This window comes from Rhinopithecus roxellana, chromosome 13 (genome assembly GCF_007565055.1).
Source record: "Rhinopithecus roxellana isolate Shanxi Qingling chromosome 13, ASM756505v1, whole genome shotgun sequence".
Lineage (NCBI taxonomy): Eukaryota > Metazoa > Chordata > Mammalia > Primates > Cercopithecidae > Rhinopithecus > Rhinopithecus roxellana.
The window spans coordinates 118638599-118708390 of NC_044561.1; the positions used below are offsets into that span (position 1 = coordinate 118638599).

At 49.0% G+C, this 69792-nt stretch overlaps 3 protein-coding genes across 7 annotated transcripts in view; 1 reads left to right on the plus strand and 2 right to left on the minus strand.

Moving 5' to 3' along the window:
- Nucleotides 1-20731: 20731 nt before the first annotated feature.
- MATN4 (matrilin 4) lies at nucleotides 20732-35701 on the minus strand. Of its 2 annotated transcripts, XM_010384240.2 has the most exons (11): nucleotides 35310-35701; nucleotides 32624-32730; nucleotides 31343-31912; nucleotides 30502-30624; nucleotides 28509-28631; nucleotides 28290-28412; nucleotides 28075-28197; nucleotides 25377-25790; nucleotides 25125-25277; nucleotides 21150-21257; nucleotides 20732-21067 (listed from the first exon to the last, which is right to left on the minus strand). In XM_010384240.2, exons 2-11 carry the CDS (start codon nucleotides 32694-32696, stop codon nucleotides 21009-21011), a joined length of 1869 nt encoding a protein of 622 aa, XP_010382542.1. In that variant the 5' UTR covers nucleotides 32697-32730; nucleotides 35310-35701; the 3' UTR covers nucleotides 20732-21008. The 2 variants fall into 2 exon arrangements, with proteins under 2 accessions (XP_010382542.1, XP_010382543.1); XM_010384241.2 differs by lacking the exon at nucleotides 28290-28412.
- On the plus strand, nucleotides 33988-44423 carry RBPJL (recombination signal binding protein for immunoglobulin kappa J region like). Of its 3 annotated transcripts, none has more exons than XM_010384243.2 (12): nucleotides 33988-34085; nucleotides 35278-35386; nucleotides 36687-36812; nucleotides 38762-38832; nucleotides 39013-39128; nucleotides 39397-39571; nucleotides 40625-40762; nucleotides 41197-41306; nucleotides 41575-41727; nucleotides 43449-43604; nucleotides 43739-43842; nucleotides 43948-44423. In XM_010384243.2, the coding sequence occupies exons 1-12, from the start codon at nucleotides 34064-34066 to the stop codon at nucleotides 44219-44221; spliced, it is 1554 nt and encodes a 517-aa protein (XP_010382545.1). In that variant the 5' UTR covers nucleotides 33988-34063; the 3' UTR covers nucleotides 44222-44423. The 3 variants fall into 3 exon arrangements, with proteins under 3 accessions (XP_010382545.1, XP_010382544.1, XP_010382546.1); XM_010384242.1 differs by having other exon boundaries at nucleotides 33996-34085; nucleotides 39013-39335; nucleotides 39415-39571; XM_010384244.2 differs by having other exon boundaries at nucleotides 33996-34085; nucleotides 39013-39335; nucleotides 39415-39571; nucleotides 43739-43804; nucleotides 43948-44083.
- A 7270-nt stretch (nucleotides 44424-51693) lies between these two features.
- Nucleotides 51694-69792, minus strand: part of SDC4 (syndecan 4) — a 22841-nt gene continuing 4742 nt past the window's right edge. The window contains exons 2-5 of one of the 2 annotated variants that reach the window (XM_010384239.2): nucleotides 61313-61451; nucleotides 58821-58867; nucleotides 56798-56996; nucleotides 51694-53832 (exon numbers count right to left, since the gene is read on the minus strand). In XM_010384239.2, the coding sequence (XP_010382541.1) occupies nucleotides 53681-53832; nucleotides 56798-56996; nucleotides 58821-58867; nucleotides 61313-61451 (537 nt within the window). In that variant the 3' untranslated portion in view covers nucleotides 51694-53680. Of the gene's footprint in view, nucleotides 53833-56797; nucleotides 56997-58820; nucleotides 58868-61303; nucleotides 61452-69792 lie in introns of both variants that reach the window. The other variant, XM_010384238.2, reaches the window with a different exon arrangement.

Here is a 69792-nt window from a genome sequence, read left to right on the forward strand (position 1 = left end):
TTAGATGCAAGGCATAGGACCTGACACATAGTCAGTGCTCAATAAACATTAGATGCAGACAATAACTTGTGGAATGAACAAATGAATACATTCAGAAAGAAGCCACTTCGCTCTCCATCTTTGCCTATCCCTGGGGCCCCTAAACAGTGTTTGGACATTTATGGTTTTCTTTGTTCTTAATTACAAGGGTCCTTTAAAAATGATAACTTATACCAAGTTGGGATAAAGGCACTGGCATATCATCCCCAGTCTGGGGTCAGGCGACTGGGTTGGTGGCCAGATGCCCTCATGGTAGTGTTGGCCACAGTGAAAAAAATCTCTGCTAAGCTGGATGACAAAGAGAAAGATTGGGAAATGAGGAAAAATAAGGAAAGATCAGATCATTCAAATCCTCCCTGATAATCAATGGGTGACAGATGACAGATGGGACTGCAACATCTCCTCCTACACAGATGACAATCGTGTGGTCCAACCACTCCCCAGCTGGGGTTTTCCCACCTAAACCCTTCCTGACTTGTACTTGTTAAATTTCCCCCCGCCCTCAATGATTTCCCAGAATAAAATTCTATGTAGGCTGGTAAGAGGGTGCTTCTCCTCAGAGATGAAATCCCTACAGAGGGGAGCTTGAGGTCTCAGGGAAGATGAGAACTGGAACCTGAGGCAAAGGCAGAAAAGGTTTGTGTTAGAAGATAGGGAAAGAGGGTGGTAATGGGGGAGCTTGAATGAGTTCCACCAACAGTTACCGCAGAAATGATTTGTGTCAGAGATATACTGGGGCGTTTCTGGTAATCTCTCAAGAGTTTAGAGGAAGGCATCCCATTTAGCAAATTGCTAATGAAGGAAGCTGCAATCTGTCATGAGGAATTGATGTTTGGAGCTCTGACAAGACCTTGAAAAAAAGATCATTGGAGATTAAGTCTGTCAACCAGAGCTGAACGCTATCCACAAGAGAGGCCTGGGACCAGAGGGGGATTCTCTAAACTATTAAGCCCTAAAGCACAAATCATTTTTGGTTCTATCATACATGTGATTTACATTCAATAAAATGCATGGGTTTCAAATGTACTGGTTAATGTGTTTTAATAAATGTATACACACATGTAACCACCATCCCAGCAAGATACAGAATATTTCCATCACTCCGGAATATTTTATTTGTGTTCCTTTATAATTAACTTTGCTACCCTCTAGGGAATAAATCCCTGCCCTAGGCAGCCACTGATCTGCTTTCTGTCACTATTGATTAGTTTTGCCTGTTCTAGAATATCAGATATATGGAATTATATTGTATGTAATCTTTTGTCTAGTTTTTTTGATTAAACATAATGCTTTTGAGATTCATCCATGTTGTTGCCTGTGTTGACAACCTGTTCCTTTTTATTGCTAAGTAATATTCCATTATATGGATATCCACAATCTTTTTATCCATTCTTCTATTGACAGGCATTTGGATTTTTTCTAGTTTAGGGCCATTATGAGTAGAGCATTTTTAAATATTCTTTTCAAATCTTTATATGGACATATGCTTTTGTTTTTCTTGAGTAAATGCCTAGGAGTAAAATTGCAAGTCATAGGGTAGATATATATTTAACTTCATCATAAACTACCAAAGTTTTCCAAAGTGGTTGTACCATTTTGCATTTTCAGCAGCAATGCATAAGAATTCTAGCTGCTTCACATCCTCACCATCACTTAATATTGTCAGTTCATTTTGTCTTAGCCACTTTAGTGGGTACAAAGTAATGTCTCATTGTGAATTACATTTGCATTTTCTGGTAATTAACAATGTTAAGCATCTTTTCATGTGCCAATAATGACCTTTCATGTATCTTCTTTTGTGAAATACCTATTTAAGTCTTTGGCCCTTTTTTGTGTTTTGTCTTTGTGTGACTGAGTTGTAGGTGCTCTTTATATATCTATATTATGTTAACATACACATGTCCTTTGCATAATATAATCACCCATTGTCAGGTACATGTATTGTGAATATTTTCTCCAAGTCCTGGTGACTGACTTTCATTTTCTTAATAGTTTTTTTTTTTTTGAAGTGCAGAAGTTTTAAATCTAAAAATCAACTGCAGCCTGAAAAATAACAGCTCCCAAGGCCATCCAACTGGCTGTCTGCCCCAGGTACAAAAAGAAGATAGACTCTGACGTCAGAGTGAGCTGAGGTCCAATTCCACATGCTATCTCTCATTTAATTTTCCCAGTAAATTTTACGAACTAGCTACTTTTATGGTCTTGTTATACCAATAAGAAAACTGAGATGTAAGGATGTATTCCTATGTCACAGTTCAAGAGATATTTCAGACTTGAGGCAAAAGCAAAGGTTTCCATGGCCACTTCCATGGTCAAAGGAGAGGACTGTTGGGAGGGGTGTTGCCTGTAGTTTTCCTGAAGCAGATCTTGGAGAGACACACTTGACAGTGGCATTGTGTGTCAAAGGACAATGGTAGACAGTACTGACCATCAAGGGCTAAGGAAAAGGCTATTGCTCTGATTTGAAGGATCCTAATAAACCTTGAGATTCTTGTAGGAGCCAATGGAAGTGGGAGAGAGGCTCAATGATGTAAATGACGTATATACCACACTAGTAGGTGGGGTGGGGTAAGACAAGATTTAATTTAATTTGGAAAAAAATCAAACAAAACATTTCTTACATCCAAATATTCTAAAAAATATATATAAATATATAATATATAAATATAATATATAAACATAAAATATATATTATATATAATATAATATATATCTGTTCCTTACAGGCACTTTCCAATTCTGTTATGAACCCTTCATAAACATCACTTTCATACCCACATGACATTCCATCCAGTAAAAATGTCCACCACAGTGTACTTAGCCAGTCCCCTACTGCCTGTTCATGTTATTTCTAGTTTTCCCTATTATAAAAGCCCTAACAGAAATATCATCTCATCATGCACAAAACTTTTTTCTATATTTTATGTATTTCCATTGGTCCATATTTCCTGGGGCAGATGTTCAGAAGTAAAACTATGATGTCAGTGAATATCAATATTTATAAATTCCCTGGTGTTGATTGCAAGACTATTTTCCAGGAAAACTGTACTAATTTGCAGTCCCATCTGCATGTCTGAAGAGACTCAGCAACATTCTCAGTGACTGATTGGGTTTTCCATGTACCGTAATAGAAGCAAGGGCAGGGGACAGGCTCCAGACCTCATACTTGAGTGTTGAGAACAGTGGCCAGGTAGATACTCCATGGAATAAATTATTAGGGTATGTTCCAGACTCTCTCCAGGAGTGGCAAGAACTCTGGGCTCAATTTCAGCTGACTTTGATTCTAGGCCTTGCTTTGTCACTTGCTAGTTATGTGTTCCTCAGCAAGTCACTGCTTCCTCTTTCAACCTCCCTTTAACTTATCTGCAAAACAGAGACAATAATGCCTCTATCTGGAGAGGATCGCGAAGAGCAAATGATGCCATGTATGTTCCCACTGTGTTATAAACCACAAGCTCCTGTGTAGGCTTGAGTCTTCTCTGTATTTGGTTGATGCACTCCATTCCTAGAACATCAGCATCTCCGATGAAGCTGCTAAGATCAAGTTTGGGAATGAGAAAAGTTGAAGACTCAATCCTAGACCCGGTCAGGTGCGGTGGTTCACGCCTGTAATCCCAGTACTTTGGGAGTCCGAGGCGGGCAGATCATCCGAGGTTGGGAGTTCGAGACCAGTCTGACCAACATGAAGAAACCCCATTTCTACTAAAAATACAAAAATTAGTCGGGCATGGTGGCACATGCCTGTAATCCCAGCTACTCGGGAGGCTGAGGCAGGAGAATCACTTGAACCTGGGAGGTGGAGGTTGCTGTGAGCCAACATTGCACCCATGCACTCCAGCCTGGGCAACGAGAGCGAAACTCTGTCTCAAAAAAAATAAAAAAAAGAAACCTCCTAAACTCAGGGGTTCCACCACAAAAGCCCAACATTTTCTGCTCTTAGCACAAACACTTCAAAAGCCTGAACTCAATGTTTCCCCCTTCCCACTTTCCCGCCTTGTGTGTGTGTGTGTGAGTGTGTGTGTGAGTGTGTGTGTGTGTAGAGAGACAGCTCTGAGCACTGTCTACCCTGCACTCCACTCAGGATGCCCCCCACAGGGTGGGTGTTTCCGTGTTAGTGCCTTTCCCCTTTTCTAATAGGGGAATGAGACAAGACTCACTGCTGGGCTTTCCGTTTTTCCTAACACTGCCCCCCTTAGCCTTGCTAAGACCCAGGTCAAAGGTTTAAAGTTATCTCTTTCAATAGCACTTCACCTCTATTATCTTCCTTCTAAAACCCATAACCTCAGTCTAACCATAAGAAAATATTAGACAATGGCAGGGCGCAGTGGCTCACACCTGTAATCCCAGCACTTTGGGAGGTCGAGGCAGGCAGATCACCTAAGGTCAGGAGTTGAGACCAGCCTGGCCAACATAGTGAGGCCTTGTCTCTACTAAAAATACAAAAAAATTAGCTGGGCATGGTGGCTCACACCTGTAATCCCAGCTACTCGAGAGGCTGAGGCAAAAGAATCACTTGAACCCAGGGGGTGGAGGTTGCAGTGAGCTGAGATCATGCCACTGCACTCCAGCCTAGGTGACAGAGCAGGACTCTGCAAAAAAAAAAAAAAAAAAGAAAGAAAGAGAGAGAGAGAAGGAAGGAAAGACGGAAGGGAAGGAGGACCATTGCAAGGAAGGAAGGAAAGTGAAGGAGAGTGAAGGATAAGGAGGAAGGAAGGAAGGAAGAGGAAAAAGAAGAAAGGAAAGAAAGTGAAAGAAAAAGAAAGAGAGGAAGGAAAGGAAGAAGGAAGAAGGAAGGAAGGAAGGAAGAAGAAGGAGGAAGGAAGGAGGAGAAAGGAGGAAAGAACGAAAGAGAGAAAGAGACGAAGGAGGAAAGAAAGGAAGGAAGGAAGGAAGAAAACATTAGACAAACCCCAGTTTAGGGGCATCCTAGAAAACACCTGACTCCTCAAAAACATCAAGGTCATCAAAAACAAGGAAGGTGTGGGAAATTACCATAGTCCAGAAGAGCTTAACTAGACATGACGACTAAACGTAGATCCTGGATGGAGATCCTGAAGCGAAAATAAAACAAACTAACAAACAAAAAACATGTTAGTTAAAACTATGAAAATATGAATAAAGTCTGAACTTAAGTTATAATAATGATTCAATATTTGTTCATTTGTCGTAACAAATATGTCATACTAAAGTAAAAAGTAAAATATTAACAATAAGATGAGGGATATTTGGAAACTCTCTGTACAATCTTCATAAGTTTTCATAAACCTAAAACCATTCTTTTTAAAAAAGGTGGGGCTTTCTTATGTATCTCTTTATAGGCTTTGTTGAATTTCTTAGACAAGGAGAAAAAAAACTCCTCAAAGAGATAATCACACTTGTTGTCTCTAATCCCTTTCTTCTTGTATCAATCTGTTCTGGCACTGCTATAAAGAAATACCTGAGACTGGGTAATTTACAAAGAAAAGAGGTTTAATTGGCTCACGGTTCTGCAGGCTGTACAGGAAGCATAGTGCATCTGCTTGGCTTCTGGGGAGGCCTCAGAAAGTTTCTAATCATGGTGGAAGGCAAAAGAGCAGCAGGCATTTCACGTAACAGGAGCAGGAGCAAGAGAGAGTAGTGTGGGGGCGGGGGTGCTATACACTTTTTTTTTTTTTTTTTTGAGACGGAGCTTCAGTCTTGTTGCCCAGGCTGGAGGCTGGAGTGCAATGGTACACTCTTGGCTCACTGCAACCTCTGCTTCCTGGGTTCAAGCGATTCTCCTGCCTCAGTCTCCCTAGTAGCTGAGATTACAGGCACCCACCACCACATCTGGCTAATTTTGTATTTTTAGCAGAGACGGGATTTCACCATGTTGGTCAGGCTGGTCTTGAACTCCTTACCTCAGGTGATCCGCCCGCCTTGGCCTCTCAAAGTGCTGGGATTACAGGCGTGAGCCACCATACCTGGCCACACACTTTTTAACGACCAGATCTCATGAGAACTCACTCGCTATCATGAGAACAGCATGAGGGGATGGTGCTAAACCATTCATGAGAAATTCACCTCCATGATCCAACTACCTCCCATCAGGCCCCACTTCCAACACTGGGGATTACAGTTCAACATAGGATTTGGTGGAGACACAGATCCAAACCATATTAACTCCCATCCTCTCTCGCCTATGCCTACTCCAACCAGTGTGCCCCCACCACCATCTTCTCATCACTCCACCGCCAATGTCTTTGTCAAAGTTACCATTGTTCTCCAGCTTGCTAAGCCCTGGTCAGTTCTCATCTCTAGTCCTAGCTGGCCCACCAGCTGCACTTGCCATGGGTGATTGCTCACTCTTCCTTGAGTTACTTTCTTCACTTAGCTTCAGGACAGCATGATGTCTTGGTTTTACTCCTTCTTCATGGATTGCTCCCTCGGTCTCCTTTGCTGGTTCCTTATCTCCTCCCCAAAGGTCAAATTCTGGGAATCCCTGGGCTCAATTCTTGATCTTCCCTTTTATCCATACTAATTTCTTTCCTTTTTTAACTATTACTTTAAGTTCAGGGGTACATGTGCAGGTTTGTAGTATAAGTAAACTCATGGCATGGGGGTTTGTTGTACAGGTTATTTTGTTACCCAGGTGATAAGCCTAATACCCATTAGTTACATTTCCTAATCCTCCCCCTCCTCTCACCCTTCATCCTCAGGCAGGCCCCAGTGTGTGTTGTTTCCCTCTATGTGTCCCTGTGTTCTCATCATTTCGCTCCCACTTATAAGTGAGAACATGTGGCATTTGGTTTTCTGGCCCTGCGTTAGTTTGCTAAGGATAATGGCCTCCAGCTCTATCCATGTTCCTGCAAAGGACATGATCTCATTCTTTCTTTTCTCACCAGTATCATAGCTTCAAGTACCAACTGAATGCTGATGACTCCCACATTTGCATCTCCAGCCCAGCCCTCTCACCTAAACTCCAAACTCATATATCCAGCTGACTTCCTGATGTCTCAACATAGATGCCTCATATACATCTCAAACTTAGTAGATCCAAAACTGCATTCCTGAGCCTCAATTTCTTTGAGTCTGACATGAAAGAATGATGACATCATCCTTTTAGTCACTCCAACCAAAAATCCTGACATCATCTTTGACTCCTCACTTACTTTCACACTCCATATCCAATCCATTAGGAAATCTAATTCATCCTACCTTCAAAATGTGATTATAAAAGTATATATGAAGTACCTGTAATTTCCAAAATTGGAATATTCTTAACCTACACAGTGGGGTAGGGGAAGGGGTCCACCTTTTCCTCCGTCTCTTAATATTAGGATGTAACACAAAGTGACCCTGGATTCCTTCCCAGCTTGAATGCTGCCTGTCCCCAGCACATGGCTGTAACACATTAGCCTCCAGCCCTCTGAAGTTCTAGCTCTACCCCACCTAATTTCTATGTCCTGTACTCACTCTGATGTGCCCTTCATTCCTGCCCCAGCCTGGGCTACCACCTCCCTTCCTGCCATTTCCTCCCTGTTCCTTTGCTCTTGGCTACCCTGGCTCCCTTCTGTCCCCACAATGCATACGTCTTCCCATATACTTCACCTCTGAAATAGGAGGTGTCCCCAGCTGGCCTCTCATCCCAGATTCTATGTCAATCTAGACAAGCCTCCTTGAATTCTTTGCCACTGCCAGGTCTCAGAAAGTCTCTTTCTAAGACCTTACAAGCCAATGAGGTTGTCCCAGCTTCTCTTCTATATGGCTCCCATTTATCAAAGCTGCACCAAGGTGAGTTCAGGTCCTAGCTTTTGCCTTCCTGGCTGTTTAATGGGGAAAATAACAACACCTACTTCATGCACCAATTCTGAGGATTAAATAAGATGTCTGGCACATAACAATCACGCAATAGGCATTTGCGTGATTGTTACCCTGCTGTTACTACTGCCCTCTGCACCATGCTTCATTCACATGCGTGCTCTAATTTAATCCCTGCGTTGTGGGTTGAGATTTACAAATTAAGATGTACTATGATTTTTTTTAAAAAAGAAATTGAGGCTCAGAGGGGTTACAAGTGAGATTTTTTTTCCAACACGCTGCAGCTAGAAAGTGGCAAAGCAGAGATTCAAACTCGGGTGGGCCTGGCCCTAAAGTATTAGCCCTTGCTATATGATATACTGTATCCTCAAAATGACTTTCTCTGGGGAAGAGCAAATCCATAAAATGTACATACATGCACACTCCTTCTAAAAAGTAATGAGGGGCCAGTCTCGGTGGCTCACTCCTGTAATCCCAGCACTCTGAGAGGCCAAGTCGGGTGGATCACTTGAAGTCAGGAGTTCAAGACCAGCCTGGCCAACATAGTGAGACCCCATCTCTACTAAAAATACAAAAATTAGCCAGTCATGGTGGTGCATTCCTGTAATCCCAGCTACTCATGAAATTGAAGTGGGAGAATGGCTTGAACCCCGGAGGCGGAGGTTGCAGTAAGCCGAAATTGCACTACTGCACTCCAGCCTGGGCAACAGAGCAAGACTCTGTCTCAAAGAAAAAAAAAAAAGAAAGAAAAATAGAAAGTAATATGGACATATGTACCAAAAAGTCTTACAGATGCTTGTACAGTTTATAAAATGCCTAAATAAAACGGTTGGAGTTATGTATAACAAGATATTATTAGTTTCTCTTTTTGTTTGTGGAACTGCACGTGATGTTTTACAGTCAATTATTATTTCTGCTATCTCAAGACCACTCCTGGCCAGACTCAGTGGCTCACTCCTGTAATCCCAGCACTCTGGGAGGCCAAGGCAGGTGGATCACTTGAGTCTAGGAGTTCAAGATCAGTCTGGGCAACATGGTGAAACCCCATTTCTACCAAAAAAAAAAAAAAAAAAAAAAACTAGCTGAGTGTGGTGGTGTGCACCTGTAGCCCCAGCTACTCGGGTAAGCGGATCACCTGAGGCTGGGAAGTGGAGGTTGCAGTGAGCCAAGATCTTGCCACTCCACTCCAGCCTAGGCAATAGGGTGAGACTCTGTCTCAAAAAAGACCACTCCTTTCTCTGGGTTGCATGGCATAAGAAATTACAATGGGTATACAAGATATCAAGGAACAAAGAGACCACACCTCCTCTGCATGCCTCCCAGGGGCAACATGACTCTGAAATAGATGTGACACCCTCTGGGGGAGGGGGACATGAACAATCTCTGTTGGGGAAAGTAACTAGGGTCTTAATTTTCTCATTTCTGTTGCAAAATGTCATCATCCAGAATTCTTTCCAATAACACATCAGCCCCTTTGAATTTACCTCACACATTTTTAAAGGTGTTGTTTGCTTACTGTTTTTTCCTTTCTACTCTCTCTCCCATCCTGTTGTTTCTATATTTGATACAAATATTTAAATTAAACATAGTCGAAGAAGGATGGTTTGCATTAGGGCTTCTGTTGCACTTGGCCATGATGCCCAGGGCCCAGGTGCAGGTCCCTCCAACAGCAAGGCAGACACCTGTTAGCCAGTGATTTTTTTATAAGAAAAATAATACAAGAACTTCTGATTAAAGACGGCAAAATGAAAGTGATGTAGCTCCACTTTCTTCTCTGAAACCCACAGCCTTCCTTCTTTGATGAAATTAGAAAGCAGTTTCAATCCTGGGCCGCAGTTGGTTTTGAAGATCTGGATGGGAGGGTAACAGGGAAACCCACTGGGAAGGGTTAAGGTGCAGCTCAAGTGAAAACAACAGTGGTGAAAGCTCCAAGCACAGATCCTGGCACATAGTAGGTGTTCCATGGCCCTTATTCATGAAGGACGCTTGTTTTCTTCAAGCAGAGGGACTGCTAAGCTTGAGTCAGGCTAGGAGGAAGGGTGTGGGGAAGAGCCAGCATGAGTGAGGGCCACTGCCAGGAGAGGTGTCTCTTTCTCTCACATACACACACAAACACACACACAACACAAACACACACCAAAACACACATACACATGGAAACACACAAACACAAACACAATACACACACAAACATACAACACAAACACAACACACACACCAACATATACACATGGAAACACACAGATACATACACATGTACACACACACAAATACATATACACACACAAACACATATACACAACACATATGTATATACACAAATACACAGAAGCACATCACACACACACAAACACATATACATGGAAACACACACACACACTTTCTCCAAGAGAAGGAACAGAGTCCAGGCCAAACCCATGGAATCAGATCCTGGGGCAGAACCAGCCACGAATCAGCCAGTGGGAGGGGTCAGGGAGATCTGGAGGACAATGTGGATGACTTGGGGGGTGGCCCCCACTCGAAGCAGACCCGTCTGTCTTCTGACATCCCCAGCCTTCAGGCAAACCCTCTGCCTGGCACCCAACCTGAGGTTGGAGAGAGGGTGTAGCTGAGCTTCAGCCCTGACAAAGGCTGCACCTTTCTGCCAGCCACAGCTGTGGCCCATAGATCCCGGGCTGGGGCCCAAAAGGTCTGGCCCCACCCAGCACAGCAATTATCTTGACATGTTAACTTGGGCAAGTTACTCTCCCTCTCCAGTCCTGAATTTTCCCTTCTGTAAAATGTGAATAGCCACATTGCCTTGTCTTCCTCCAACGGGATGGTTGTATGGCTCTGCTGAACTATTCACAAAAGGAAATTGCTTTGTGACTCGCCCAAAACATTAGTCACTGTGATTATTAGCATCATCATCATTATTGTTCCTCAATCCACATGCCAACTGTCCTCCACCCTCTGTCTCCTCTTGCCCTCTGGAATGCGGCTGAGTTGACAGCGGAAGGCTCTCCAGCACTCCCACGAGTCCTTCCCTGACTTATCTCTCTCCACTAAGAACCTCCACCTTTTGCCAGCTGGTATTGAGTCAAGGGAAGGACCGTGCTTTCACCCCAAACATTCTCTCCACTACTGACCACCCTGATGAAGTGGAAAGAGCCCTGCCCATCAAGGGGCTCACTGATGGTTTGGGGGCACATCTCATCCTCTCTCTGACCTCAGCTGCCTCATCTGTAGAGGGAAAGTTGATGCAAACCTCACAGTGTTGGCATGAGCACTACACAGGATCATGTACGATAAAGAGCCCATTTCAGGCCAGACGCAGTGACTCATACCTATAATACCAGTGCTTTGGGAGGCTGAGGTGGGAGGATCACTTGAGCCCAGGAGTTTCAGACCAGCCTGGACAACATAGTGAGATCTCATCGCTACAAAAATGAAAAAAATAGCTGGGTGTGGTGGCGTGCACCTGCAGTCCTAGCTACTCAGAAGTCTAAGGTGGGAAGATCACTTGAGCCTGCGAGAGCAAGGCTTCAGTGAACTGTGATTTTGCCACTGCACTCCAGCCTGGGTGACAGAGTAAGACCCTATCTCCCAAAAAAAAAAAAAGAGCCGGTGGGGATAGGGTGCAGGTGGGGGCTGGACAATAGGCTCTAAGAAGCTTGTCATTGCATTTGTCTGTGTAGTGTAGAACAGCTAAACTAAGGCCGGGCACGGTGGCTCAAGCCTGTAATCCCAGCACTTTGGGAGGCCGAGACGGGTGGATCACGAGGTCAGGAGATTGAGACCATCCTGGCGAACACGGTGAAACACTGTCTCTACTAAAAAATACAAAAAAACTAGCCAGGCGATGTGGCGGGTTCCTGTAGTCCCAGCTACTCAGGAGGCTGAGCCAGGAGAATGGCGTGAACCTGGGAGGCGGAGCTTGCAGTGAGCTGAGATCCGGCCACTGCACTCCAGCCTGGGCGACAGAGCGAGACTCCATCTCAAAAAATAAATAAATAAATAAATAAATAAATAAATAAATAAATAAATAAATAGAATAGAATAGCTAAACTATCCAGATATCCATCAACAAGAAATGATTAAGTGAAATACAACACATACACAGAGTAGAATACTATGCAGCCCTTAGAAAGAATGGAGCAAGGCATGGTCAGACTCCTTGGTTGCAAGCAACAGACATGCCACACTTGGCTGATATCAGAGAGACCATTTCATAACTCCAGGGTGCACCATCCACACTGGGTTCCATGTAAATACCCCCCTCCTGCTATATTTTTTGAAACTGTGCAACTTTGAAGCTTTGCAAAGATACCAAGGAGTTTATAGAAATAATGATGAGTGGCCGGGTGCAGTGGCTTATGGCTGTAATCCCAGCACTTTGGGAGGCTGAGGCAGGCGAACCACAAGGTCAAGAGATCGAGACCATCCTGGCCAACATGGTGAAACCCCGTCTCTACTAAAAATACAAAAATTAGCCGGGTGTGTTGGCGTGTGCCTGTAGTTCCAGCTACTCGGGAGGCTGAGGCAGGAGAATCGCTTAAACCTAGGAGGCAGAGGTTGCAGTGGGCCAAGATCGCATCCCTGCACTCCAGCCGAACAACAGAGCGAGACTCCATCTCAAATAAAAATAAAAATAAAATAAAATAAAAAATAATGATCAGAAACCAAGAAATTCAGCCAAAATCACTGGCAAGAATCAACTGGTCAGGATTTTTTCAGTGGCTCTCAGTATCACCTCCATCGTAAATGACTTTCCAACTGTTCCTGCACCTTTGCCTTATTCTCTCAAGACTATATCCCCGAGGAAAAGGCATAGAATAATTAAACCTCAGCCATGCATTGTATTTATTAACAGATACTCATGTTTGTACATACTATACGCCAGGCACTGTTGTAAGAATGTTTAGTGGATTGTCTCCTGATCGCTTTATTTGAATTAATTTAATCCTCACAACAATTCTATGAGGTTGGTGCTATTATTAACTTCATTTTCTGAATGACGACACTGAGACAACTTGTCCAATTTATTTGATAAATAAGCAAACCTGGGATTCTAAACCAAGCAAACTGGTTTCAGAGCACTACGCTAGCTGCCTCTATAAGCATAGGAGATATCTAGAAAGAATCACAAGAAATCATTCTGTGGTAATCTCTAGGGAATAGGATTAACAGGAATAGGGGATCTTTTTTTCACGTGATAGGTTCTATGCTACATAGGTGTTATTTGTTTATTTATTTTTTGAGACAGTCTCACTCTGTCACCCAGGCTGGAGTACAGTGGTGCAATCTCAGCTCACTGCAACCTCCGCCTCCCAGGCTCAAGCTATCCTCCCACCTCAGTCTCCTAAGTAGCTGGGACTACAGGTACATGCCACCATGACCACCAAATATTTGTATTTTTAGCAGAGATGAGGTTTCATCACGTTGGCCAGGCTGGTCTCAAACTCCTGAGCTCAAGCGATCTGCCCACCTTGGCCTTCCAAACTGCTAGGATTATAGGCGTGAGCCACTGTGTCCGGCCTAAGTTTTATTTTAATGATGACCCTGGATGGCTTGTATGGTGAAAATACTTTTAATACAAAGGTTTTATCTATATGATTTTTTTCGTTTGTTTTAGTCTGTGTATGTGAAGCCAAAAACTGAGCTAGCTCTGAGGAAAGGAGAGCTAATGTGCATAATGAGCCACTAAGGAATTCTGCCAGGGTTGGAGTTGGAAGGACAATTTGTTGGGGGCCTGAGATGAGAAGGAGGAGGAGGAGGTGATTGCCGCCAGTCTTCTGCAGTTGCTCTTAAACTTGAGCCTGCATCACAGCCACCCGGAGGGCTTTTGGAAACATTGCTGGGCCCCACTCCCAGAGCTTTGAACTAGTAGATCCAGGATGTGGCCCAAGAATGTTCATTTCTAACGTGTTCCCTGATGATGCTCATGCTGCTGGTCCAAGATCACACTCAGAACCACAGCTCTACTCTTACTGGCAGCACTGTAATTTTTTTTTTCTTTTTTAGATGGAGTTTCACTCTTGTTGCCCAGGATGGAGTGCAATGGCAAGATCTCAGCTTACTGCAACCTCTACCTCCTGGGTTAAAGCGATTCTCCTGCCTCGGACTTCCGAGTAGCCGGGATTACAGACGCCTGCCACCACACTTGGCTAATTTTTGTATTTTTAGCAGAGACGGGGTTTCACCGTGTTGGTCAGACTGGTCTGAAACTCCTGACCTCAGGTGATCCGCATGCCTTGGCCTCCCAAAGTGCTGGGATTACAGGCATAAGCCACCGCGCCCAGCAGCTCTGTACAATTTACAGAGCGTGTGCATGTCACCTGCTCTCATCTAGTCCTCCCCACAACCCTGAGAGAAAAGGGGGCAGGCAAGGGCAGGGCAGCCATACCTGCTGTGTTGCTAAGGGGAACGCGGGGTGCCCACTTCACCACAGCCTGCCATACCCCAGTTATCCGGTCCCCACCACCCCTCCACCATCAGCTCCCACCGCACTACCTCACCCACTAAATGCCAGCCCACAAGACTTCTCTCCGTCCCAGAACTTCGAGCTTTGTTTACCCCCGAAGGCCCCCACATCTGCACTCTCTCCCCCTGGAACAATGGAAGGCTGCCTCCTTCTCAGCCCTCAGTTCAAATTTTGCCCCCTCAGGGAGTCTCCCTTGACCACCTCACTTAATCACCTCTCCCCTTTCCAGGTGTTCTCTATACCTGTGATGAGTGACACAGTGGCCACAAACCACATGGGGCTATTTAAATTTAAATTCTCTAAAATAGAACTTAAAATTCAGTTCCTTGGTCACATTAGCCACATTGCAAGCGTTCCACATATTGACTGCTATGATGGACAACAAGGATATAGAACCTTTCCGCCATCACGGAAATCCTACGGAGAGCGCAGCTCTCTACCCTTACTCAACTTCTTCATCTTCCCAGCAATGCTCACTAGTTGAAACCTTATCCATTTACTTATTTGCTGCCCGCCCTCTCCTAGAACACAAGTTTCTTAATGACAGTGTAGGACTCTTTTTCACCACTGAATCTCCAGTGTTTAGGACAGTACCTAACATATTCCCAAAACAGGTATTCAAGAAACATTCACTGGGAAGGTATTTTGGGGAGCAACTGCCAAGATTAGGAATTGGAGTCCTGTAATAGGGAACAGGGGTCACTCAGATTATCTTGTTTATCTGGGAGAAAATACACCTCAATTATTATCTGCATAGCGTAGTTAGTTAGTTGTCAGTTTCTTTCTGTCTATATCCTCTATTAATTTCCAACCTCATCTCAGCTGCTGGGAAGAACACACATGCCCTGGCTGCCTAGAGAGGGATGAAGAGCAGCAGTTCCATTCACCACTTCAGGAAAAAGAATCATCTTGGACCTAGGAAAGAGCAGAGCAAGGGATGAGGTGGGCTGGAGATGGGATTGTCCAGGGCAGGATGAAGAACAGAAGGAAGGAGTGGCTTATGAATCCGGGAGTTTTAAATGTGCTTGGGATACCCTAGAATGAAAAATCAGTGCCCAGCTCTGGACTGACACAGTCTGGACTTGAGTCTCTGCTCCATGGCTTATTTGCTGTGCAAATTACTTTCTGGGACTGGATTTCTTTGTCTGTAAATTAAGAAATAACAATGTATTTTTCTAATTAAGATGGTCATGGGAATTAAATGGGTTCTTCATAAGTCCTTAGAATGTCAGGCCCTTGGTATACATTCTTTTTTGTCACCTGTTCCAAAGCCCCAGGGCTGCCACTCACCTCCCATAACAAAAAAAATTGCTTCCCAGCGGTTGCTCATTATACCTCCCCTTCCAGCCTTCCCTTTCCTCTCCAGCACATGTCTCTGGACTAAAACCCTTGTGACTGAACCTGTCTTCTCTGCCCAGCCCCTGGGGACTCCTAACAAAGTTGTAATACTTGCCCTAGCATTCACATTTGCTTTCCCATTTGCTGTTTCTCAGCTTAGCTCCTCACATCTGCTAATTCGGGGCACAGGGTCTAGTACACGCCCACACTCAAGATCCTAAGACCCTAGTCTGCTCCTCTGCCTGGTGGAGGACACTGAGCCCTTGCCCAGCTCTCATGTCCATCACCAGAAGCTTTGTGTCTCCTTTCTTCCTCTGATCACTTGCACAGTGTCACCCAGGAGCTGGGACAAACAAAGATTCCTGGGCCCCACTGCAGGATGCTGCATTTTTAACAGACCCTCAGGTGATTCATAAGTCCACGAAGTCTTGTGGGTTAGAACCACTAACGCACAAGCCCTTGTCATGGGATGCAGCATGATCCACGTTGAGGACTGAGGGTGACTGTCTTCTCCAACCTCACCCTCCCCACATGCCCTTGAAAAGCCACTCAAGCCCTGTGCCCAGGAGCCCTCTCCTCCTTTATCATCTGGGGAATGTCTACCCTTCCTCGCTGGTGCAGCTCACTTGCCACCTCCTCCAGGAAGCCTTCCTGGGATCCATAAAGCTGAGCTGCTCATGCCCTCCTCTGTATATTTAACAGCAATTTGCTTTTCATTGTGTGATGTGGCCCAGCTTCTTCATTGGGCCTGGGGATCTGAAGCCACACCACTTCAAATGAGTGGGAGGGTGTGAAAAAAGGGCAAGTAATGGCCTGAAAAGAAGGGGGACCTTCCTGATCATCCACTGTGCATGTTCACATTCATCAATGACTTTGCTCTTTCCTTTTAACCTATGAGGTTGGCATTGCCCACAGGTTTTTTGTTGTTGCTATTGTTTTGTTTTTGGGTTTTGTTTGTTTGTTTTTGAGACAGAGTCTCCCTCTGTCACCCAGGCTGGAGTGCAGTGCTGCGATTTTGGCTCACTGCAACCTCTGCTTCCTGGGTTCAAGCGATTCTCCTGCCTCAGCCTCCTGAGTAGCTGGGATTCAGGCACATGCCACCACACCCGGCTAATTTTTGTATTTTTAGTAGAGACGGGGTTTCACCATGTTGGTCAGGCTGGTCTTGAACTCCTGACTTTGTGGTCTGCCTGCCTCGACCTCCCAAAGTGCTTGGGAATTACAGGTGTGAGCCACCATGCCTGGCCTGCCCACAGGTTTTACGAGAGGGAACACTGAGGCAAAAGCATCCCGTGGAGGCTGTGCTGCTGACGAATGGCAGAGCGGCTCCTGCCATTCACCTGCACTGCATCTTGGGGCTTTGCTTTGGTCTGCTCCATAAGCTTCCTGAAAAAGTTTTCTTTGAAAAAGCCCAAATTTGTCCCTAATAACTGAAGGGTAGAAATGTGAAATGGGCCTACTCTGGGATCAAGACCATCTGGGTTCAAACCCTAACTTGGAAGCTCTGGGCCTTGGGCAACTAACTGGCCTCTTTCAAGTTCGGTTTTCCTCCTGTAGGTTGAAAGGTTTCAGTAAGACAATGCAGATGAAAGGCACAGCCTGGCCCCCAGCATGTGGGCCAGTGTGGTAATGGATAGTTTTCTCTCCTGTTTCACTATCCTAGGTCCAAAGAGCCAGAAGAGTAGACAGCCCTTGGAGACAGCAGCTGTGCCAGCTGCAGAAATGGAGAGAGCTGTGAGCTAGAATAGAAGAAGAGAAAGGCCAAAAACCACGGAGAGACAGAGCCAGACAACACAGAGGTGAAATTCAGAAAGGGAGTCCAGCACTTGGCTGAAGTTACGGGCCCTTCCTGCCCTGCACTTTCCCACCCAAGGCCACATCTAGTTCATGTTATTAAGTCTAAGAAACAGCTTCAGAAGTGGCATCTCTGCCAAACACTAGGGAAGATATTGTCCTTTTTTAATGATTCAAGCTCTCCAGGGAACCAAGGGGGCTGAGGGCACCAAGTTCCCTCCACACACCTGGGCTCAGGACTCCCCCAACATGTATGTGCTTTGTTCCTGATTTTAATAGGCTCTGAAAGTCACATAAACCCCTGCTTGCCTGAGCACCAAGAGACCCAGGCCCGGGGGTCTTTCTTTGGGCTCAGTGCCTTCTGCATCTAAGCTTTCTTGGCAGTTTTACTCTCCTCACACTGTTACTTGGGTTCTCACTTTCTGTTCTTGGGTTAGTGGATGTTTGTTTTCCTGAATTCATAAGTCCTTTGTAAGTCTTCTGTCCCATGACGTAAGATGGGGGTATAAACAAAGAAGCAAGGGCTAGATGACCTTATGTGGGGCATGGTTAGGGAACAGGAATTCCATTATATCCAGCAGGGTAAAGGGGGTAGGAGGAAAAGGAAATGAGAGAAAGGAACCAAGACAGGGAACCAGCACCTGTCAACACCAACACACACCTGGTAAGTAGCAGGGCTGGTCTTCAAATCCAGAACTATGGGGCCAATGCATGGGAAGAGAAGCAGCTTGTAGACTTCGGCGGTGGGGCTGCCAGAGTAGGGGAATTAAAGAAGGACAGGCTCTGCAGCCCAAGTGCCAGATGCCAAAGGCCTGCAAAGGCTCTAGGACCCAGTTCAAAATCAGAGCTCCAGGCACCATCCAGTGGCCACTAGCGAGACTGCAGGAGAAAAGAATATGAGAAAAGAATCCCCAAAGAAGCCAGTGCCGGCCAGCTCGAGGGAGGAGGAAGAGGAGCCTGGCCTTTGCTCTCAGTGCCCCCTATCAGTTGACTACCCTGCTCCAGTTTGACCTCCCCACCAGGTTTCTTCCTGGTGCAACTGATGTTTTCTCTCTGTGTGATCTTGGGCAGGCAACTCTGGCCTCTAGGCCTCAGTTTCCCCAACTGTAAAATGAATGATAAGGCAAGGTGAGGTCACATGCCAAGTCCATAGGTCTTTACTTCATCTGATCCTCATGACCAAGTAAGATGATCATTCCCATGCCCCTATAATCCAGTCCCTCCTGACCACACATAGTTCGTGCTTCACTCACCTGTAAAGTCCTCCATGGCCTCCTGCAGAAATTCCAGCCACCATTTAAGGATCACCTCTCCAGGATTTCTCCCTCCTCTCATCTGAAGTTCCCTCTTTCTGCTACAGGTATAGTCAGGTGGACCTCAGCCCTTCTAGCTCGGAACTCCCTCAGCTCAAGAGTTTTTCTCAATCGTCAGTTTCTCCCTCTTCACCAAGCCTAGCAAGGTGCCCGGCACAGAGTGCTTAATTAAGAGCAGCTGCTCTGAAGTCAGTCAGCCTGGCTTCAAGCCTCATGTGGTAGGCAGAATGGCCTTCCCTGCAAAGATGTCCACATTTTAATCCCTGGAACCTGTGATTTCACCTCTCATGACAAAAGGGACTTTGCTGATGTGGTTAAGATAGAGAGCTTGAGGCCGGGCACAGTGGCTCACGCCTGTAATCCCAGCACTTTGGGAGGCTGAGGCAGGCAGATCACCTGAGGTCAGAAGTTCAAGACCAGCCTGACCAACATGGAGAAACTCAGTCTCTACTAAAAATACAAAAAATTAGCCGGGAGTGTTGGCGCACGCCTGTAATCCCAGCTACTCAGGAGGCTGAGGCAGGAGAATTGCTTGAACCAGGGAGGCAGAGGTTGCAGTGAGCTGAGATCGCGCCATTGCACTCCAGCCACCTGGGCAACAAGAGCAAAAGCTCCATCTCAAAAAAAAAAAAAAAAAAAAAAAAAAAAAGATTGCTTGAGATGGGACAATTATCTTGATTATCAAGGTCATGCCAATACAGTCAGAAGGGTCCTTATTAGACAGAGACAGGAAGCTCAGAGTCAGAGAGAGATGTGCTGATGGAAACTGAGGCTGAAGTGATGTAGGGCCATTACCCAAGGAATTCAGGTAGGCTCTAGAAGCTGGAAAAAGCCAGGAAACAAAAGCCTCCAGAAGGAATAAAGCCTTGCCAACATATCTTAGACTTCTGACCTAAATACTGTAAGGTAATAAATGTGTGTTGTTAACCATGCAATTTGTGGTGACTTATTAGAGCAGCCACAGGAAACCTCCTGGTTCAGCTTCGTACTGGTTATTTTACTGTTGGAAACTTAACCTTTCTATGCCTCGGTGTCCTCATCTGTAAAATGGGGATGATAAAGGCAATAATTCTTATTTCCCAAGGTGGTTGCAAGCATAAAATGAAAATACCTGCAAATCAGTTACAATAACGCCCAACACTAAATATGTTAGCTGTTACCATAAGAATAGTTAATAGCTACCATTAATTGAGGGCCTGATAGGTACCAGGCACAATGTTACATGCCTTAGAAGAATGTCCTTGATTCTCCCCATCACCCTTGGGGGTAAAAATTTCAATCTCCACTTTGCAGATGAGGAAACAAACACAAAATAATTTTCCCCCAATCACTCTAGGACTGGAAGCATTTTAAACTTCGTGGTTTCTTGCATGCACCTGGGAAATGGTACTGGTTTGTGTTCTTTGCTGATAGAGGTGTTTTGGGAGGGGTTGGCAGGGTGACAGAAGGAAGGCCACAGGCTGGGCAGACAGGGGTCCTGATACCTCCTTCTCTTCCTACCTAGTACAGGAGGGAGTTAAAATCGGGCAAAGCTCATCTATCCACTCCCACCCCATCCATTTAGGGGTTCAATTACTGCCTCTCACTTTCCCACCAATGCCACCCCCACCCCGCACCCCCACCAGCACTCAGTCCTAGCAGCTTTTGAGCCAGATTTGGGGGCACTATGGGATAGGCCTGGTCGGAGAGCGAAGCGTTCAATCCGCTGGGGAATGGGATGGCGCAGGCTTGCTCAGACCCCAAGGATTCCTGTTGAGCCCCCTCCCTTCCTGCAGCCTGCATAAGGAGCCATCTGTTCTCGGCTGAATAAACAAGCAGGGGGAAGAAGCAGCGCCGGGTCTCCTGCCCCCGAGCCCGACCCCCTCACAATGCGCCTTTCTCCAAGGAGACGCCGCCCGGGCGCCGCCAGAGTGCGCTCCGTCTGGCTTCCCCTCCCCCTGGCGGCGCAGCAAGCCCCAAAAAAGAACCCTGTGGAAATCAGATTTTTTTTTTCTTTTTCTTTTTCTTTTTTTTTAAGAAAACAAATAAATCCAACAAAGAACTGAGCGCAGCACGCGGCGAGGGCATGCTGGTCTAGCACGTGCCCCTTCCGCCACCACCCGCTATCCCCCTGGCCCAGCAGTCCGCCTAATGGTCCGGGCGAGGCCAGCTCAGCTCAGTGTCGGAAGCCCGCCAGCGCCTCCGCCCCGACAGCCCAAGCCCGACGGGCCCAGGTTCTGCCTGGCCCCGGCGCACTGTCCATGGTGCCGCGCCCCAGCCCGGGTCTGGGCCGCCCGTGGCCCTCACTTCTGGTTGGTCAGCTGGTTCTCCAGATCCTCCAGGCGCGCCGTCAGCTGGGCCAGTGAGCGGTTAAGGAGGCCGTTGGGGTTCGCAGAGGTCCCTTCACTTTCCCTCTAGCCCGCGCCACCAGCCCCAAAGGATATGGTTCAGCGTCAGGCTCTCGAGCGCCCCCAGCGTGCGGCCCTGGAACTCCACGAGGCTTTCGCATTCGCATGGGCTCCGAAGCTCTGTCCCTGCGCTGATGCCCTCCTCTGTAAGCCGGGCACAGAGGGTCAGGGGGATGAGAAATTGCGCTAGCTTTGGCCCTCTGATTTCCCTGCACTGGGCCTATGGTTGAGTATATGGGCGTTGGATTCAGAGAGACCTGGGCTGAGTCCCAAGCTAAGAAGCTGTGAGATACTGAAAAACTCACTAACCTTTCTAAGCTCAGTTTCCTCATCTATAAAATGGATATAATGAAAGAATGTATGCATTAATGGCTTCGATGATTCATTCACTTGTGTGTGTGTGCGCGCGCGCGAAACTTACAAGACTGTTTATCAAACCTTAATGCTCACTGGAATCATCAGGAGAGCTTGTTAAAATATAGACTCTGATTCAGAATGGAGAAGGAGCTCAGAAGGTACATTTCTAACAAGCTCCCAAATGATGCTGATGCTCCTGGTCTGCGGACCACACTTTGAGTAGCACTCTCCAAATAAAATTTTACGCAACGATGAAAGTGTTCTACACCTGCCCTGTCCAAAGCAGTAGCCACAAGCTACATGTGGCTGTTTAACACTTCAAATGTGACTGGTGCTACTAAAGGACTAAAATGTATTTTATTTTAATCAATTGTAATTAAATAGATACTGCCTACCTTTGTGAAAAAGCACAGATCTAAAACACTGCCTGGTTCAAGTAAATACTTTACAACAGGGGTCCCCAACCCCCAGGCCATGAACCAGTACCAGCACATTACATGGACCAGTACCAGTCCGTGGCTTGTTAGGAACTGGGTCACACAGCAGGATGCGAGCAGCCAGCAGGCAAGGGTGCTTCATCTGTATTTATAGCTGCTCCTCATCACTCCTATTACAACCTGAGCTCCTCTCCTGTCAGATCAATGGCATTGTTAGATTCTCATGGGAGCACAAACCCTATTGTAAACTGTGCATGTGAGGGATCTAGTGCATGCAGCCTTCTTATGAAAATCTAATGCCTGATGATCTGTTTATTACATGATTGTATATTACAATGTAATAATAGAAATAAAGTGCACAATAAATGTAATGTGCTTGAATCATCCCAAAACCATCCTCCCCACCACATCATGGAAAAATTGTCTTCCACAAAACCACTCTCTGGTGCCAGAAAGATTGGGAACCACTGCTTTATAGTGTATTTCAACTAGACCAGTGATTCTCAAAGTGTGGTCCTTGGACCAGCAGCATCAGCATCGTGTAGGAATTTATCAAAAATGCTAATTACCAGACAACACCCCAGACTTACTGAATTAGAAAATCTAGAATTGAAGCCCAGCAATTTGTGTTTGTTTTTGTTTTGTTTTTTGAGCTCTGTCACCCAGGCTGGAGTGCAGTAGCGCAATCTCGGCTCACTGCAACCTCCACCTCCTGGGTTCAAGTGATTCTCCTGCCTCAGACTCCTGAGTAGCTGGGGTTACAGGTGCGTGCCACCATGCTCTGCTAATTTTTTGTATTTTTAGTAGAGACAGGGTTTCACTGTGTTAGCTAGGATGGTCTTGATCTCCTGACCTCATGATCCACCCACCTCGGCCTCCCAAAGTGCCGGGATTACAGCTGTCAGTCATTGTACCCAGCTGCAATTTGTTTTTAAAGGCCCACCAGGTGATTCTGGTGTGACCTAATCTTTAGGAACCACTGACCCTGATCCAACTCTATCTCCCCACACATCAACATATTGGGGGTTGGGCAGGAGGTCTTACAATTAAAATTGGCACATGTTTTTTTCTTAGCAGTACATAAAATAGTGGTGAATCTTAAAATGAATGGTATCTTAGATTCACTGAAATTCTATAAGCATGTGCCATTGTTAAGATTACAGGGAAGCTGAGTGCGGTGGCTCACACCTGAAATCCCAGCACTTTGGGAGACCGAGACGGGTGGATTACGAGGTCAGGAGATCGAGACCATCCTGGCTAACACAGTGAAACCCCGTCTCTACTAAAAATACAAAAAAAAACTGGGTGTGGTGGCACGCACCTGTAGTCCCAGCTACTCGAGAGGCTGGGCCAGGAGAACCACTTGAACCTGGGAGGCGGAGTTTGCAGTAAGCTGAGATCGCACCACTGCACTCCAGGCTGGGCAACAGAATGAGACTTCATCTCAAAGGAAAAAAAAAAAAAAAAAGAGAGAGAGATTACAGGGAATAACTCAGAAAAAAAAAATGCTACAACAAAAGTACCTTAGGAAAAAAAAGAAAAGGATTACAGGTAGTGAAATAATAAGCACAATGCCTGCCATTTAACCTTTGAAAACACTGCTGTAATGATTTAAAAGTTGTGTCTTCATCTTAGTCTTATATGTACTATGAACAAACTGCTGTAAGTCTTGCTATTGATAACAATCCACAAAGACCCCTAACTTCACAGATAGAGAAACAAAGGGTTGGAGACAGGGAATAGTCATACCACCAATTGGTAAAGAGCTTTGACCACAGAACCCAGACTTCTCTTAGAACTCAAGAGCTACAGGTAACCTTGGACAGCTAGTGCCTCCCCTGTTACAGAAAAGTTAAGGTAGGTGTGGGGGTAAGTGACTTGTCCAAAGTCACACTGCAGGGCCTGCAAGAGTCAGCACAGGAAGAGCTCTGAAAGAGCCCCTAATCTGAAAGAGCCACAATAATTAGAATTAGCTGGGAGGCGGGAAGGGAGGAGAGTTGGGGAAAGGAGTGTGTGTGTATATTTGTATATGTATATACCTGCACGTGTGTGTGCACACACATACACACATATATATTATATAATACAGCACATATAGCATATTATATATACTTTTTTTTTGAGACAGGGTCTCACTCTGTCACCAGGCTGGAGTGCAGTGGTGCAATCTCAGCTCACTGCAACCTCCACCTCCCAGGTTCAAGCAATTCTCCTGCCTCAGTTCCTGCCACTTTGCCCAGCTAATTTTTGTATTTTTTGGTAAAGACAGGGTTTCACCATGTTACCAAGGATGGTCTCGAACTCCTGATCTCAAGTGATCCACCTGCCTTGGCCTCCCAGAGTGCTGAGATTACGGGCATGAGCCACTGCACCCAGCTCCACTACATATATTTAAAAAAAAAAAAAAAAAAAAAAAAAACAGGTTCTCCAGACCCAGACCAGCCCTACTTAGTCTGTTTCTGAAGCTGGAGCCTGATAAACTGGAAGAAGAATCACATCTTAAGCCTGGGTTAGTGTCTAAAGTCTCTAGGGTAAAAGTTACCCTGGAGACATTCCCTATATCACCTAGAGCACAGTACACAGGATTCAAGAGCCCCCTTCTCCTCCACAAGTAGAGTTAGTCTCCTTTTCCTCAGCTGAGCACCAGATGGTGAAGTAGAGGGATTGCACTTATGAGGTATGCTGTCCACATTAAAAAAAAAAAAAAGAAAGAAAGAAAAGAAAAAGAAAAAAGGAAAGGAAAAAACATGCCTTTGCATACTTAAAATATACTCAGTCCTGCCACTTTGCCAAGTTCATAAGGTTGAATTCTAACAAGTTCAGGGGATATATGCTGTGACTCCACTTACAAATGCTGTCTGCTGTGCCTTCAAAAAAAATTCCCAAGTTATTCTGAACTTCCACTGATTTGGGGGACTGGTAGCCTAGTCTAGGGTTTCTTAGACTTTAACGTGCTTACAAATCACCTGAGAATCTTGTCGAAGTGCAAATTCTGATTCATTCGGTCTGGAGAGCACCAGAAATGCCTCAGTTCTAAGAAGCTACTGGGTGACCGCCCTGCCGCTGGCCTGCGGACCACATCTGGAGCAGCAAAGCTCTGTCTAGTAAGCCTAACCTCTGGCTATAACTACAGAGGAGGTAGGGATTGAATAGGAAGGGGAGATATCAGAGGGCGGGCAATGAGAGAGAGGAGGAGCCCCGAGAGAGGTGCGCTCACCTGGGCAGATGCTGCCTCTGAGGTTCTGCAGCAGGTGCGTCATGGTGCCGAAGTCCGGGGCATAGGACACGTGCAATTCAGCTGGCTCCGAGGCGATCTCACGCAGCTCCGCCTCCACCGCCTTGCCCACGCCCACGGCATACATGACGATGCCTACAGGGCCGGGGACTCAGAGGGTGCCCTAGGCCTCGGGAAAGCTGCCTGCCCACGTCTAACCCAACCCCAGCCCACTGTGTCCCATGAGAAGCCCACCTTCCTCCTTGGCACGCGCTGCCCACACCGAGATGTCATCCTGGGAGCGGCCATCTGTGAAGACCAGGCCAACGCGAGGCACGTTGAGAGCACGGGGCCGTGCACCCTGTGCCTCTGAGAAGCTGTGCTCCACCATGTGCTGCAACGCCAGCCCTGTCATGGTGCCCCGTTCCATGTACTCCACAGCCAGGACCGCCTGCTTCACCTCGGCTGCGGTGCCGTAGCGACCCAGAGGGAACTCGGTGCGCACGCGGCTCGAGAACTGCACCAGTCCCACGCGCGTGCCCTCGGGGGACACGTCTAGGAAGTCCACAATCTGGTTCACGAAGCGCTTCACCAGCTCGAAGTTTTGTGGACGCACGCTCTTGGAGCCGTCAACCAGCAGAACAAGGTCCACGTGGCCTTCCCGGCACCCTGCACAGCCAGAAGAGCTTGAATTGAGGACCAGATTCTTGACTGGCGGCAGCTGTCTATACATCTAGTCGTTCATTCGCCAACATTTATTATACAACAGACATTTCCTGAGTCCTTCCTGTGCCAGGCAGTGTGCTAAATAATAATAATTATCAACATTATCATCATCATTGCCCTTGACATTTATTCAGTGCTTAGAACAAACCAGACACTCTGCTAAAAGCATCTTTTTAACAACAATCATAATGACCACAATAACTACCATTTATTGATCATGTACTATGTATCAGGCACACTTCTAAGCACGTACCAGTATTAACAATAATAATAACAAAACCATTATTTACCGACAGCTTACGATGTGCCAGGTACTGGGTGAAGTGCTTATATATATTCTCAATCCTCCCAGAAAGCTTGAGTATTGTCCCCATTTTCTATAACCTGAGGTTCTGATGGATAAAGTGACTGCCCCCGATTTCATAGCTAGTACTGACTGAGCCAAGACATGAAACCAGGTCCGTCTGACTCCAAAACCCATGCTCCTGAATGACTCTACAATGTCACCTCCCCTATTCCGAGCCAGGGAATTTGCTAGGACCAAAATGTGGTGTGTGTTGGCGTGGGGAGGTTTTCAAAGGTTTTGAAAGAATTAAAACATAATCCTGATCCATGAGGACAGAGCAGAGCAAGTCAGACATGCCATATGCTCTGGTCAAGGAAAGTGCTAGAAGAGAAGAGCATTCAGGGACCCCAAGGTAGGAACAGTGCATTCTTCCTGGAGTTGTTAAGGAAGGCTGCCTGGAGGTGATGGCATTCTATCTGATTTTTGTTATAAACTGAATAAGTGTGTTTTCCAAAATTCATTTGTTGAAACCCTATGCCTTAATTTTAGACTTGGGAGGTGAGATCTGTGGAGGTAATTAGGATTAGATGAGGACATGAGGGTACAGCACTCATGAGTAAAATTACTGTCCTTATAAGAGTCTGAAGAGGTCAGGCTTGGTGGCTCCCAGGACTTTGGGAGGCCGAGGCAGGCAGATCACTTGAGGTTAGGAGTTCGAGACCAGCCTGGCTGAGATGGCAAAACCCCATCTCCACTAAAAATACAAAAATTAACCAAGCATGGTGGTACGCACCTGTAGTCCTAGCTACTCTGGAGGCTGAAACAGGAGAATCAGTTGAGCCCCAGAGGCGGAGGTTGCAGTGAGCCGAGATTGTGTCACTGCACTCCAGCCTGAGAAACAGAGGGAGACTCAGTCTCAAAAAAAAAAAAAAAAAAAAAAGAGTCTGAAGAGGGCTTGCTTCCTGTCTTCACTATGTGAGGACACAGCAAGAAGACTGGTGTGTGTGTGTGTGTGTGTGTGTGTGTGTGTGTGTGTGTGTGTGTGTGTGTTGGCGTGGGGAAGCTTTGAAAGGTGTGCCATCTAAAAATCAGAAAACAGGCTTTCATTAGACACCATATCTGCCGGCACCTTGGTCTTGGATTCCTCAGCCTCCAGAATTGCAAAAAATAAATATTGTTTAAGCCACCTAGTCTATGGTACTTTGATATAGCAGCCTGAATAAACTAAGACAGTCTTGAAAGATCAGTAGGAGTTTGCCAAGGCAGTAAGGGACAGTCTAGAAGGTGGGATGCAGTATGTGCAGAGGCTTGGGATCTAGGGAGTTCCTGACACATCCAAGGAGGGGCAGGCCAGTAAGACTGAAATGTTCAAGCATGACAGGAGATGGGCAGATGGAGTTGGCTGAAGCTAGATCGTGATGACCTAAGGCAGTGGTTTCAAAATTTTTATCACAGCCCACAGTAAAAAAAAAATAATGATAATACATCATGAGACATTTCACATAGAACTAAAGTTTCAGAAATAATATAACTCTACAGGCAGTAAATTCTATATTGTCTTCCATTCTTTATTTTTTTAATGTTGGTTGTAACCCAGAGATTTGATTTCATTATTCATTAATGTGGTTCTGCTCACCATTTGAAACACTTAGGGGTAAATCATTTGATCTTTCTTCTGTAGGCATTGGTGAGCCACATAAGGCTTGTGCACGAAGGAGGAATGTAATCTAGTATGTATTTTTTAAATTAACATTGACAGCAGAATAGAGGATTGTAGAAAAGAGATGGAGGCAGGAAATGGCATACCCTCCAATGTCACCCCCACCACACACACACATTCACACCACAGCCTGGGGGCCACAGCAAGGACAAAGTCAAGGACACTCTGAATGTGGGCAATGGGGCAGAAGCCAATAGAACGCCCTCCCACCCGTTACTCACGGTCGCAGCTCTTGCCATCTGCCTGAAGTTGCCGCCCCTCGGGGCACAGGCAGCGGTAGGAGAGGCCCTCGCTCACACACTGGAACTCACAGCCATGGTCCACGCCATTGCAAAGGTCCCGGACTGAAAAGAGAGACAGGTCAGGATGAGTCTGGATGGACCCCACCAGCTAAGATCTCTTACCCCTCCCACAAATGTAGGAGAGGCCGTCTCACCCTGACAGCTCCTCCCATCGGGCTGCAAGTCATGGCCCTCTCTGCAGTGGCACCGTGGCCCACCAGGGGTGCTAACGCACTCATGCTGACAGCTATGGTTGCTAAAGCTGCAGTAGTCAATGGCTGGCAGGAGGGAAGAAACAGCAAGATGTTGCCTCTGATTGGAGCCCTCGCAGGCCACAGTCCAGGGTGTGGTGGGAGGGCGGGGGTGTTGCTCACCCCTGCAGCTCCTCTGGTCCTGCTGGAGTACAAAGCCAACTTGGCAGCGACAGAAATAGGAGCCCGGGGAATTGACGCAGTGGTGCTCACATCCATGGGTTCCTTCAGCACACAGGTCAATGGCTGAGGAAGAGATGGGGTCAGTCTATGCCCAGGGCTGCCCTTCTCAGCTCTGGTAGCACAACCACCTGAGGAAATTTGTAAAAATACCTATGCCTGGGCCCCAACCCCAACAATCCTGACCTAATTAGTCAGGGGCCCTGTCCTCAAGATGCTCTCTGACTTACAGAGGACAGGTTTGGCCATTTTACCTGTCTGAGCCTCCATTTTTCTCTTTGCAAAATGAGACTATAATGGAAAAGAATGATTGCTGTTCACAGTTTCCTTCTGTGGAAGTTGGGGAACTATTGCCCTGTTGAGCATCTTGATGGTCTAGACAGGCAAAGATGGCCGAGAGCTGGACTGGAGACACGATAATTACCCTGTATAAAAAAGTGAGTATTTGGGGTTCCTGGAAAGGAGATGAGAGTGGAGAGAGAGAGAGAGAAAAAAAAAAGAACAAGAGAGCCAGTATGAAGATGAGTAACTCTGCGGGTTGAGGCTGCCCGTGAAAAATCCCTTGCACTGGGCTGACTGAGGACTTTTAGAAACAAAGCTGTCGAATATTCAATTATAATGAGTTGTGTGTGTGTGTGTGTGTGCCCCCTGCATACAAGTATGCAAACCAAAGAAGAGGTTGATTAACATGCATGGAACAAGAACAGCATGTGCAGGGTTGAGAAATGAGAGAGGATCCATAAATCAAATGAATTTAGCAGAGGCTCACAGCAAGAGGTGACCACCAGAACATAAGCACTTGGGGGAGTTTCAGAGGTCTTGGAGAGGGATTTGAATGTTAAACAGTCATCAAATCAGAGTTCAAGCCAACTTTTAGTTTCTAGAAACAAGAAGACGCTGGCTGACATCTGGGTTATCAGGATTACATGATTTCTTTTTCCAGGTTGTTGTGAGGCTGAGAGATAATAATGGGTGTAATGCTCCTAGCACAATGTCTAATACTAACCTGGCACTCAGTAAAAAACCCAATTGCATAAGCAAGGTATTGTGTGCCATAGCTTTTCAGAAGACAAAAATGAAGAACCAGCTCAGACCTGTAATCCCAGCACTTTGAGAGGCAAAGGCGGGAGGATCTCTTGAGCCCAGGAGTGTGAGACCAGCCTGGGCAACATAGCAAGACCCTATCTCTTAAAAGAGAGAGAATCTTGAAAGATTTGCAAGGGCAGAGGGGAGCAGCAAGGGCAGCTCGGGTGAGCAGCACACAAAGAGCTCATGGGCGGCATGAGTGGGGAGACCCACCTAACTAAAGACCCCCCAACAGTATCTAAGAAGAGAAACTGTAAGGACGTGCCTGTAAGAAGACAGAAACGGTCGGGCACAGTGGCTCATGCCTATAATCCCAGTACTTTGGGAGGCCAAGGTGGGCAGATTACTTGAGGTCAGGAGTTCGAGATCAGCCTGGCCAACATGGTGAAACCCTGTCTCTACCAAAAATACAAAAAATAGCTGGGTGTGGTGGTGGGCGCCTGTGATCCCAGCTACTTGGGAGGCTGAGGTACAAGAATCGCTTGAACCCAGGAGGCAGAGGTTGCAGTGAGCCAAGATCACACCATTGCACTCTAGCTTGGGCAACAGAGCAAGACTCTGTCTCAAAAAGGAAAGGAGAGGAGAGGAGAGGAGAGGACAACAGAAACAAGTTTGGGAGGAGAATTGGAGTCTGAAAACAGAAAGAGGGCAGAAAGCACACTGAACTGTGGGCTCCCACCAGGGACTTGTGTGAACCCAGGCAATACCTTTCTTTCTTAGGTCTGTAAAGCGATGGATGTGTGCTTTTACTGCCAAAGGCCCTTCCAGACTCATTGGTCTGATGTTGGGGCAATGGAGATTTAAAGAATGTTCAGGAGCAGTGAGATTGCAGGACAGGGGTAGCTCTCACCCAAACAGCTCTTGTTATCTGCTGCTAGCTTGTAGCCCGGGTTGCAGGTGCAGTGGAACGTGCCCGGGACATTGACACATTGGTGCTGGCAACCATGTCCCCGCTCAGCACACTGGTCCTTCCCTGAGGACACACAGGACTAGAATCAGCAGGGAACAGATGGGCAGAAGCCTCCAACAAGAGAGAGAAGGATGGGGATGGGGTCCGAGGCAGGCATCACCTTCAAATGGCTTTCAGAAGTAAATAACTAATTTGAGAGGGGCCATACCCAATGGGAGGGCTTAGGGAAAGAATAAGGCTTAAGGAGCCCCTGTGAGTAGGCTCAGAAAAGGAGGCACCCAATTAGACATGTCAGTGGGCTAAGACAGGACTACACAGGGGCAGGAGTGGGTAGGAGGTGGAGAGGTGTTAAATCGAGATGGGCGGACTAAACTCAAAATGTGACTGGAACAGCTCTTGTAGCATTTGTGGGAGGAGCTAAGATGATAACGGAAGAAGCCATCCCCATGTGGGAGGGCCACGACTCTTTAGAGCAGCCCATCCCTCTTAGCTTTGAGAATCACTGGTTCCTTGTGTGCAGGAGGTTGGTGCTGGAGTTTGACATTAAGCCTGTGGTAGGCTGTGGCGGGGGGCAGGGCAAGAAACTATAGTTTGCTCCTTGTTGATGGAGCTTGAGCAGAAGTGGTCAGAGCTGAAATCTGACACAGCCTGCGGTAGGTCAGAGCAGCTCTAACTGGAAAGTGCGGGGCCACCCCACGGGATGGGATTTACTGTGGTGGGAAAGGAATCCAAGCATTTGGATTAAGAGTTCGAGCTTCACTCCAGCACCCTCCTAACTCACCACACAGCCGGCTCTGGAACTGCAGGCCGAACTCCTGGATGAGATCGAAGGACTCTACGAGGAAGACGTGCTCGTCTAGCGGGGGCGATGCCATGGCGCGCAGGGAGCCCACGTCCGCGCGCTGCACCCCCACCGCGTAAATTTCAATGCCGCGGGCGCGGGCCTGTGCCGCCACCTCGGCCACGCGGTCCTGGGGCCGCCCGTCTGTCACGATGACAGCGACGCGCGGCACGCGCTCCTCCGGCGGGCGCGCGCCCTCGGCCACGCTGAAAGCCACGTTCATGGCGTACTGGATTGCCAGTCCCGTCATGGTGCCTTGCGCCAGCGGCACCAGGTCGCGGATGGCGCGTTCCATGTCCTCGCGGCGCGAGAACGCGCGGAGAGGGAAGACGCTCTGCACTTGACTCGAATACTGGATCACGCCAACGCGCGTGGCGTTGGGACCCACGTTCAGGCCTCGGAGGAGGCCCACGAGGAACTGCCGCATGGTCTCGAATTCGAAAGGGCGCACGCTGCGGGAGCTGTCAATCACGAACACCAGATCCAGGGGCCCAGTGTGACACCTGGGACCTGCGGGGAGATCAGTGAGGACTCTCCTAGGTCAGCAAAGCCTCACCTCCGAGGAGAACTCCAGGGAAACCCAGAGGAAATGCTGCTATGACGGCATAACAGCGCCCAGCACAGCAAACGCAGATTAGATAGATGCACTCACTCGGCCTGTGCCTAGTACCTGGGCTAGGAGATTTCACAAATTCCCTCATCTTACAGCTCTGAGGGCTATTCTGAGGAGGTATTACCCATTGACGAGGGGGCAAGGAAGCGTCGCAAACTCAAAGCCTGCAGGGACCAGGCAGGGAACGTGGATGAACTGGTTGGGTTAGGACGGTGGAGACCCAAAGAGCCCCTATCACTCCTAATTGGGCAGGAAGCTCCATCCAAATGCTGCCATGCGCCTGCAAATTGGATGTTAGCAGATCCCTGGATTTTTCAAGAAAAGTACTAAACAGGGATTTTTATGTAGAATTTCCTGGTTTTTTCATGTTTTCAAATAATTTTTCCAAATTAAAAACCCAATGGGCAGATACTGCATGTGCCCAAAACTAAGCCACATCCTACAGATGAAGAAACTGGGGCCCAGAAAGCTGAAGTGGGAAACTTAAACCCAGTCCCATATGTTCCAAAGCCCTAGCTTCTCTCTCCCCAGCAGGAGGAGCTGGCTGCAGAAGGAGGACCTGCTTCTGCTCCCCTCCTCCCACTGGTGAGATCTGGGCCCCAGTTCACCTGCCAACTGGAGCTGGCTTTCCCAGGGCTGAAGAAGGAACAGCAACACGAGCCAGCAAAGAAGGCCTCTCATGGCGCTTGGGGACAGAGAATGGAGCTGTCAGATCCTGAAGGGAGGAAGGAAAACAGAAAAGAAACATTATTTACAGAGCTCTTATTCTGGGTGATAGGCACTTGGAGGGGGAAGAGAGTTAGGGGTTTATTTTACTAATCTCTCTATTTTTGTGCATGTTTGAAATGTTTCAGAATTTAAAAATTCTCATCACAGTGGAATTGGTGGGAAACGCAAGAGATTCTTTTTTTTTTTTTTCTTTTTGATGGAGTCTTGCTCTGTTGCCCCGGCTATAGTGCAGTGGTATTATCTTGGCTCACTGCAACCTCTGCCTCCCAGGTTCAAGTGATTCTCCTGCCTCAGCCTCCCGAGTAGCTGGGATTACAGGCTCCTGCCACCATAGCTGGCTAATTTTTTGTATTTTTAGTAGAGAGAGGGGTTTTTGCCATGCTGGCCAGGCTGGTCTCCAACTCCTGACCTCAGGTGATCCTCCCACCTCAGCCTCCCAAAGTGCTGGGATTACAGACATGAGCCACCGCGCTCAGCCCACAAGAGATTATTTGTGGAACTGCAGAATACTAAATAAGAATAGATATGTAGATACAAATATAAAAAATTTAAACAGAAAAAAACAGGTCTTTCTTAAATGTCAGGCACAGTGTTAAACGCTCGTCACGCATTGTGGCATTTAATCCTCTCTGCAATTGTAAGAGTAAGGCTGTGATTGTCCCTATCATACAGACAAGGAAATTGAGGCTCAGAAAAGTTAAGCGCTGGTACCTAAAGTCATTCGGCCAAAAAATGGCTGCGACAGGACAGAATCCCACGCCTGCTGGTTTCTGTGAGCCACTCTGGGCGTTTGGTGCCTCTCCTCCTGCCAGGCGAACCTCTGCAGACAGAAGCCCTTCTCCACCTCGGCCCACTCCCCTACGCACACAAGGTTCTGTGTGGCTGTCTTTGCAACTCGTCAACTCCCCCCCGCCAGACTCCTCCATACACACAAACACAGACACGTACTGCCCAACCGCAGGCGGCGGGGAGGGGCTGCGCCCCGTTGCGGGGGTTGAGCGTGGTGGCGCGGCAGCCAGTGGACCAAAACCCACCGCGCACAAGAACGTGCGGCTTGGGGCCTGTTTCCCGCCTGCTCTCAGGAGCGACCGCCAGGGGACGCCCGAGATGGCAGGGGGCGTGGGAAGCTCACATCTGCCCAGCAGGTGCGCCAACTCGGAGCAAACAGGGGGCTGGGGCCCGGGGCCTTGGAGATAAGGCCTGGACAGGATATATCCCGCGCAGGAGCTAGGGAGCAGGGGTGTGCAGGTTTCCAGCCACAGCAGCACTGGACTCGTCCAGGGGCAGCGAGTGAGCAGCTGGGGCCCCGTAGAGCCGCCATGGACCCTGCAGGGGCAGCAGGTGAGCGCTCACCCTCCCGTGGCCCGGAGACGCCCCGTGAGAACTACGAAGGACCCCCCCCCACCCCGCCCCACTGTACAAATAGGAAAACTAAGGCCCAACAAGGCAGCCCGCCGAGCTGCAAAAGCAGGATTAGAACCTAGGGCTCCTGGTTCCCCTTCTCCCTCTTGAGGCCCCCTGGCGCCTGGAAGTCACTAAATCTCTTTTCCTTCCAGTTCCTACCCCACCCCCGCGCCCCATGCTGAAGCTGTGTTAGCCATTTTTCTGTTGCTGTTTCCTGGCAGAGAGAGCCAGCCGCCCCTAACCCAACCGCAGCCCCGCCCCCGCCCCCCAATTCCGTGAATGCGCCTATTCTGAGCAAGGCCAGTGCCTGCTTCTCACTCCAGGCGACCTTCTCATCCCGGATTCTTCTCCCCTTTCCCCTCCCAGGCCTGGTAGAAGAACAGAAATCCCTCTGGCAGGGCCGGTCGTGGGAGGGTGACCAAGCAAGATGTGGCAGCGCTGGTGGAAGTGGGAGGGCGGGGAACCCTTCTCTGGTTTGGGCCACAGACGAGGCCAGCACCCCTGGGCAGCATGAGGCTAAGGCACAAGGGGCCTCTGCCACCTCCCATACTTTCCCACCCGGAGACGCCTCTGGGCCCCCAAATCTTGGTTAAGGTTCCCCTCATCCCATTCCTGGTCTGAGCCAACTTCTCACCTGGCACCCTGCCTCCACCCCAGGAATCCTAGAAAGTCACAATAGCGACTGCCTCAAAGTTCATCACCTTTCCAAACCCCTCATTCTACAAAGAAAGGAACTAGGTCCAGAGAGGGTAGTGTGTTGCTGAAGGGCACACAGCGATGTCTGGCAGGATTTACACTAGAACTCGGGATTCCTCTGAGGAGTTAATCCTTGCATTAAAAAGAAAGATTCAGAGATGCCCTGTGGTGGGGCTGAGGGAGTGGAGCAGCAAGGGAGGAAAGGCCTGTAAATAATTTCTCAAATGTCCCTCAGGGACATTTCAGGGGGTTCCTGGAGGGACGAGAGTAGAAAAGGGATGACCCTATTTTGATGGCTTTGCTGGTGGGGGCTCGACTTGGAAAGGACCCTGCAGAAGTGGGGAAGGGCACTGCAGGTCCGACAGGGCACCATAGGCGGTGCCTCTGCTAAAATGCAGTTGCCTGATCTGGCTTGATGCCTACTCCCCTGCAGACCCCTCAATGCCTCCCAACCCTTTGGCTCACCTGAGCCTGCGGGACAGATCAGAGATGCAGCTGCAGAGCGAAGCCGACAGGCGGAGCCTCCCGGGCACTTGGACCAGGTAACGGTGTGGCAGCGTGCCCTAGGTGGGGACTGCCAGGCAGCTGGAGCACGCAGAGGCGGCGGCCGCATTTAACCCAGGGCTGGTGGGTGGGGAGGGGAAGCGCAGGCTGCAACCCCTCCCACTGGTAGGGAGGCATCGCCCTCCTTCCTCCTGAGGCGGGGCAAACCCAGCACCCCCTGCTCCTACCACCCTTGGAGCTGCAGACAGGGCTAGCTGCGGGCCAGGCTGGAATTCGGCTACAGCAGGAGACTTGGGGAGACTGGGGCAGCCACACTCTGCAGCCGGAATTCATTGGAAGCTTAGAAGGCACTTCCCTAAGGAGAGCCCCAAGGGGTGGAGCGGTTCTGGCTGTGGCTGCTGCCTGTCTGGCCTGGCTTTCGAGGGTGCGGTCCTACGCTGTCCCCTCCAGGAGTGAGGAGAGACTCCGGTCCTGCCAAGAGGATAAAGGGCTCAGAAGGACAGCCTCAGTTTTCATGGCTCTCCTGGCCTCAACCTGCTAACCCCCCCAATGTCTCCCACCTCCCCTCCTCTACTTACTCCCTGCAATTGCTTGGACCGACCCACCCACATCGCTCAAGAACCCCAGGTTGAGAAGCCACCAGGCCTCTAGGCTCTAACCTGGCTAACTCTGCAGAACCAATGTCATCTGCCTTGACTTCTGTAATCAAGGGAAGGAAAGCCCACACAGCAACAGGTCACTTCTCATGGGAGAAAGGGAAGAATATGACTTTGGCCTCAGAAAGGCTCAGATTCCCCCAGGTCACCCCCCATCCTGGGGACAAGGTTTTGGGCCCTTTTCTGTTTGCAGGCAGGAGGCTAGAGAGCGCTCCAGGCCAGGAGCCCAATAAAGGCTCCCTCTTCCCCTCCCCGCTCCCTAGGATGGGGAAGCTTCATCTCTACCAATTCCATCAGCCCTAAAATACTCTTCTCCATCCCAAGGCCAGTATAAGTGTGGCCTTTGTGTCACAGCCACGTGTCCCTATGGCCCTGGGCTCCAATGGGCATGATGCCAGACCCGCAGAGTGGAACCTGGGTGGTCCCGTGGGCTCCATGCAGGCCTCATTGAGCACCTCGCAGCCTAAATATTTAGCCTACAATTTTCAGCCAAGTCTCCTCCTTACCTAATGCTTCCTCTTCCTGATCCCACGGGGGCAGAATATAGAGCAGTCCCCCCCACCCCCGCCACTTACTCTAACTCCCTGCCCACTTCATTTTACTCAACCTGAGTACTTGGACCCTGTGCCACCTTGACCCTTCTCCTTCCTGTGGCCGGTCGACCTGCCTGCCCCACTCCCAGGTCATCCCCAGAGCACACCACCATTCTGAGGGGAGGCGTGCGCAGGTGCCTGCAGCAACAGTGTGAACAGACTGTGCGGATTGTGCATGCCAAGGTGGCCCAGAAATCGTACGGAAATGAGAAGCGGTAGGTGCCTCGGCAGCCCCTCCCAAGTCTCTGCAACTGTCAGCCCTATGCACCCCTCTATCCACCCATTGGGCCTCTTTTAGACCCAGAAGAGGCCTCAGGGCTGAAATCTCAACTATTGGTCGACCAGGGCCTTGACCCTCAGCCACCATTAGCCCCCACTTTGGTCTATAGTTCTATAGCAGGAGATTTCCTGTGAATCTCCTGTCTCCATTCATTCACTCATTCTCCCATTTATTCACTTATTGATTTATTCAACAACTACTTACTGAGTGTTTATCATGTATGCACCAGGTACTGTGGGTACTGCTGGGCACTGGGCATACAGCTGAACAAGACAGAAACAGCCCCTGCTCCTTAGCCCACACTCTCACTCAAGTGTGGAAGAGACAGACAGTAAACTCCCCACAAATCAGTAACAAGACACTTGCAGATTATGATGTGCACTAAAAGGAAAACTGGACAAGGCCATTTGACAGAAACTGAAGGCAGGGGAGACATTAGCTAGAAAGGTCAAGGACGTCAAGAGACCTTTTGGGAGGTAACATTGGAACTGAAACTTGAATGTTAAAATGGAGCCAGACAGGAGAAAATCTGGGGAAAGCATGCTACAGTTAGAAGGAACAGAAGGGCTGGGCGCAATGGCTCACACCTGTAATCCCAGCAATTTGGGAGGCCAAGGTGGGCAGATGACCTGAGGTCAGGAATTCGAGACCAGCCTGGCCAATATGGTGAAACCCCCTCTCTACCAAAAATACCAAATTAGCTGGGCATGGTGGTGAGCGCCTGTAATCCCAGCTACTCAGGAGGCTGAGGCAGGATAATTGGTTGAACCCAGGAGGCAGAGGTTGCAGTGAGCCGAGATTATGCCACTTCACTCCAGCCTGGCAACAGAACAAGACTCAGTCTCAAAAAAAAAAAAAAAAAAAAAAAAAAAAGCAACAGAAAATGGGAAGACCTTGAGGCTGTACCAACTAGGCCTGTTTAAGGTACAAAAGAAGTCACAGTGGCTGAAATCAGAGAGAGGAGTTGTAGGAAGCAAGTTGGAGAGGGAAGCAGGGGTCGGATCGCAGGAGGACTTTTAATTTTTAACCAGTGGAGGATTTTAAGGAGTTAACATGATTTGACTCATGTTTTTAACAAAACATTCTTGCCAGCCTGGTGGTTCATGCCTATAATCCCAGCACTTTGGCAGGCCCAGGTGGGCAGATTGCTCGAGCCCAGAAGTTCCAGATCTGCATGGACAACATGACAAAACCATGTCTGTACAAAAAATACAAAAATTAGATGAGTGTGGTGGCTCGTGTCTGTAGTCTCAGCTACTCAGGAGGCTGAGGTGGGAGGATCAGTTGGGGAGGCAGAGGTTGCAGTGAGCCAAGACAGCCGAGATCAAGCTACTGCATTCCAGCCTGGGCAATAAGCAAGACCCTGTCTCAAAAAGTAAAAAAAGAAAAAGAAAGAAGGAAAGAGAGAGAAAGAGAGAAACAGAGAGAGAGAGAGAGAGAGAGAGAGAGAGAGAGAGAGAAAGAGAGAGGGAGGGAGAGGGGAGGGGAGAAGGAGGGAGCACTGTGGCTGCTGTGTGAAATGGGAAGGAGATAGAAACAGAACTTTCTGGAAATAGACCAGTTTGAAGGCTAATGTTGTGGTCCAGGCAAAAAGTAATGGCGGCTGGGATGAAGGGTGAGGTGGTAAGAAGCCAGTGGATTCTGAATATATTATATTTTGAAGGTGGAGTGGACACGACCTTCTGATGAGTTGAATGAGGGGTGTAAAAACAATAAGGGTTTGGATATGAATGGGGTTTACAGTCATGAAAAAGCGTGGGGAGAGGGGTGGGAGCGGGAGGAGGAAAAGAAGATTCTGCTGGGTTTATGCTACTACCGTGCGGTGCTTACAGGACAGCCGAGTGGAGATGGATGCACGAATCCATCACTCACTTAACTCCGCAGGTTCTTCTGCCCCCCGCCGTGTGTCTACCTCTCGGGGCCCGGATGGAGGGTGAAGCCAGGGCAGGACCAAGGTGAGGGCGGACTCAAGGGCTGCCGGCCGCCTGCTCTGTAGGGCGAAGCACGAGGTTGGGCCCGAGAGAGGGGCGGTTCGCAGGCGCAGTTTCCCCGCGCCCTCTGGCGGCGAGCGCTAAGCTTGCCTGGCACCTGCGTCCTCCCGAGTCCTTCCAGAGCCAGTTCGCGTCCCTTTCCAGCTCACCAGGCCGGGGAGACGGGGCCCACGGTCTGCGGTTACATGGGACTGGACAGCGCGTCCGGCAGCGCCGCTGAGACGCAGAAGCTGAATTTCGAGCAGCAGCCGGACTCCAGGGTGAGAGCGCACGGGAAGGGGTCCGATTCCTACTCCCATCCCTGCCTCTACTGGGAAAGGAAGTCTCCTTTATTACTCCCTTCCGAAAGCCAAGAGATAGGTGGGGAGACTGGGAGGCCGGGGTCTTGCCTTAAGGCAGAGCCTAAGAGTCTGGATGGTGGAGCTTCTGGTCACCTCCGACGGGACGGACGTCGATATCTGGAAGAGGTTGGTTCATCCGACAGGGGAGGGCTGGGATGAGACGGCCCTGTCCCCGCGAGCCCCCTAGGAATTCGGCTGCGCCAAGACCCTGTACATCTCAGATGCAGACAAGAGGAAGCACTTCCGGCTGGTGCTGCGGCTGGTGCTGCGCGGGGGCCGGGAACTGGGAACCTTCCACAGCCGCCTCATCAAGGTCATCTCGAAGCCCTCGCAGAAGAAGCAGTCACTCAAAAACACCGATCGTGAGCAGGGCGGGGCCTGACGCGGGAGGTGCATCCAAGCCCAGAGCAGCTAAATTGGGGCGCGGAGGTGGGGATAAGCTGCGCTATAGGGGTGGGGTCAGAGTGGAAAAAGTGGAGTCGGAGCCGAAAAGGGAAGGAGAAGGAGTCTGGATGAGAGGGTGCGGCTCAGGCCTGGGGATGAGAAAAGTTGGAGGATGGAAAGCAGAGAGGAAAGGGACAGATACCAAATTCCAGGTTGGGAGTTGGGGTCCCAGAACAGACAAAAGTTGAACTAGGCAGAGGTTGAACTAGGCAGGGGGGTTGAACTAGGAACAGACTAAAAGTGACATAGGCGGGGCACAGTGGCTCATGCCTGTAATCCCAACAATTTAGGAGACCGAGGTGGGCGGATCACTTGAGCCAAGGAGTTCAAGGATAGCCAGGGCAACATGGCCAAAGCTTGTCTCTACCAAAAAAAAAAGTTAGCCGGGCATGGTGGCCTGCACCTGCAGTCCCAGTTACTTGGGAGGCTGAGATCAGAAGATCAATAGAGCCCAAGAGGTCGAGGCTGCAGGGGACTGTGATAGCACCATGGCAGTCCAACCTGGGTGACAGAGTGAGATGCTGTCTCAAAAAAAATAATAATAATAAATAAGTTTTACTTTTGTTTTGAACTGAAAGATGTCCAGGCAGGAAAAGGAGGGAGCAGGCAAAGGTTCCAAACCAGGACTGCAGCAGGCCCTAGAAAAATAGCTGTGAACTGGGAATGCCCAGTTCACATTGCCCAATGTGTCTAGGCCTGTAGGCACATTAGCCAGGCCAGCACAAGGACAGAGGATTGGAAACTGTCTGGAATGTCCATGGGACCAAGCCAGGCCAGGGCACTGATAGCACCAACTAACCTTAACCCTCACCCTCACCCCCTCCCTCACCCTAATCCTAACCCTTACCCTCACCCTCACCCTCACCCTAACCCTCACCCTCACCCTCACCCTAACCCTAACCCCTAATCCTAACCCTGTCCCCTCACCCTAACCCTCACCCTAACCCTCACCCTCACCCTCACCCTCACAGTGTGCATATCCTCCGGCTCAAAGGTCTCTCTCTTCAACCGCCTGCGCTCTCAGACAGTCTCCACACGATACCTCTCTGTGGAGGACGGGGCCTTTGTGGCCAGTGCGCGACAGTGGGCTGCCTTCACACTCCACCTGGGTAATGACATCTGCAGGCCCTGGGGCTGGCACTTCACATACATTAGCTTATTTAACTTCCACCACAACTCCTTAAGGAAGGTAAACTCTGCCCCATGTGATTAAGGCTCAGAAACACAAAAAGACTTGACCACAGTCCCAATGAGCTGATGACTGTTTCAAGCTATTCTGACTCTGTTATCCATGCCTTTTCCCCTTATATCAGCTAAACTGCCTGCCCCCAACCCCTGCCCCCAGAGCAGACATTTGTGAGGATGGCCTCAGATGGCCTCTCCAGAATTAAAAACTTCAGTGTTAGCGGCTCCCCTGAGAACCACCCCCTCCCGCAGGGCCCATGTGTGATGTGAGGAAGAGCCAGAGGCAAGAAGGCAGGGTTTAAGGCAGAAGCTTGGGGGCAGCTGAAAACCTTGTCCCTTGCTTTTTTTTGACCCCCAGCTGATGGGCATTCTTCCCAAGGAGACTTCCTACCGCGAGAGGGCTACGTTCGCTATGGCTCCCTGGTGCAGCTCGTCTGCACGCTCACCGGCATCACTCTACCTCCCATGGTATAGCAAGGGAGGGTACACCTGGAGGGGTCCCCTCAGATCTATGCAGAGAGTGTGGCACACACAGGCAGGGCTGGAGAGTGAGGCCCCAAGGCATGGAGACACCTATTCTCACCCAGTGTCACTTAGGACCAGACAGAAGTCAAAGCTCAGGGGGAGTCTGCTAGTGCCTGTGTGGCTATTGGAGTAGCAGAGAGCCGGCTGGGAGGGCAGCCTCTGGATACCCAGGCTCCTTGCCACCACCGTTCTTACCACCCTTCCATTGCAGATCATTCGTAAAGTAGCCAAACAGTGTGCGCTCCTTGATGTGGATGAGCCCATCTCCCAGCTGCACAAGTGTGCATTCCAGTTTCCTGGCAGTCCCCCAGGAGAGGGTGGCACCTACTTATGCCTTGCCACAGAGAAGGTGGTGCAATTTCAGGTAAGAAGCAGAGAATACCAGCACCAAGTGTCCTGGAAAGTGAGAATGCAGAGAACCACAGAATGTAAGATCATCATCCTCACCATGGTTGCTACTTCCTGAGCAGCCTCCCATGGAACATTAAAATCATAGACCCCAGAACAGAATCATAGGATGTAGAAAAATAGTAATAAGTAATAGTATGAAGTGATATTCCTTCCCAAAGAATTTTAGAGTCATAAAATCGTGGGATATGGCTAGGCGCAGTGGCTCACGCCTGTAATCCCAGCACTTTGGGAAGCTGAGGTGGGCAGAACACCTGAGGTCAGGAGTTTGAGACTAAGATTGGCCAACATGGTGAAATCCCATCTCTACTAAAAATACAAAAATTAGCTGGCCATGGTCGTGGGCGCCTGTAATCTCAGCTACTCGAGAGGCTGAGGCAGGAGAATCGCTTGAACCCGGGAGGTAGAGGTTGCAGTGAGCACCATTGCACTCCAGCCTGGGTGACAAGAGTGAGACTCCATCTCAAAAAATAATAATAATAAATTGGGATATAAAATTGTAGAATGTAAATATAAATCATGATAGGTAATAGAGAGCAGAGAATTATTGAGAAAAGACTATTCGAAGCACAAATAAAGACACAGAATGTAGGAAATTATAGAATGTGGAAAATCATCATTATCATTAAGCAGTAGTACTCCCAAAAGAATATTATCATAGAATGTTAGGAGATTGAATTATAATTTGTGGAAAATAGCAAGTATTATTCCTTCCCCAAGAATATTCCTTCCCAAAGGAACAATATTCCTTCCCAAAGAATATTAAAATTGTAGATTGTTAGAGCATAGAATTGTACAAAGTTTAAAAAAAAAAATACAGAATTCTGGAATCCCAAGAAAAAACACCCTTAGAAATCAGCTATCCCAGGCCGGGCCAATGGTTCACACCTGTACTCCCAACACTTTGGGAGGCTGAGACAGGAGGCTCACGAGGCCAGGAGTTTGAGACCAGCCTGGCCAACATGGTGAAACCCTGTCTCTACTAAAAATACAAAAAAAAATTATCTGGGTGTGGTGGCCGGCACCTGTAATCCCAGCTACCCGGGAGGCTGAGGCAGGAGAATCGTTTGAACCCAGGAGGCGGAGGTTGCAGTGAGCTGAGATCAGGCCATTGCACTCCAGCTTGGGTGACAGAGCAAGATTCAGTCTCAGAAAAGAAGGATGGACGAAAGGAAGGAAGGAAAGAAGGAAGGAAGGGAGGGAGGGAGGGAGGGAGGAAGGGAGGGAAAGAAAGAGAGAAAGAAAGAAAGAAAGAAAGAAAGAAAGAAAGAAAGAAAGAAAGAAGAAAGAAAGAAAGAAAGAAAGAAAGAAAGAAAGAAAGAAAGAAAGAAAGAAAGAGAAAGAAAAAGAAAAAGAAAGAAAAGGAAGGAAGGAAGGGAGGGAGGGAGGGAGGGAGGAAGCGAGGAAGGGAGGGAAAGAAAGAAGGAGGGAGGGAGGGAGGGAGGGAGGGAGGGAGGGAGGGAGGAAGGAAGGAAAAATCAGCTAGCCCAACAAGCTTACTTAACTCTAAGTGAGAGAACTTAAGGGCACTGTCCAAGCTGAGGGGACAAGTGAACCCCAGAGCCTAGGATTAGTATCCAGTTCAGTCTAATGCAGAAGCCCACGTGCCATGCTGGCTCCCTACGCTGGTGGCCACCATGAGAAGCTTCGGCCTCGTCCCCTCGGGTCTCCTCCCAGGCTTCTCCCTGCCCCAAGGAGGCGAACAGGGCTCTGCTTAACGACAGCTCTTGCTGGACCATCATCGGCACCGAGTCGGTGGAATTTTCCTTCAGCACCAGTCTGGCGTGTACCCTGGAACCGGTCACCCCGGTGCCTCTCATCAGCACCCTAGAGGTGAAGCCGGGCGCTAGGGGCGTTGGGCAGGGGGACCCTGCCTGCAGTGGAGAGTGGGAGTGCTAGTGAGTGGAGGGCATCAGGTTCCCGCCCTGCTCGGTTCTCTCACCTCACCTGGTCCCACCCTCCCCCAGCTGAGTGGCGGCGGCGACGTGGCCACGCTGGAGCTCCACGGAGAGAACTTCCATGCGGGGCTCAAGGTGTGGTTTGGGGACGTGGAGGCGGAAACCATGTACAGGTACGGGGTGGGGAGGCAGCCTCCCTTGGGCCCTGGGGAGCTGGGGAAGGGGGCGCACGCGTCGTCAGAGTCGCCGCAGTTCTCACCCTGGTGCTCCACCCCCAGGAGCCCGCGGTCCCTGGTGTGCGTGGTGCCGGACGTGGCGGCCTTCTGCAGTGACTGGCGCTGGCTGCGCGCTCCCATCACAATCCCCGTAAGCCTGGTGCGCTCCGACGGGCTCTTCTACCCTAGTGCCTTCTCCTTCACCTATACCCCGGAATACAGCGCGCGGCCGGGTCACACCGGCGTTCCCGAGCCCGCCACCGACGCTGACGCGCTTCTGGAGAGCATCCATCAGGAGTTCACGCGCACCAACTTCCACCTCTTCATCCAGACTTAGGCGCGCCCAGGAATCCTGGCTGCCCACCGCGGAGGGCTGTGCCGGAGCCAGGCGCGGGGACGTGTTTCTGGGATCTAGGCCCTGCTTCCTTGCCCCTTTGCTGTAGAAGGGCAGCTGAAGGCTCACCCTAGAAAGCGGGCCTGGTGGCTCTTACCTGGCTCACTCCCTCCCTCCTCCTTACACATACAGGAAGACACGACCTAAGTGTGCTGTCTTTGTGTCCATCCTGTGTGGCTCTCCCTGTCTTCATCTCTTCTCACTCTGTCTCTAAACCTCTCTCTCTCCCCTCCCCCTCAGTACTTAGTCTATGAATCTATTTGTGTGGCCCTATCCCTCTGTCCTTTTCTCTCTTCAGCTCTCCCTGCCTCTCACACACAATTTCACATGCCCAGAGGAGCCAAGTCGGAGACATTTACCCTCCAGGCATCTGTGTCCTCTCTTGAAGAGAAAACACACAGCTTCACACACCCAGGCATAGGGGGCAAGCTCTTGGGGCACGAGGACCCTGGAGCACCAGGTCCTGCCTGGAATATTAGATCCACGTGGAGCACCGGGTCTCTCTGAGTCTCACCTGGGACATTTGGTCCCACCTGGAACACCAGTTCCCACTAGAGCACTGTGTCCTTCCCTGGAGCACAAAGACCTGCTCCTCCTGAGAATCCCTCTGACTGCAGCCAAGCAGAGTACCCTTGCCTGTGTTTGCTCCCTGGCCTACAGCTTTGGTGGCTGGGCAGGTGCCTGAACAGTGATGAGGTCTTGCCGCCTTAACTGTCCCCCCAGTCACTTTTCCCACAGGCCCAGCAGGATGCAGTCCTGAGGATCAGGGTTTCCACGGCTGCATTAAAATTAACCCTATCCGAGGCAGAGTTTGGTCTGTATGAGCCACCTCCCCAAGTGTGCCTCCCCCAACCCTCGCACCCACACACACAAAAAGGGGACCTGCACAGAAAGAAAATAACCATGAGTCTGATGGAGCAGAGCGCCTACCTTTTTGACATTTTCTAGAGGAGGAACAGGGTGCAGAGGCAGCTGGCATCCTGAGTCCTCGTCCCTGCCCTGGGGATGTTACTCTACTAGCTATCTCTCCATCCCAAGCAAGGGTGCACCCCAGGCCGAGAGGTGACCACAGGACCCTTTCGAAACAAAGCTTTCCCAGGATAGCCCTGGACAGAACTCCTGGGATTGACTGGGCAATAATGTAGTTGAGAGAGGGGCCTCTCTGCATGGGGCTGATGGACAGAATCACAATCTATTCCTGACCACCCTACCCACCCTCTACCTAGTCTGTGCTAGGTGGGGAAGAAAAACAACAACAACAACAACAACAACAAAACAGGCAGAACACTGGCTTGGGCTGTTGGAATCAAGGACACAGATAAGTATCATGGGTGCCAGCTACCTGTACTAGCCTCTGGTGGTGCCTGATGGGAAAACTGGTCTGAAATGTGGGTTCCAGGTTCTAACCCGCTGGGGAAGAACTTGACCTCCTAAGGAAGAGCTAATTTCTTGTAAAACTCCTCCTCCCCCAGGGTATGGAAAGTCCCATGAGAAAAAAAAAACTAACAATACCCAGAGGAGAGGAAACAGGGTATGTTCTTTAGCCTTCCCAAAGTCTTGACTAAATTCTGTCATCTGCGGTCAGCAGGCTGCAGCCCACTGTGAGGGGTGAGGAAGAAGTCTGTGGCCCCTGAAGGTGAATCTTGGTGGAGGAATGCAGCGAATGAGTTGAATGGGAAATATCCCTGAAATGAGTGCTTGACTCACCGTCCATGGTGGTGTTGAAGCAGGCAGCCAGGAGGAAAGAGGCTAAGAAGAGTGTCATAGCACATCACATGGGGAATTGGAGCTCAAGCGCTCATTGTCCAGCCCTGCCCCAAAGTCTTCCTTCACCACTCCTCAAGGCAGGAGTCCCAGAAGCCAACAATCCAGTTTGGGCCAAAAGCCGAGGCCCAGCCATACAGCTCTGTCTTAGTCCTCACCAATCTCAGGGGATCCTATAACCTTTGGTGTCACCAAGGTATCCATCTGGAAGTCTGTGACCAAAGTTCCAGCCCTGGCCTACCTTCTGAGTTCCAGCTGCTGAAACTATCCTTGGAGGTCTTCCTTGCACTGAGTCTGAAGCCATCTTATATCGAACTCCTTTCCCTCTCCACCTGCCTTGCAGCGCCAGCTCTAACTCCTTCCCCCACATCACCAGTCACCCAGGCCTAAGGATCCCACCTCCCCTTCCACACTACAATATGCCTCCTGTTTTCCTCTCCCTCCACTACTGCCCTGCCAGGTCATATGTCGCCTCTTCCAGAATTTCCCAAACTACCCTAGGTAGAACCAGTTATATAATTTGTGGGCCCCAGTGCAAAATGGCCCCTTGTTCAAAAAGTATTAAAGAATTTCAATTCGACTGAACACAGGATCAAAAAAAAAGAAAAGAATTTCAAGACAGTCACAGGAAATGATGAAACCAAGTGCACAGCCCTTTCAAGCACAGGCTGCACACCCGTGAAGCCAGCCCTGGCAGGTTTTTTCCTTGTATTACTGCAGAACCTCAGTGGGACCATGTCGGCTGCCCACTTTGGATCAAAGGTTTTATGTACATGCCGATTGTCCCCTCTAGGCTGTCAGCTTCATGGGGAAAGGAGCTTTTATCTCTGCATGTCCTATAGGGTGCATCACAATGTCTTGCATGTTGCGTTGGTGCTCAATAAACAGCGAATTGCATTACATGGCATTGGCAGATATTTAGATATTGCTAATGCAAAGTGAAACCAGCAGGTGGCACTGTTCTCCACCCAAGCATTACATTCTCATTTTATTTATATTTAAAAACCGGGCCTTAATTCCAGCCGTTTGGTAGGCCGAGGCGCAAGAATCACTTAAGCCCAGGTGTTCAAGACCACCTTGGGCAACATAACAAGACCCCCATCTCTACAAGAAATTTTAAAATAGGGCCGGGCGCAGTGGCTCACACCTGTAATCCCAGCACTTTGGGAGGCTGAGGCAGGCAGATCACGAGGTCAGGAGATAGAGACTAACCTGGCTAACACGGTGAAACCCCGTCTCTACCAAAAAATACAAAAAATTAGCCATGCGTGGTGGCGGGCGCCTGTAGTCCCAGCTACTCGGGAGGCTGAGGCAGGAGAATTGCTTGAACCCAGGAGGAGGAGGCTGCAGTGAGCCGAGATCATGCCACTGCACTTCAGCCTAGGCAGCAGAGTGAAACTCCGTCTCAAAAAAAAATAAAAAATTAATATACCGGTCACGCCATGGAACAATTCTATTAACATCTCTGAGTGTGGAGCTCAGGCATCTGTATTGTTTGAAACCCTCCCATGTGAATCTAGTGAGCAACCAGCGTTAAGAATCATGGCCCTAGTCAGTATTTCCTCCTCATTTTACAGATGGGGTAACAGGCTCCAAGAGAGGAGGCAAAGGTCACAGCAGATGGCAAAGCCTACAATTGATTCGAATCCTGCACTCCTACAGGGGCTCTGAGTTTCTCTTCTCATTCTACCACGCTACTGTGTGTAGGTGACATGTGTGTTGCAGAGGGTGAGGATGGGGCATGTAGTGAGGATAAGGCCCAAATCTCCCAATTTACCAGCTCTCATGCTGCCTGGTGTTCCATCATTATTAACAAGTTAGTCCCCCAGTTTAAGTACTGACCTTGGGATTTCTCTCTTTCTTTCTTTTCTTTTTTTTTTTTTAACTTCTATTAAGTTATAACCACAACATAGGTAAAATTATCTGATAGCTTCCCCCTGGGTAGGGCACAGACCTGTGAAGATGGCAAGGAAAAGAGGAAGTGGTTTTAAGGGAAGTGAAACCCGTAATACATCTATAAGGTTGTGGCCAGGCATAGTGGCTCATGCTTGTAATCCTAGCACTTTGGGAGGCCGAGTCGGGCAGATCACTTCAGATCACTTGAGGTCAGGAGTTCCAGACCAGCCTGGCCAACATGGTGAAACCCTGTCTCTACTAAAAATACAAAAATAGGCTGGGCGCGGTGGCTCACACGTGTAATCTCAGCTACTTGGGAGACTGGGACAGAAGAATCGCTTGAACCCAGTAGGCAAAGGTTGCGGTGAGCTGAGATCACACCACTGCCTTCCAGCTTGGGTGACAACAAGACTCTGTCTCAAAAAATAAAAATACAAAAATTAGCCAGATATGGTGGCGTGCACCTGTAGTCTCAGCTACTTGGGTGGCTGAGGAACAAGAATTGCTTGCACCTGGGAGGCACAGGTTGCAGGGAGCCGAGATTGTGCCACTGCACTCCAGTCTGGGCAAACACAGCAAGACTGTCTAAAGAAAGAAAAACAAACAAAACCATCTCTAAGGTCTTCCACAGACCAGCTCAAAATGGCCCCCTAGACAGGCTTGGCTCTGTTCCAGACCCTAAGGGACAAAGGCAGGCAGGGTAGCAGTGGCACAATAATGCATTTAGAGGGCCAAGTGATAAACCCCCACTACAGCTGGCTGCTTGCCACCAGATGGGCACTTTCACCTTTGCTATCTAATGTAACCTAATCATAAACCTTGTGGCATCCCATCATATTTACAGGTCCTCAAGGAGAGAGAATTATACAGGTTGTATATATCACAGGGCAGAAATCTTGCAGACCATCTTAGAATTCTGTCTACTCCGCAAACAACATAGCAAATCATAGGTAGGGGAGATGTGTTTCGCTTGTAGGCCTTCCCACACCCCATGCAGACATTGTCCCATGGTTTTGCTGCCTCCAAAGACTGGCAAGCTCATGAACAAAAAGTGGGCCCATGCCTGGCTTCTGTAATTTAGTGGTTATCACATTCACCTCACACGCGAAAGGTCGCCGGTTTGAGACTGGGTCAAAACACGAGATTTTCCCCCTAAATTTAGTGAGTTTAATCAAGGTTGGAAACAAACAGAAAACTAGTTAAACCTGTGCCTACACTTTGGCCAGGCGTGGTGGCTCACGCCTGTAATCCCAACACTTTGGGAGGCTGAGGCAGGCGGATCTCATGAGATCAGGAGTTTGAGACCAGACTGGACGACATGGTGAAAGCCTGTCTCTACTAAAAACACAAAAAATTAACTGGGCATCATGGCACGTGCCTGTAATCTCAGCTACTTGGGAGACTGAGGTAAGAGAATCACTTGAACCTGGGAGGCAGAGGGAGCAGTGACCTGAGATCACGCCACTGCACTCCAGCCTGGGCGATAGAGTGAGACTCCACCTCAAAAAATAAAAATAAAAAACAAAAAGTGGACCAATAGTGTCCAAAATCCATTTTGCATCCACTGCCCAATTCTCAGAAATAATATTGTATATTATCAGAAATAATCAGAGTTGGTTCTCCAGACAAAGCCCTATTCAAGGTTGACCACTGATGGGGCTATATCAGCCAGCATTTAAGATGGCTTCCAATGAGTCTCGTATCCAGGTGCTCCTGCCCCTGGGTAGTCTCTCACAATGAGTAGGGCTGACCTGTGTGACACATGCAATATTATGGAAGAGATAGTGGATGACTTCCAAGCTAGGTCATAGCTACGTAGATCACTGTAGCTTCCACTTGGCGGCTCTCTTGGATCACTTGCTCTGAGAGAAACCAGCTGCCACATCACAAGGACTGGCCATCAGCCCTATGTGGGTCCACACAATGAGGAACTGAGGCCTCCTGCCAATAGCCAGCACCAAGTTGTCAGAAATGTAACTGAGCCATCTTGGAAGTGGATCCTCCAGCCCAGTCAAGCTTTCAGATGACAGCAAGACCTGGCCGACATTGACTGCAACCTCACAAGATGGAGCCAGAATCACCTAGCTAATGCTCCTGAATTCTGACTCACAGAAACAATGCGAGATAATATGTATGTTGTTCTAAGCCCCTAAGATTGGGGTAATTTTAAATATCAATAGATAATATGGGGGTCTTCTTAAACTAACACTTTACCCAAAAAGATGGCACTGATTACACCACAATATATTGAGCACATACTGGGTGCTGAGCTCTGACTTACCTCCCTATAGGCTGTTGGAGCACAAGGTAACGGCTGGTAAAAGCTGAAACCCAAACCCAGAGGTCCTGACTCACAGTATCACACCATCCAAAGTGGCCCTAACAGGAATTTCTGCAACTGGAAATGTTCTGTGTTTGCACCACCTGATACAGTAGCCACTAGCCACATGTGGCTATTGATCACTTAAAACAAGGCTAGTGCAACTAAGAAGCAGAATGTTTATCGTTACAATTGCAATTAATTTAAATTTATAATATACCACAGTGCCCAGTGGCTACCATAGTGGACAGCACAGATCTAACAGATGTGAGGGCCTTCTACAAGACACAAGTTACAAGAACAGAGACCCACTCAACCTCACGGGACTCAGAAAAACAGTGTAGCAAAGTCTCAGGAGAGATTCAAGCTGACACGAGATTTGAGACCAGACTCACTGGTTCATAGGGGGTTTGTGGGGGCATGAACAGCCCCCAGTGAAGGAGCCTTGGGTGATATGAACCCCTTGATAGGCAGTGCGGTTGTGAGCACTCTAGAGCCTGACTGCCGTGGCTCAAATCCCACCTCTACAACTGGTAAGCTGTGTGGCTTTGAGCAAGGTATTTAACCTCTGAGATGTAGTTTCCCCATCTGTCAAATGGAGTAACCAATAGCAGCTACTCTGGAGCTCTGACAATTAAATGGGCTCTGGTATAAAGCCCTGAGAATGGGTTCATGGCCACATGGTGTGTATGCGAGGGTTTGCTCCAACTACCACCAATTCCTCTTTGCATCCTTTCCCCAACCCCAGTAAAGTACTGGGCAACATGGTGCCAAAGGAAGACCACCAATGCCCAAAGACCTGAAATTAAGGTTCGACTCTCCAGACACACTAGGGGCAGGTTGGGTTGCCCTCTTGGTAACAAGGATCCTCCCCACCTCACAGGATTGTTATGGTGGTCAAGAGAGACGGCCAATGCTATTTCCAGAGCCTGCTAGCCTGCCTGGCTGCAGCGGTGACCTGAGTGAAGCAGGCAGAGATGTTGGTGTGGAAAGCCCACATCTAGATGGGTGACTGCCACTCAGCAGCTCTCTCTTGTTGCCCTGCAGGCCGACAGCTGCCAATTTTTAAATTTCTTTTTCCCAAGAAAAGTGAGAAATCTGGATTTTTATGAGAAACCTCCTGATTTCTATGGATGGTAACTGATGCAAAGATTTTTGTGTTTGCTGTTTAAACACAGTGCCACCTAAACAAAACCTTGAAGTAGGGGTGATATGCTGCATAGGCCATCAGAGTGCATGTTCTGAAGTCTTCCCTCCTCTGTAGGCCCCTTCCTGCCTTCTTACATCTCTGCTCCCACCCTCTGCCCACCCCCCGGCATGTCTGGCACCCCATGGGGATTTGGTCAGGGGAGTTTCTTCATGCTCCACTGAGATCAAGGGGATACACAGCCCAAAAAGGATGACTTGTTATGACTAAAATGACAGAGGCAGGCAGTTTAGAAAGTACCAGGTTTTATTATCTTTTTATCAAAAAAAATCAGTAACAGACCAGTGTGAGAGGTGCCTATAGAGGAGGTGCTCACTCCAACACAGCCCGAGGAGAAGGGCACTGGGGGCAGAAGAGGACCCAGCCAGCTGGGACCCTGGGTTGCAGTGGTGACGGGAGCTAATGGCCACTGGTGCAGCAAGGGAGGGTGGTCCCCCTCACCCCAGCCACTGGGGTCAGGAGGAGACATGACCTGCCCGGGCTAAGCCACCAGGCCTCCCCTCTCGGGAGAGGGAGGATCCCAGACAACAGGCCCCAGCTGGGGCCTCATCAGCCCTCCCCCATTCCCCCTCCCCCTACCCAGGGAGACAAGGGTCGTCCCAGCACAGCTGAGGCTGTGACTCGTTAAGCCAGTTCAGTTCTCTAGAACAGTGCTGTCCAATAGATGGACATGCTCTCTGCTGTCAATACAGTAGCCATGAGCCACATATAGTGACGCCTCTAGAAACGTGGTTAGTGCAACTGAGGAAGGAATTTTTAATCTTATGTGATTTTAATTGGCTTAACTTTAAACAGCTGCATGTGGTTACTGTATTGGCTAGCACAGCCCTAGAACCTGAAGAAAGCAAACCAAAGAACACCAGCTGGGTCCCAAACAGAAGGCAGAAAGGGTAGAACCGTTCACCTCAACTATTCCAGCCCCATCAGAAGGCACCAGGAACAGGGCAAGAGAAAAAGGCAAAAACCCACCCAGCCACATGAAAATTCACTCACTCAACCATCCAGCCACATCAAACTGGAAATACCACACTCTTTCCTGAAAAAAATAGATTTATCTATTTTTCTAGAACCAAGGAAGAATAATAATATATTATAAGAACATAGACACAAATATCCCACCATCCCCTTCATTATATTTTGGGATCTATTAAAACAAAACAAAACAAAACAAAATAAAAAAAACTATGTTTCAGTACAAGCTATTTTATAAGAGGAAGCAGCTTCGGAAAGGGCCAAGGCCATGAGGAGCGGGGTTTAAAGTATAAAAAAAAACTGGGGAAGGGGTTTAATGAAAGAGAACAAAGAGAGAAGAGGGGAAGGGAGGCCCTATCTAAAGCTATAAATAGTAAAAAAAAAATTAATAAAAATCATCTCTCCGGCTCTTCTCTCATTTTCAAGAAACAAACAAAAACAAAAACCATTAAATAGAAACATAGCAGGTGCCGTGGAAATGTGCAAGAGAATGAAGACACCTCGGCACCTCCACACTCTTGCCCAGGCAGAGAGATACACTCTGCACAAAGGAATGAACAGTAAAAAAAAAAAAAAAACAAACAAACACTAAAAATAGATTTACAAATATTCTATAAATCCATCTCAGCATAAACTCTCAGCTCTTTTCCCCATCCTCCCCCGCAAATAAAAAAGGTTGATTTCCAAAAGTCACTTGAAAGAGCCTAGAATGGCCCAAGGTATATACCACAGAGACTCCCGTAGTGTGATCACGAGGACCCATTTACAGAAACATCTCAAGGCACGGGTGGTTCCAGTTCCTTCCCCCAGTTCCTGGCAGAGAGACCGGCTGTGAAAGGAAAGGAGGAAGGCCACCGCGGGAGGACCTCCAGCCAGGACTCCACACAACACCCGTTAGCCCCCTGGCTTCAGAGGGGCTCTGGATGAGGCATGGTCAGTATGGGCTTGAGGCCAGACCTAGATTCTTAACTGGAAATTTGAGAAGTGGTCCAATCCCAGGCTTGCCTTCAGAAAGGCGAAGTTGAACCCATTTTTCTGCCAGGGAAACTGAGGCCCAAAGATCAAAAAGAACCTGGCAGAACAGTAGAAGACAATGTCTCTTCTGAACACTTCAAAGGTAATCAGAGCTGGAGATACTGACAAGTCAGTATTAGGTTGACCTCACCCTACCCTAATGTCCACCCTTCAAAATCCCCTGGCTTCCCTCCCTGCTAAAGTCCAAGCCAGTGCCCACAAGCAAGCTTCATGCGTAGAACTCGTTGGTGGGGGCTTTCTTGTAGATGGGTTTCTTGCCCAGGTCATAGCTGCCTTCATCCTTCTTCTTCATACGGTACATGAGGAGGAGGATCAGGAAGACAGCAAAGAGGATGCCTACGACGCCACCCACAATCAGAGCTGGAGAGGAGGAGAGAGAAGAGGTGCCGGTGAGAGCTCCTCATCAGGACCTAGGGACCCTCTTTCCCCCACCATCAGTTCTCTTACAACCAGACGTCCTCACCGTCACCACTGCCTGTGCCAGGCAAGCTGACGCCTTATTGAAGTTGACCTCATGACCTCAGTTATAAGAAGGGGCTTGTTGGCATTTTAAGTCACCGAAGACCACAGGGCTAGTGGCAAGGCCACTACTTTTTTGTTTTGTTTTGTTTTGTTTTTGAGATGAAGTCTCACTCTGTTGCCCAAGCTGGAGTGCAGTCGCATGAACTCGGCTCACTGCAACTCTACCCCCCGGGTTCAAGCAATTCTCCTGCCTCAGACTCCCGAGTAGCTGGGACTACAGGCACGTGTCACCATGCCTGGCTAATTTTTGTATTTTTAGTAGAGATCGGGTTTCACTATGTTGGCCAGGCTGGTCTTGAACTCCTTGACCTCGCCCACCTCGGCCTCCCAAAGTGCTGGGATTACAGGCGTGAGCCACCGCACTCAGCCAAGGCTACTACTTTAACCCACATCTGCCTGAATCTAAAGCCCAGGCTCTTTCCAAACACCAAGCAGACTGCCCTGCAACAGCCTAGCACTAACTAAGCTAGGAACAGGAGAAAATGGTAGGCTATGGATATCCCTATAGACATATTTATCCTACAGTCCTTAGCACAGGGCACTCTCTAGCTTTCCCTGTGTGCATATTTACCTATATAGCCTACCCTTCATGGACAGGTATATGCATTCAAAGTGCACACGTGCAGAACATACTAATTCCAAGCTCTTATGTTACGATTACATGCAGAACTCGGTAGATAAGGCCTGGTTTTCACTCCTACCTCTCCTACTTCCTGGCTATGTGATTTGGGGCAAGTTTCCTTCATCTCCCTACTGCAAAATGGGAATAGCCATACCTTTCTGATACATTTGTCCTAAGGATTAAATAAATTAATCCACTCAAAGTGCTTAGAACAGTGCCTAGTGCATAGCATTTTCTCAAGATTCATTAACTGAAAAGGTTTGAGGTTTGTATCTGTGTCCCGGACCCCAAGAATCAGGTGTGCACAACAGGAAGTACTTAATAAATGACACGTTCAGGCTCTGAGAGGAGAACCTGCCTAGTGTCAGGCAAACATGGGCGTCTAATGGTGAGTGGGTCTGGCCTGTCCACTCTGCCAGGTGGCATGAATGACTCTTTCTTGTTTGCTAGGGGCAGGGATGCCTCACAGAATCCCTTCTGTGGCAGATTGAGTCCCCTAATTCGGTCTTACTCGGGCTAAGAAGATTAATTTTCCATCCCTGCACACACTACAAATCTATGTACACAATGGGGACAGAGTGGCACGGAGGAGTCAAGCGAGGTTCTTTCTTAGGTAAAATCCTATGAAAAAGCAACAATAAAATACCCCCAGGAGGTGCCAGAGAAGGCACATGGAATATCACGCATCAACCCCATTCTTGTCTCTATCTTTCCCTCTGACGGCCCCAGTTGCTCCATGAGGCCCTAAGTCTGCACTGGGACGACACACAGGGTCAAGTTTCAAGCACAGGCTTGGAAGCTGACTGTGGTCCTCGGTCCAAATGCCAGGTCTACCACTTCCCGATTTTGTGACTTCGGATAAGTTCTTTAGACTCAGTTTTGTGTTGTAGGGACTCAATGAGGGGCACAGGAATCACACAGCATACAGCAAGCATTTAATAAAGCTCCTGGGTTCTGATTAAAGCTTCTGGAATGGGGGATTCCACCATACCAGCTAACAATGTAACTTTTCAAATAAGGCTCTTAGGCTTGTGTAATTCTCAAATGGAAGATCAAATAGATAACCTGGCTTCAGTTCTTTTCTTACTATGTGGCCCAAAGCCTGGGCCTCAGTCTCCCCATGTGTAAGAAGCAGGTGCTTGTATTAACCAGTGGTTTTCAAATTTTTCTTTGGGAGCAATAGCACCTTTAGTTAATTAAAGCAAAACCTTATGCAAATCCAAAGCCTTATGCAAATCTTTTTACTTCTGAAAGAAAAGCAAAAAGAACTTTGGCTCCGATACCAGGAAGCCGGGGTCAGGGCTGAGGTGGGCCCAGTCACCTGGGGCTGTGCTCCCAGGAACCCTCTTTACAAGAGGCAGGTGAGACCTTTTATCTGTCCTGGATGAAGCCAGGCTCCGTCCCTATAGCTTAAGCCTTCTCGGAGCTGCTGGCCCTGCTGATTCCCAGGAGACAGGAGTTACCCAGCATGGGCCCAGGGTGCCCACTTGCCGGGCCAGTTCATCCAGACAGGCCCTCAGCCATGACCTTGAGGAGTTTCCTCCATCCCTCTTGTCAACACCCTGGGACAAAACATTCCTCACGATGCACATTCCAGTAAAGAACTCTCAACTGAGGCCAAATCAGAAAAATCCTTTACAGTGTGCAAAGTTCTTTCATATTTTATTTTTCATGGACTCATTATATCAACCCCAGGAGGTATCACTGTACCCATTTTACAGATAAGGAAACTGAGGCTGATCAAGTTCGAAAGCTTCTCAGCCAAGGTCACAAGGCTGCCAAGTGATACAGTAGCAGGAGGGGAAGCTAACCCAATTGGAAGGAGCCTCCAGACTTATAAGGGAAATTAACTTTTAATGATTAACTCCCAGATGCCAAACCTATACAGTGAAAGTCCTTTGAAAAATAAATGAGAAGGACTTAAGGCAAGAGAATGACTCAATGCCTATTTTCCAGAAGCCTTTGATAGGCACTTTTTCCTTTCCCTCCACCAGGCTGCACAGTCAGAGCCACCCTATAAGGGAAGTGTAGTCTTTCAATGTTCTAGGAGAACCTGAATGGGCAAAAGGAAGGGGCGCCAAGGAGCCTCATGGGCTGGAAGCATCCCTGCCTGCAGGTGCTCTCCCCACACTGAGCCCCTTTCCACCTTCAAGGCATCTTATAAGCAGCATGGGGCCTTACCTGCCAGGACCTCCGTTCTCTCAAAGATATTGCTGCCCTGCACAGTGCTGGACATGGACACCTTGTTAGACACATCCTCACTTGTTTCAATGGGTGAGATCCTCTTGGGAATAACCTCATTCTCCTCCAGTTTCTTGGTTTCAGTGGGGACTTGGCTCCCAGACCCTGCCTTCTCAGGGATATGGTTATCTAGAGGCACCTGGATGGGCAGAAAGGAGAAGAGACACTCAGCATATTTTGGAAGACTCAGGGCAAAGGGGACAGGGACATTCAGCCAGGCAGAGAATCTGGTTCTGCCATATTCAGCTGAACCATATGGTCCTGGAGCAGGAATTGGCAACAACCTCTCCACAATTATGCTGCCAAAATGCTTATCCCCAACTTTTCTAGTTTATCTGTCCCAAATGAAAAATGAATGTGACCAAGGGAACAGGGAAGCAGGTGCTCTCCTGCACTGCTGGCCACTGGTTATGCTAGACCAACCACCCTGGAAGCAGTTTGGCAAAACCTTAGACATCATTTGCGCTTTAAGGTAGCAGTTTTGCCCTGGAAACTCTATCGTAAGGAGTTCTTCAGAGACTGCGTGTTAAAGATGCTTGCTGCAGCTCCTCTGCCTGTGAAGTAGCCATTCTTTTATTCCTTTACTTTCTTAATAAACTTATTATCGCTCTGCAAAAATAAAAAAGATGTTTGCTGCAGTGTTATCATTTTAAAATGTTAAGAAATTATAAACCATTTTTCCATCAATAAAAGGAATCAGGTAAACTATTATGCAGCCTATAAAAATGACAAGAGCATTAAATTATGCAGGCAAATACTCATGAACAGTCTAAGTGAAAAACATAGTTCACAGAATTATATATATACTTTTTTTTTTTTTTGAAATGGCTCTGCCCACTGCAACCTCTGCCTCCCAGGTTCAAGCGATTCTCCTACCTCAGCCTCCCAATCAAGTAGCCGGGACTATAGGTGCCCGCCACCAGGCCTGGCTAATTTTTTGTGTTTTTAGTAGAGATAGGGTTTCACCATGTTGGCCAGGCTGGTCTTGAACTCCTGACCTCAGGTGATCTGCCTGCCTTGGCCTCCCAAAGTGCTGGGATTACAGGCATTAGCCACTGTGCCTGGCCTGTATATATACTTTTATATCAATGCTAGGAAATCGCTATAAATGTAGAGAAAAGGAGTTGGTGTTGACGGTGACTATCCCTGCAGGGAGGATGGCCTACCAGCAACCTACAAAATGAGGCTGGGGCCAGATTTTTTTGTTTGTTTAACACAGTCTGGCTCTGTCACCCAGGCTAGAGTGCATTGGCACAATCTTGGCTCACTGCAACCTCTGCCTCCTGGACTTAAGCCATTCTCCCACCTCAGCCTCTCAAGTAGCTGGGACTACAGGCACAATGCCACCACACCTGGCTAATTTTTGTATTTTTTGTAGAGACAGGTTTCATCATGTTGCCCAGGCTGGTCTCAAACTCCTGACCTCAAGCCTCCCAAAGTGCTGGGATTGCAGACCTAAGCCACCACGCCCAGCCCAGGGCCAGATTTTTAAAAAGCCTTCCTGCATAGTGGGGTAAGACCCCTCGGCCAGGCGTGGTGGCTCAAGCCTGTAATCCCAGCACTTTGGGAGGCCGAGACGGGCGGATCACGAGGTCAGGAGATCAAGACCATCTTGACTAACACGTTGAAACCCCGTCTCTACTAAAAAAAATAATACAAAAAACTAGCCGGGGGACGTGGCGGGTGCCTGTAGTCCCAGCTACTCGGGAGGCTGAGGCAGGAGAATGGCATAAGCCCGGGAGGCGGAGCTTGCAGTGAGCTGAGATCTGGCCACTGCACTCCAGCCTGGGCGACAGAGCCAGACTCCGTCTCAAAAAAAAAAAAAAAAAAAAAAAAAAAAAAAAAAAAAAAAAAAAAAAGCCCCCTCACTTATTCTGCCTATGGGGGCTGTATTTTCTGCCTCTCCTAATAGGTCTGCTATAGAGGAGAAAAGTGGAAGAGGCAGAAGCATGTAGCTACTTACCAATGGATGGATAACTTCAGGGCTGATTGTGGAGTCTTCCAAGTCATCTGTAAGGTCAGAATAGCTGTGTGAGTGTGAGGCCCATTACCCCAAGAAAATGACCCCTTCAGCCAGGGTTGGTGGTAGCTCCACCGTACAACCAGCCTCCAAATGCTCAATGTCCAACAAGCAAGCTTCTCCACCCCTACCTCAGTCATCTCATCTGTAAAATGGGGCTCCTCAGACCCACCCCCGGCTCTTTCACAGGAATGTGTGAGCTGGCTGCTGGGCAGAGGCTCATTTGCTTTAAACCCTTGCTCTGCAAAGTGTGGATCCAAAAACCAATAGCAACACCTTAGAGTTGGTTAGAAATGTAAACTTTCAAGGCCAGGCAGGGTGGCTCACACCTGTAATCCCAGCATTTTGGGAGGCCAAGGCGGGCAGATCACTTGAGTTCAGGAGTTCGAGACCAGCCTGGCCAGCATAGTGAAACCCTGTCTCTGATAAAAATACAAAAATTATCCAGGCGTGATGGCAGGCACCTGTAATCCCAGCTACTTGGGAGGCTGAGGCAGGAGAATCGCTTGAACCTGGTTGGCAGAGGTTGCAGTGAGCCAAGATCGTGCCACTGCACTCCAGCCTGGGCAACAGAACAAGACTTCGTCTCAAAAAAAAAAAAAAAAAAGTAGAATTTCAGGGCTGACTGAATCAACGTCTACTTTTTTTTTTCTTTTGAGACAGAGTCTCTGTTGCCTCGGCTGGAGTGCAGTGGTGCCATCTCGGCTCACTGCAACCTCCACCTCCTAGGTTCAAGGGATTCTCCTGCCTCAGCCCCTGAAGTAGCTGAAACTACAGGGGTGCGCCACGATGCCCAGCTGATTTTTGTATTTTTAGTAGAGGCGGGGTTTCACCATGTTGGTTGGCCAGGATGGTCTCGATCTCTTGACCTCATGATCCGCCCGCCTTGGCCTCCCAAAGCGCTTTGATTACAGGTGTAAGCCACCATGCCCGGCCAAAATCTACATTTTAACAAGATCCCCAGGGAATTAACTATTGAGAAAGAAAACTCTAACTGCAATATTAAAGCATTTACTGGATGACTATGTGAGATGATAGATATATTAACTAACTCCACTGTAGTAACTTTTTTACTATCTATATGTATCCCGTAACATCATGTTGTATGCCTTAAATGCACATAATAAAATTTATGTTTTTATTTTTATTTTTTTTCAAGATGGAGTCTTGCTCTGTCACCAGGCTGGAGTGCAAGCGGCACGATTTCAGCTCACTGCAACCTCTGCCTCCCAGGTTCAAGCAATTCTCCTGTCTCAGCCTCCCAAGTAGCTGGCATTACAGGCACCCGACACCACACCTGGATAATTTTTGTAATTTTAGTAGAAACGGGGTTTCACCATGTTGGCCAGGCTGGTCTCAAACTCCTAACCTCGTGGATCTGCCTGCCTTGGCCTCCCAAAATGCTGGGATTACAGGCATGAGCCACCACGCCTGACCATAAAATTTATATTTTTAAAAAACCAAACACACACGTACTGAGTGCTTGGTGGGTGCCAAAAGCTTTAAGTCAGTTCAGTCCCCACAACACTGATGTACTATCTTTATTATTCCCATTTTACAGATTAGAAAACTGAGGCTCAGTTCACACAGGGTGGAGGCTTGAACTCAGGACCATGTGACTCCAGAGCTAAAACTTGCAATTATTAACACCTCTCTGCACATAGGAGGGACATTTATTAGCTGTCTGGCCTGGCCTGGAGGCCTTGGGCCCTTCACCCATCCCACCCCCACTGAAGCAGGGACTTGTTCTTGGTTTCCCAACTGCATCTCTGCCCACTCATGCCCCCTCCCGCCCCATCCCCACTTCTAAGCTGCTACTTTTCCTTTATTTTTTTTCTTTTTTTTTTTGAGACAAAGGTCTCACTCTGTCACCCAGGCTGGAGTGCAGTAGCATGATCTTGGCTCACTGCAGTCCCAACCTCCTAGGGTCAAGGGATCCTCCCACCTCAGCCTCCCAAGTAACTGGGACTCCTACAGGTGCATGCCACCATGTCTGGCCAATTTTTGTGTTTTTGTAGAGACAAGTTCTCACCATGTGGCACAGGCTGGAACTTTTGCTTTCAGAGAAAGGAAAACACTCTATGGGTCCTCTTTCCCCACCCCAACCCTGTCCTGCCACCCATCCTACCCTCACCCCACCCCCACCATGCCCTGCAGCAAAGAGAAGAGCCCATGAGGACAGGTTCAGGCTGGAGCTCAGAAAACCCAGAGCTACCAATGACTTCAAAGCAGCACACAGCTTGTCCCCAGGGGCTCTCAGGGATGGAAAAGTTTAATCCGTTACTTTTGTCTCCCCTTTTTTTGAGAAGGAGAAAGGGCATTCTAGGAAAAGTCCCACAAAAATCCAAGTCTCAAGGCATGGGCATCCTCCGGGTTGCTTAGGCCACCACTCCCACCAGCTTTGTGCCTACACCTGCCCACCACACCTTCTGTACCCAGATCTCCAGAGCCAGACAGCTCAAAGTCATCAGATTCCTGCCCGGGTCCCACTACATCCTCATCATCTGGTAGGGCTCCGGAGAAGTATTGGCCTTCTAGGAGGTCCTGTGGGTCGATGACCTCAGTCTCTCGGATCTAAGATAAAGAAAGGAGACACATCAGCCAACATCCCCAGTGCTCCATGACAGCCGATGCCCGAAAGCTAGTGAAGTGGGCATTCAAAAACTAAAAAGAGACCAGGCCAGGGCCTGGAGACCTGCGTCCTGGATCCCACTCTACCTCTAACTCGCCGTGTGTCCTTAGGCAAGTCTCTTTCCCATTCTGGGCAAATAAAAATAGTACATGAGGCAGGGCACTGTGGCTCACACCTGTAATCCCAACACTTTGGGAGGCTGAGGCAGGCAGATCACCTGAGGTCAGGAGTTCAAGACCAGCCTGGCCAACACAGTGAAACCCCATCTCTACTACAAATACAAAAATTAGCTGGGCGTGGTGGCTTGCGCCTGTAGACCCAGCTACTTGGGAGGCTGAGACAGGAGAATTGCTTGAACCCGGGAGGCGGAGGTTGCAGTGAGCCAGGATCACGCCGCTGCACTCTAGCCTGAGCTAGAGTGAGACCCCCGTCTCAAAAAAAAATAAAAATAGTAAATGAGGTAATAATCAAAGTATTAATATGGCTAGGTATCATTTACCAAGCACTTGCTGTGTGCCGGGCCCTGTTTTAGTAACTCTGGAGGCATGTTATTCACTTATTTTTATAGCCGAGAGAGTCATTTTCTTTTGGTGACACAGCTGGCGGATGGAAGAGCAAGGATTGCACACACAGGGCTGCCTGACTTCAGAGCCAGGAGTCTCCATGCACAGGGCCCTGGGATGCTACACTCCAGGGCTCTGTGATGCAGTGGCAGCTGATTCACACAGGGCAGGGAGTGGGCTGCTGGTTCTGGTCTTGCCCAGTCCAGGACACTTTTCCCAGCTGAGTCAGTCTGGGCCGGGACAGACAGGGCTGCCTCACGCACACCCTAAGACAGCCTCAGGTCAGGGCACTGCCCAGACCTGATGACTCAGGAGTGTACTCTTGGATTCAGTCTTGCCTTCCAAACATCTCCCACAGGTCTGCTCTGCTGCCAGCACCATGCAGACACCAAGAGGCACAATCCTCACCTTCACAGACCATCCACTCCAGTACCCATAAACATCACTCAGCCACTACCCCATGGAGACACAGCTGATCATGACAGAGTCTTAGGTCCACTCCTACCAAACAGCTTGCCAAAGGAAAGTGTCAAAGGTCCCGGGCAGCCCTACAGTACATCAGGTACCCTGCTCCCATCCTGTAGCTCCACAGAGTGGGAACAAAGCACCCTCAAGAGCACAGGAAACATTTGGATGCCCATCACCCTTCCTCCAGCTTCTGGGCTCAGGCTTCTGTTTGCCCAGAGAACAGTTGCTCTGAGCAAAGTTCATTATTCTATTAATTAATTCCAACATTAAAGTGCCTAGTATTTGCCAGGAGAGTTGGGGTTTTCATTAAGTTCAATACACCATGCCCCTCCCGCTGTAAGACATTGCCATCTCCAGACCCCATAACTGCAGGAGCTGGGAGTCTGCTTAGAATCACAGAATTCCAGGACCCAAGGAGCTCCTGTCCTCCCGTTTCACACAACTTGAATCTGAGCCTGGAACAGGGCAAGGACTTGCCCAAGGTCACACAGAGCGTTCACTACATAACTCAGGATAGAACCAGGTCAGGTCTCTGTTTCGGGCACCCCAGGCTTGTCCTTCACACAGCTGAGACTGCCATTGACAAAGAAGGGGGTGTGAGAAGGAACATCTGTCCCTAAGATAAGGCTACTGTCATTGCAGGAGAGGCCCAGGAAAGCTGCTTTGGAGCCACTCCTGTACTCTCCCCCCTGGGCTTCCGGGGAGAGGCAGGTGGAGCCTGACCCTCATGCCCCTCTTCCACCCCCACAGAGGGAGGATGCTGGATTCCCGGAAGGGAGCGGGGTCAGGCTGCAAGAAAGGCAGTGGCCAGGAATCACTCTCTCCCCGGGGAGAGGGGAGAATCTCTGCCGAACGCTTGGCACCCATCGGGGTGGAAAGCCAGAGAGGTTAAGTCCTGGTCAGAGATGACTTCATGACTCGGGAATCAGGAGTTGCTGGGCTGCTGGTGCTGGAATTCAAGCCCCCGCACATAGCCCGTGCCTGTGGCTTTGGTTTGGCAGAGCAGGAGGAAGGCTCCCCATGGCTGCCCAAGTGCCTATACCTAAGGGCAGGGTCCCTGGGCTCCTACTTCCATCTCCGGCGGCAAATCCCCCAAGAACCCAAGTGACAGGCCTTAAACAAGCACACAGCCTCTCTAGGTCCTTTGAATAGTCCCTTTTTGCAGAGATGGAAACAAGGGCTCAGAAAAGTAAAGTCACTTGTCCAAGGCCACACGAGCAGGAAGTAATCACACTGGACCAGAACCCAGGCATCACTCACCTGGATCTTTAACCACAAACACATAAACACATGCATGAACACATATGCACACATGAACACAGCCTGCCCCAGGCTCCAAGGGAGCCCTGTGAAGTAGGGGCAGGGAGGGTCAAATCCAGCCGGGAGAAGGAAAGAATGGTACACTTTGGCCACTTGTTGACCAGGTCAAAGTCCTCAATAGGGGCTGTAGTTCCATCAGGAGATTTGTCTCAGGCTGAGAGACTTTTTCCCACTCCTCATTGCCCCTGGGAGCCACGGAATGTTGTTTATGCATCCAGCCTTTCTTCAGTATGTGAAAGTGCTAAGAGATATTTCAAAACAACCCATGGGATTAGCATGCCCATTGGCTGTTAGGAATTACCTCCGTTTTACATTAAAGAAATGAAGGCAGCCGGGCGCGGTGGCTCAAGCCTGTAATCCCAGCACTTTGGGAGGCTGAGACGGGCGGATCACGAGGTCAGGAGATCGAGACCATCCTGGCTAACACGGTGAAACCCCGTCTCTACTAAAAATACAAAAAACTAGCCGGGCGAGGTGGCGGGTGCCTGTAGTCCCAGCTACTCGGGAGGCTGAGGCAGGAGAATGGCGTAAACCCAGGAGGCGGAGCTTGCAGTGAGCTGAGATCCGGCCACTGCACTCCAGCCTGGGAGACAGAGCGAGACTCCGTCTCAAAAAAAAAAAAAAAAAAAAAGAAATGAAGGCTATGAGCGAAAGTGGGTTGTGAAGTTCTTGCAGCCAAGTCAGCAGCAAAACCAAGGCTGAAACCAAGATTTATTTCCAGTTCAGCCCTCTTTGTGGGCACCTGTTCATCCTTAACCCTTCATTTTTATATTCAGTTTCCAAAAAAGAAACTAGTCTAGTCTAAAGTCACCCCGGGGCTCCGTGGCATGGCCAGGATTCGATCCTATTCCAAAGTTCTGGAAAAATGGAGTCTTCAAAGGCTGCATTTAGATGAGCCCAGGATTTCCCTCCTACAGCAAGTCAAGGGGCTGGGAAGAAACTTCTTCCAGCTCCCAGTGGTGATGGGAGGACAGAGGGAATTAAATCTCTCCTTCAGCTCTGGAAGTCCCCTCTCTGCCCTGTTTTGGTCCCTTCTCCACCCATGACCTCTGACAAGAAGGAAGGAATCTCCCAAGTGGGTAAGAGCCATTTAGGACTAGGCCAGCAAGACAGGACCAAGCCCTGTGGGATTGTGGGCAATGGCTCTTTTTTCTGTAAAGGTTGGGAAGTCACCAGCGGCCCTCCTCTCCTCCGCCCTCTTTTCAGATAAAGCCTGAAAAGTCTGGGGTGGCTTTGAAGAACCAGGCCACCCAGCAGCCAGATCCAGCCCTGACCAGAGATGGACCCCGCCCTGCTCCTGGCTAAGAATGTGGTCTCTTCTCCTCAGCTCACCCCACCTTTGCCCAGGCATGTGTGTTCATGTGTGTACATGCAAAGGCACCCTCTGGGCCCTCAAGTCTCCTTGTATTTTTGTCCCTTTCATGAGCACACAACAGAAATTACCAACTAAATAAGACAGTGGTGGCTAGGCACAGTGGCTTAATCCCAACATTTTGGGAGGCCAAGGTGGGAGGATCACTTGAGCCCAGGAGTTTGAGATCTGCCTGGGCAACATGGTGAAACCCCATCTCTACAAAAATTAGCCAAGTGTGGTTGTGCATGCCTGTGGTCCCAGCTATTCAGGAGGCTGAGGTGGGAGGATCACTTAGGCCCAGGAGGTCGAGGCTGCAGTGAGCCATGATTGCGCCACTGCACTCCAGCCTGGGTGACAGAGGAAGACCCTGTCTCCAAAAAATAAAAAATAGGGCAGTGGGCCTGGGTCCCACAGACCCTGCCGGCCCTGTGGCTGGTGGGGATCTGGGATTAGCGCCTAGGGGTTTAGAGATCCTAGATTCTTCCCCAGACTGTTGGGGAGAAAGAAGGGAGGGCAAGTGCTCTTTTGTTCTATAGAAACTAACACCTGCCAACAGAAGGTATCTGATTTTATAACCTAGCAAACAGACAAGACAACAAGGGACTTTGCCAAGGTCATCCAAGCAGCTGGCAGCAGAGATGGACTTAGAACCCAGGTCTCCTGGTTCCCAGACTGGAATTACCTTCTCTCCCCTTCAAGGGTCTTGGCTGCCCCTAAGGGTCTCAGCAAATCCACAGGCAGCGGCTGTCATTACAGTTATACTCCCCATCTAGTCTTTTGGCTATAGGCATGAAGCTACGAAAAGATCCTATCCCAACCCTATCCCCAAATCCTATGGTTTCTGTCACTCCAGGAAAAGCATGAGTGACTAAAAGGAGTATCCACTACATGCCAAGCACCATGCTGGGTACTTCGTTTATACGAGTTCATTTAATTGGCAAAACAGCTTTGCAAGGTGCTCTACCCATTTTGCAGACGAGAAAACTAAGGTTCAGCTGAGTCACTTATCCAATGCCATGCAACTAGAAAGCAATAGAGCTGGGATTCAAATCCAGATCTTTCTCAAGACCACATCCTAACCACAACTAGGCTTCTCACTGCCACCCACTCTTCACTTCTCTCCAGCCTAACCTGCCAGTCTACAACACACTGCCTGGGCCAGGGCTCCAGGGCACCCCTGCTCCTGCCCAGGAGTAAACAAAGATGAAAGTGATATTGCTTAAACAAAGGAACAGAAACTTGGCTGGGGCACCAGGGAGGAGTTCAGGGTCTGGGCTTGGATAACTGTGAACTAATGAGAGCCTCCCCGCACCTGGCTCCTCCCCAGGGGAGGTAGGGTTGGGGACACACCTGACCCTTCTATCAGGAGGCAAGACCAGAAGGGTAATAATTGGGTAAGCCAAATTTAGTGGGGAGAGGGGATGGCAAGTACCTGGGGCTCCAACACCCAGACCCACCAGAATGATTTCTGGCAGGTGACCCCCAGCAGCGTACACTTGCAGTAACTGTTCTTCCCCACCCCACCCACTTCTTTAAGGGCCAGACATTCCCCAGAATGGCTAAAACCTGGGGCCTACAACTGTGACTCTACCACCCGGAGTGGTTGTGCATCAAGGCAGATTCACAAGTGTGAGTTCTGCCACTTCCTAACTATATGAGCTTGGGAGTTTATTTCAGCTCTGAAATCCTTGGTTTCTTCTTTTGTGACTAGGGCTGGTAGCACCTTGCGGGTGATGAGGAGTAAGTGGAATGCATTTGTGTGTGCAAGGGACCCAGCACGTGGCCTGGTACACAGCAGGTGATCAATGAATAGTGGCTGTGATTAACCCCCACCTGCCTTCCTGGCCAGTGGGATTAGTGCTCAAAGGATCAGAGGCCTGGGAAAACTTGCAGAGGCAGTTCTATTGCTGGAAGGAAGCTAGCCTGGGGACAGGGAGATGCTGCTTTGCAAACTGTAAAGGAATATAACCTATAATGGGTTATCATTTTGCTTCTGAGCCCAGAGACTTTTCAACCAATCAGGTCCCTTCAGACTGTGGAAAAAAAGATTCAGAGATAGAGACCTGCCCAAGGTCACACAGCTTTGACCACCTGTCCTAAGCAGATACAGGTAAAGACTATTTTTATTTTCCCCGAAGGTGCAAACGACAGTGATCAGAAACACCTGAAATTCTACTTGGGGACCTGGGTCCCCAGGAACAAAAAAAAAAGTATTTAGAAGGTAAAAAGAAACTACACACCAATCCATGGTCTGGTGGTCTGGTGCCTGCCTGAATGGTTAAACCAGGTCTGGGGTGGGGGTGGAGTGAGGGTTCAAATGTCGCCTTCAAGGTCGGGTTACTCTGAACACAATCACTCAGGAGAGAGCCAGGCCTGGCACTGCCAGCAACCAGCTTTTCACCAAGCCCCAAGGCAGTCCATTCCCACAGCAAGAACTCCAGGATCCTAGGGTGCCAGCTAGAAATGGGGGAAGGGTTCAGGAGCCTCTGGACGTCTCCCTGCCAGGAGCTGATCCAGCACCTTTGTTATCAACTCCCTGGATGATCGTGGACAATTCCCTTCTCTGAGCCTCAGTTTCCCAATCTGTAAAAGGTCTCAGAGACAAGCCTCCCTCTGTCCCAGCCCGGTAACCAAGCTGGGCATTGCTCCGATTACTGGTGGAGACAGCCAGGAGGGGTCTGGCTCCCTCAGGGCCTCGGAGACAGAGGTGCATTGAAGCTGGAGCTTGTAATCTAGGCAGCAGATCCGAAATCCCTGCTGGATCTGAGGGCTAGGGAGGCTCTTGGGATGTAAACAAACCTCCTGTGTTCTCAGAGCAGAGAGCCCACGCTGTAGCCTTGTCTCAGTTGATTAGATCAGCCCTGGGTCTGGCTTCCTGCCTCTTCCCAGCCTTCCTCACCACCCCTCAGAGAAGCCATCCTCCAGACCAGGTCAGTCTGTCCCACAGACGGCTCTGGCAGGGCTTCCCCAAGGCAAGGAGTATCCCCACTCTGGATAGCCGGGCCAGCCATGTGCCACAGCTGCCCCCACGCCCAGAGGCTGGAGTGACACCGCCAGTCCCCGCAGGCCAGCCACTGACTGCTGGGCTTCACCAAGTCACTGTTTCCACACATACCAGCCTCTCCCTGCCTCCCCTTTCCATTACCCCAGGTGTCACCTGACCAGCAGCCTCTTCTACTGTGCCAGAGAAAACTGGAGCAGCCGAGCTCCCTGGCCTGGAGGACGGGGGAGGGGTGAGATGCAGCCTGAAGGGGTGGGAGCTGCTGAATAGGGAGGTCTGGGCTGATGGTGGGGGTTGGGGGAAACTGGAGGCATGAACAAGGCTGGGAAGTGGGGGAGGGAGGAAGGATGACTGTAGAAAGGTCAAAGCCAGAAAGAACTGCTGAGATCAGAGTGACCTTTTGGGTAGTACTGAAGCCCCCTGAAAAGGATAAAAAGGTCTAAACCCCAATAACCATAACTCTTAGTTTACATTTTCAACACATGCACAGACACCACCTCCCCAAAGCTAAACTCTGGCCAGGTTAAGTACCCTTGTCTAGGTGCTAATAAAGCCAGAACTTTACAAGTTTGCCAAACACCGATTATGACCTTTGAGTGCCACAGGTGTTTTATAGAGGACACTGGGGTTCACATCAACAAAGTGACGTACTAACTGTGTGTGTCCCTGGGTGAGCAGCAGAGCTAGGACAGGGACTGGAGTTTTCTGTACCGTTTTTCAGTCACCCAGCCTTCAGCAGACAGGACCAGAGAGGCCCCAGTGAGGTTCGAGAATGCGCCTAAAGGTCACCACTGAGTTAATGACAAACCAGCCCAAGAAGTCAGGCTTGTTCTTCTAAGGTTAAATGAGACCCCAACTGTTGACATATGTGTTCTCTCTCCTCCCTCTCTAGGGCACCACGCAGTGAAAATATACGAGAAACTGGCTTTTCAGAACACTATACCTTTTCTGTCTACCAACACCTCACCCCTCAAAGTGCTATTTGCAATTACTCAGCCTCCTTAAGAGTAGAAACTCTGCCCCTCCAGCACAGGAGGGTGACCCCAAGTCCTGGGCAGTGTCCAGAATGGTCCGTTACCCTTGGCAAACCCCCTGCCCCCTCTCCCTCCAGGCTGCAAACTGTTCAGCACGAGGCTCCAGCAAATCCCAGCAGGAGAGGTGGGGCTGCCCAGAACTGGTTCTTGTTTAAACATAAACCCATTCAATAATTAGCAAACAGCCCACTTCTAAGATAAACAAATAGGAGATTCGGACTCCAACAGCCCCACCCTAGACTTCTCCCTTCCCACCTCCCAGTGTGGGGGTAGATAAGGGGGATAAGGGGGATGGGAGAAAGCTTTCCAGGAGGAGATAGGACCCCCTGGCATGAAGGTGGCCTGGGCAAGGAAGGGAACTGTCACTAAGTAACACCTCCTCCCTACCAGGCATGGCACTAGGTGCCTTTATTTACAGGTCTGTCGTCTCCTCTAAGCTTCGCCACACTGGTATCATGATCTTCTTTTTTTTTTTTTTTTTTTTTTTTTTTTTTTTTTTTTTTTTTTTTGAGACGGAGTCTCGCTCTGTCGCCCAGGCTGGAG

What these genes read in the sequence shown, in the direction of transcription:
- RBPJL (XM_010384242.1), top strand. Translation starts at nt 34,064, where the DNA reads ATGGACCCTGCAGGGGCAGCAG. An exon ending in CTCCCGGGCACTTGGACCAG is followed by an intron (nt 35,387 to 36,686) that starts GTAACGGTGTGG and finishes CCCCACTCCCAG; the next exon opens with GTCATCCCCAGAGCACACCA. An exon ending in CTCTCATCAGCACCCTAGAG is followed by an intron (nt 43,605 to 43,738) that starts GTGAAGCCGGGC and finishes ACCCTCCCCCAG; the next exon opens with CTGAGTGGCGGCGGCGACGT.
- MATN4 (XM_010384240.2), bottom strand. Translation starts at nt 32,696, where the DNA reads ATGAGAGGCCTTCTTTGCTGGCTCGTGTTGCTGTTCCTTCTTCAGCCC. An exon ending in AGATGGCAAGAGCTGCGACC is followed by an intron (nt 25,791 to 28,074) that starts GTGAGTAACGGG and finishes CTGGCTGTGCAG; the next exon opens with GGTGCCGGGAAGGCCACGTG. An exon ending in CGAGAGCCTGACGCTGAACC is followed by an intron (nt 21,068 to 21,149) that starts ATATCCTTTGGG and finishes TTAACCGCTCAC; the next exon opens with TGGCCCAGCTGACGGCGCGC.